The following is a 72089-nucleotide window of genomic DNA, read 5'->3' as shown; positions in this document are numbered from 1 at the left end:
TAGATCATTACTACAACACATTTGAAAGCCTTTTCCTCGAGTTTGATCCATGAAATCATCATTCTAGATGATCTTCATGTGTGTACGGGCGCACACACATCATGTGTGACCGCACACACATCCTTTGGACCTAAAATAGACTTAAACACTCCTTTAAGCATAGCAACGGCCAAAACACCTTCTTAGGATCATCCCCTAGCCTTGGAAAATCGATTTAGACACTTTTAGGTGGGAGTGTACGGCTGCACACAGGCCTGGCCCCACACTCTGGCCGCACACAGGTCTGGCAGCACACCCTGGCCGCACACCTGGCCGCACACTCATAAAAGTTGAGTTTGGTGGCCTTACACTCAAATCTAAGGCCCTACACTCATTTAGGGACTTCAAGGGATGTTTGTAACACTTAATTCTAGGTGTTTTCATGTCCCTAAGGCATGTCCAAGCGTATATTAGTGGTTATATACCCTAAGTGTATTCATATATGTGTTATTACATGAAAATAGGATTCGTTTGTGCTCAAGATTTCAATTGACACCCCACGATCCTATATCGATCTTTCATTCGAATTACTCACTGCAGGTGAGTTCATACACCTTTAATCAACCTTTTAAATGATTTTAAATGCTTTTATAGGGGGGGGGGGGGGTACAAGTTGAAACATCCTAGTCATTGTTTTAATCACATGTGATTAATGACTACAACAAGCTGAATGATTTACTATTACTTTCAAGTTGCTATCAAACTTACGGGTTTTCAAGCACTTCAAAACCCTTTTGCAAAACTATTTTAAATGCTAAAACTGTTTTCAAACTCTTCTAAACTTATATTATTGTCAAACTCATATCCATAACCGTATATTTATATAAGTAAGGCTTGAAGGACTTAGGACTGATAGTCCACCTTATTTCCTGTTCCTTGTTTGGTTGTGGACTTAGGGTATCCTGTTATTTGTCCGAATGTCGTTGGAGTCTTAGTTATATATTGTATATACATGTGTGGATATAAAAGCTTTTACTACAGATCAATACCTTCGCGTAACAAAGCCATACAAACAATACTTCTATTTAACTATAATAGGTATAGTTAAGGGACTACTACCCACTATTACTATGACAACGATACACACTAGAGTCAGTACAAGAGAACACACTATACACTATACCAGTAAACACACTATATACTATACAAGGGAATATACTATATACTAAATCAGAGAAAACCTCACTACACTATGACATACTACTCAAACATTGAATACTATAAAAAGAATGTGACATACTACTTTCGATACGACACTTCATTGTGGTATCACCGTGTAACCAGAGTCTCCTGGAGGGAGAGCGGACATTGTGTGTATAGATCTATACGGGACAAACACTCCCACACTCCGACTGCTAGCTATAGTCCCAGCCGAAAAGGCCAAGGGGTGACAAAATGTCACTATACTACATATGGCACCAGAGGGTCAGCAATTATTCAGCCATCGATCGGCATGGTTACATACGAGTTCACATTCAAACCGTTAATTAAACAACTAAGAATTAAAGGCAAAACAGACTCTCCGAGGCGTATTGTTCATTAAATACTACTTGGAGTTTGTATTTCATTTCTCTAGACTTTTCGAGGCGTATCGTTCATTTGATACCACCTGGAGTCTACATTTTACTACTTTCGACTCCCCGAGGTGTACTGTACATTTAGTACTACCTGGAGTTCGTGTTACATTACTTTATAACCAGCAGTGTCACTGCAGAGGTAAAACATTATTTTCCTATTACATTTACTTGTGACCCTGTCACATACACATTTAAGTAAACTATATTTTCGTAATGATAGTTTCACTGGGGAAAACTCTTACATTACACAAGGAACAAACATACAAACAATCGGGTCTTAGTAGAAGACTACATTTCAGTAGAAAATATGGGATTTTTCTAGAGAGTTCAACTATTTACAAACACTACAAACAGTTACGAACATTTACACTATGTTGTTACAAACATTTTTATACAAGTAAAGACACTAAATACTTATGAACTCACCAGCGTTAATGCTGATAAACTCTTTCAAAATAACTTGTATTCTAAGGTCATCAGTAGTCAGGTACAGATGAAGCTTTTGAGAAGATGGAGCACATACAAGACTCATCTTTATTTTGATTTTACATTTTTGGTGTCTTACATACTATGCAGAACACGTTTGTATTAAAATTATTCTATTAATGCAATGGATGTTGTTGCTTGTTTACTATTATTCTTTGTTGTGATATTGTACATGACGTCCTCCGCCCCAGAACGTTTCCGCCGTTCCGGTTTTGGGGTGTGACAGATTGGTATCAGAGCATTGTTTATAGTGAATCGAGTGTATCAACCCATAAAAGATATACAAAATATAAACACATCGGGATTAAAACACTCTGACCAAGAATATATACTTTTGAATGATAAAATATTTAACTAAGTATATATACATCTATTCATACTAGTGTCAGTATCACACTAGAACAGAACAAAAGTATTACGATTGTTGAACAACGCAATTAGGCTTAGAGATATATAGTCAAATCTTGGGGCATATAGCCTGATCAACTCTGTTTTCCGAGGAGTGAGTAGCATGTGCCTAAGAATGATTGTAGCGTTGCAACAAGTCTAAAAACTTACCAACACTACTACAACGAGAACATTAGAACAGAACATAAACCTAAAATACTATAGGAGTATTTTGTGTTACTATAATTACCTATGTGCAATCTAAGAAGGGTCTGTATTAGTACGTCTATTAACTATTCTTTTCCCTATTCTCGCATAGATAACATGGCGGGATTCCATCTCCCCGGCGATCCGTACTACCCCAACCAAGGAAATGGTGGGTGGCTCGGTAATGAGCCAGAAGACGATCACCCAATCCCTTTGGATGATCACCGTGCAGAAGGCTTTTCAGATAGCTCTGACTCCGAACTAGAGGTCAACAACCTACCCCCAGTAGCTCCAAACCCTAACCAACGCCCAGCTTTCCAAGGCCCGACACCTCTGTGGGTGGAGAGTTTGGAAACTTGGAGTCAGGAACTAGACCAACCCATCCCCTACAATGGAGACCAAAATTTATACAATGTGAACGAAGGAAGCACTCGGATAGAGTCCTGCCTATTCTCGTCCGCAGGATTGCTCGAAACGAGATTCAGGGGAGAATTGCCCTTAACCGAATCGCGGAGCTAGTCACCAACGCGAGGATGAGTAACATCAGCATCCACCATCTGGTAGATGCTACCGAAAGGACTCGAAGTGACCGCGAGTCCCTACTACAGGCGCTAGCTGAGACTAGGGCGGAAGTCATAGAGCATTGCGTATGCCAGCGAGTGTACGAGCGGCACGTACTTGACATGGAACGCCAACTAGCAGACCTGAGGGTCCGCCCGAGGGGTAACCATCGTCGGTAGGAGATGTCGACTCATCTTTCTTTTGAATTAAGGGATAACCTTTCTTTTCCGTGCTCTATGGAGCACTTGTCTGTAAAATATTTCTAGTTTTTAAAGTACTCTAACTAGACTTTTAAGCTGCCAACATTTTCCCTTATGGTTTGATGTAAGGCCTACAGTTAGGCCATTTTTATCAGACTCATGTTACATCATTAATACCAGTACTATTGGCAGTTATCTAATCTATGGGAAAGTAATTACCTTGTGTTTCCCTACTCTGTTGTTATACCTCTATCTGATAGTTGGACTATGGCGATTTAGTCCATTAAACACTTTCATCATACTTACAATTGATTCTTACTATTATCATCATCTCTATAAACTACCAGTAAAATATGTCGCGTCGTCCGCGTCCGACCAGGGGCAGACCCGCAAATCAAACTCCACCACCACCACCCCCTCAGCAGTTCGATGCGGTGATGTTTCAAGCAGCAGTGACCGCAGCCATGGCCCAAGTGAACTCTGGTGGTGCAAGTGGAGCTGGAATGGGCACAAACTCTAGCCATGTTGAAATCCAACCGCGTACACGGGAGTGTACCTATAAAGATTTCATCAGCTGCAAACCGACATACATCAACGGAACCGGAGGGATCATTGCACTATCCAAATGGATCGAAAGAACAGAAGCAATCTTCAAGATGTGCTCATGCCCTGAAGGAAGCAAGATAAGGTTCGCTGCTTGCACCTTCAGCGAAAGGGCCCTGACGTGGTGGAATGGCCATGTCAAAGCACTCTCACTAGTAGCGGGTAACGCCATGGGCTGGGATACATTGAAAGACCTAATGACAAGGGAGTACTGCCCGAGGGGCGAAATTCAGAAGCTCGAGGAGGAACTGTGGAACCTCAAAATGAAGGGTTCCGACATAGTGGCTTATACATCCAGGTTCTGCAACCTGACAACGCTATGTCCTAACCTGGTCCCCACGGAAAGCAAGAAAGTCGAGAGATACATCTGGGGTTTGGTGCCCCCGTATCGTGGGAACGTCCTAGCATCGAAGCCTGCGACCTTTGATAGTGCCAAGGAATTGGACCAAAGGCTCATCGATCATGAGGTTCCTTCTCCTCCGACAACAACCACAGCTACTGCCCCAACATCAACCAATGCGGCCGACAACAAGAAAAGGCGTTGGGACCGAAAGAAGGGAAAATCAAATCAACCCTCTTCCAAGAAACAACAGACGGTGGCTGTCCATGCTGTCACCACCCCCGTTGCCCCTGTACCAGCCAAGCCATATGCAGGGACCCTACCCAAGTGCACCAAGTGCAATTTCCATCATAACGGCCCCTGCCGGGATATGCACTGCACCAACTGCGACCGGAAGGGCCATACCGCCCGGTTTTGCAGAGCACCACCAAAACCTATCACCCGGGTTCCCGGTGCAGGAGTAAGCCAGGCCTGCTATGGGTGTGGCGAGACAGGGCACTTCAAAAGAAACTGTCCGAAGGCTGGGAATGCGGGAGGAACAGGAAGACTACTCGCTATTGGCCACAATAAAGTAGTCACGGGTACGTTCCTTCTCGATAACTCTTATGCTTGTATCCTATTTTATAGTGGGGCAGAGAGGAGCTTCGTAAACCAAAAATTTAAACACTTACTTAATCAAGCACCGCAAGCACTAAAAGAAACCTTCGTCGTAGAAATGGCCAACGGAAAGACAGAGAGTTCTAATGAGACTTACTTAGGTTGTACCCTCACGCTAGATAATCACTCATTCCTAATCAACATCATATCAGTGTTAATCAAGAGTTTCGATGTCATTGTGGGCATGGATTGGTTGAGTCTCCATCGTGCCGATATCCTGTGCTTCGAGAAGGCAGTCCGCCTAAACCTACCAAATAACGAAACCTTGTTGATCTACGGAGACAAACCCAGTACGAGCCTTCGTATCATCTCCAATATTCAAGCCCAGAAGTACTTGCGTAAGGAATATCGCGCATTCCTTGCACACGTAGTCGATGTGAACCAGAAAACCAAAGACATGAAAGACCTCCCTGTAGTACGCGATTTTCCTGACATCTTTCCGGAAGAACTCCCAGGATTACCCCCGCAATGCCAAGTCGAGTTCCGAATCGACTTAGTGCCAGGAGCTACCCCCGTAACCAAGGCGCCCTATCATCTAGCACCAGCTGAGATGCAGGAGCTATCCGGTCAACTTAACGAATTGCTCAGCAAGGGAACTCAAAAAGCTTACAGTAAAAAATCGTTACCCTCTACCTCACATAGACGATTTATTCGACCAACTGCAAGGGGCGAGCTACTTCTCCAAGATTGACCTGAGATCCGGGTATCACCAGTTACGAGTGCTTGAGGAGGATGTTCCCAAGACAGCCTTCAGAACTCGTTACGGACAGTACGAGTTCGTGGTGATGCCATTCGGGTTAACCAATGCCCCCACAGTATTCATGGACTTGATGAATAGGGTATGCCGTCCTTACTTGGATCAGTTTGTCATCTTCTTCATCGATGATATACTTATCTACTCTCGGAGTGAGGAGGAGCATAGTGATCATCTGCGACAAGTCCTAGGAACCCTACGATCGGAGAAGCTTTATGCGAAGTTCTCTAAATGCGAATTTTGGATCCGAAGAGTCGAATTCTTAGGACACGTGGTTAGCAAAGAAGGAATCCACGTGGACCCGTACAAAATTAAGGCTATTGAGAACTGGTCAGCACCAAAGACACCTACGGAAATTTGTCAATTTCTAGGCCTCACTGGCTACTATTACAGATTCATACAGAACTTCTCTCGAATTGCGAAACCCCTTACAACATTGACCCAGTAAGGCATAGCCTTTGACTGGGAAGAGAAGCATGAGAAAGCGTTCCAAACGCTAAAACGAGCCTTGTGCACCGCACCAATACTGTCCCTCCCCGAAGGAACAGAAGACTTCGTGGTCTATTGCGATGCGTCAAACCAAGGACTCGGCTGTGTTCTGATGCAACAAGGTAAAGTCATCGCCTATGATTCAAGATAGCTGAAGACACATGAGGTCAACTACACCACTCACGATCTAGAATTAGGGGCAGTCGTGTTTGCCCTAAAGATCTGGAGACACTACCTGTATGGTACAAAGAGCACTATCTTTACAGACCACAAAAGCCTACGACACATATTCAACCAGAAGGAACTCAATATGAGACAACGAAGGTGGGTCGAGCTGCTCAATGACTACGAATGCGAAATTCGTTATCATTCGGGTAAAGCCAACGTGGTAGCAGACGCCCTAAGTCGGAGAGAATATTCTAGTCGAAGAGTCTAGTCATTAACTATGACTATCCATTCCCATCTATCCGCACAGATTAAGGAGGCTCAGTCCGAAGCTTTAAAACCTGAAAATGTGGCGGGAGAATCCCTTCGTGGAATGGATACGAACTTGGAAGTTAAGGGTGACGGAGCCTTATATCTCATGAACAAGATCTGGACGCCGAGACACGGTGGCTTCAGAGACTTGGTCATGAAGTAAGCGCACAACACTCGATATTCCGTCCACCCAGGTTCAGATAAGATGTATCTGGATCTTAAAAAGTTATACTAGTGGCCTAACATGAAGACGGAGATGGCTACCTTCGTAAGTAAATGCCTTACTTGCGCCAAGGTCAAGGTCGAATACCAGAAACCATCAGGCCTACTCCAACAACCGGAGATACCTGAATGGAAGTGGGAGCGGATCACTATGGACTTCATAACCAAGTTGCCCAAGACAACAGGTGGACTTGATACCATTTGGGTCATCGTCGACAGACTGACCAAGTCCGCACACTTCCCGCCTATCAAAGAAACCGACAAGATGGAAAAAGTCACAAGAACATACATTTGGGAGATAGTACGACTACATGGTGTCCCTATATCTATTATCTCTGACAAAGATAGTAGATTCACTTCGAGGTTCTGGCAGTCACTACAGAACTCCTTAGGAACGAGGCTGGACATGAGTACGGCCTACCATCCACAGACCGACGGACAAAGTGAGAGAACTATCCAAACCTTAGAAGATATGTTGCGAGCCTGTGTGATCGACTTTGGAAAGGCGTGGGATACTCACTTACCCCTCGTCGAATTTTCATACAACAATAGTTATCACACGAGCATAAAGGCTGCTCCATTCGAAGCCCTCTACGGCCGAAAGTGCAGGTCCCCTCTGTGCTGGGCTGAGGTGGGTGACACTCAGTTAGCTAAAGGACGGGTTCCTGAAAGTACTCTCACAGGTCCGGAGATCATTCGGGAAAAGACAGAAAAGATCGTTCAGATTCGTGAACGATTGAAAGCCTCTAGAGACCGACAGAAAAGCTACGCAGACAAACGAAGAAAACCTTTGGAGCTCCAGGTGGGAGACCGAGTCCTTTTGAAAGTCTCACCCTGGAAGGGCTTGATACGCTTCGGAAAGCGTGGAAAGCTAAATCCAAGATACATAGGGCCTTTCGAGATTCTCGCTAGAATCGGCCCTGTAGCTTACAGACTCAACCTACCCCACGAGCTGAGTAACGTACATCCTACCTTCCACGTCTCGCACTTGAAAAAGTGTCTATCCGACGAGACTCTTGTAATCCCACTGATAGGCTATACTTTTGTGGTTTGGGCTAGGCATTCTAATGTATAGGTCTTGGTAGGATGTTATAGTGTGTTGTGGTGGTTGTGGTTTGTTAGTGGGTGTGTGCGGCCATACACGTATGTGCGGCCGCACACGCTGTGTGTGGCCGTACACGTGTGTGCGGCTGCACACTTGTGTGCTGCCATACACGTGTGTGCCAGTGTGTCAGAAAAGAGTGACATATGTGTGTGTGTTTCCCAAGGTGTACCTGACATTTATACGTAATAGATGTGTGCATGCTTGGATTTATTCTCCTTCTACTCCTTCTACACTCTGTTTGATTGTTTGGATTTCATTGATCACTGATTTGGATATATAGATCAGGGACTTACAATTGGTATCAGAGTCAATTCAGTGTCAATTTGAAGAATAATAAGAGTGTGCGGTTGAAGATAGTTGTGGTTTTTGAGGTGCATTTATAATTTTTATTGAGAAACTGCTTCTAATCATTGTTTTTACTAAGTTTGGAACCAAAATTCATTCAAAAATCCAGTATTTTTGGGTGTGCGGTTAAAACTTTGAAGGAGTATGGTTGAACGAGTGCTGCCAAGTGTACGATTGGCGTGTACGGTTGTTGTGTACGGTTGGCGTGTACGGTTGTTATGTACGGTTGGCGTATACGGTTGAGTGAGGAATTGCGTATACGGTTGAGTATACTGTTGAGTGTGCGATTGGAGTGTACTGTTGAGTGTGCTGTCAGAGTGTGCGGTTAAGTATACTGTAAGGGTGTACGGTTGGAGTGTGTGGCCACACTTATATTAATTAAAGAAACTTTTGTTGCTCAAAAATGGAATCTCAAAGCATGTCTGCTCATCATGAATTGGATGCTATTATGGGTACCACTTCTCGCATTCCCCGGTTGTTGTCAGCAGAAGGATTTCCTGAATGGAAATATCGGATTGAGAAGTATATCATAATGAAAGATTTCAAGATATGGCGCAGTATTCTAAGAGGTCCAATCCGCATCACAATTACACTGGAAGATGGAACCATAACTGACAAGCGGATTGAAAATTACACGGACGATGATTTTGAGAGAGTCGAGGAGCAGGAAAAAGCTGTTGCTACACTTACCATGGCATTATCTCCGGAAATTGCTCAAGGTTTCCGTGAATATACGTCAGCAAAGGCTTTATGGGAAGCACTGATTGAAGTCTATGAAGGCAATGAAGACATGAAATAGAGTCGCCAAGACATGTTGCGACAGAAGTTCAATATGTTTAACCATGTCATGGGAGAAACAATTGAAAATCAGTTGCAAAGGTTTATCACACTTACCACAGAAATGAGCTCTGCTGGTGTTATGGTTACACGATCTGAGATCAACAAGAAATTGCTGAATTCTTTACGAAAGTCTTGGGATATGAATGTCTCAGTGATAAAAAAGACCAAAGATCTGAACCATTTAAGTTTAGCTGAAACAATGGCAATCATTAAGGCTTATGATCTCGATGATAAGCAAAGGGAAATTAATCATGTTAATTCATACTCCATAGCAAATCTTGGGATCCAAACCACCAACAACACTGCTTTTTCAAGCTTTACTACCTCTCAAGTTCCTCCAGTTTCTCATGTTCCACAAGTTCAACCCTATGTGACTCATCAACCTACCTCCTACGTGATCCCTCAAATGCAACATATTCAAGTTTCTCAACCTCAAACTTTATCTCAACAAGTTGGTTCTATTGTTGGTTCATCCACAGCTGCACCTAGTCAATCTCAAGGGTTCAGTTCTCAAGAAAAAGAAGAAAATCTGGCCCTCGCCACTGGTCTGGTGAACTGTTACAACGCTTTTGTGGCTGGAGAGCTTTCCCCACAATTATCTTTTGCTGACCTAGACCAGATCCATCCTGAGGATGTGGAGGAGATGGATATCACTTGGCAAATGGCCATGGCTGTCTTTAGAGCAAAGCAGTTCTCCAAGAAGACATGGAAAAACAACTGGAGTGTAAACTCTGACAAGAAAGTGGGGTTCAACAAAGGGAAGCTGAGATGCTACAATTGCCATGAGCCTGGTTATTTTGCAAGGGAGTGTCAAAGGCCATACCGAAGAGAGAACTCTGAAAGAACTATGGTACCGGTGACCTATGTCAATAAGGGATCCTCTTCAAGCAATCATATTGCCAACTTGGCGATGGTAGCCCAATCCTTTGATTGGGAAGATCAAATTTAGGCTCTGAATATTTCAGGACCTGAAAATGCGCATCTTGCTCAGATCAAGGATGGTGTGGAGGAAGAAGCAGAAAAAGACCCGAAAGAGGAAATGATGAATCTTCAGTTTGCGTTCATGGTGCAAACTTCTTCTGAGCTAGTTAAACCCGAGGTCAGTGAATTCAGCTGCTCTCAATCTTGTATAAAAACTGTTAAATTCTTACGTGAGCAAATTGAATTAATCAAGAGAGAGAACGAGGACCTTAAGTATGAGGGTTACACACTTAGGAAAAATCAAAAGCCTTTAAAAACACAATTAGAGAATAAAATAAAGGACTTTACGAAACTACAAGAAGATTACAGCAACAAATGCGAAAACTATGATCATATCAAAAGAAAATTTGCTGCTGTGACCGCTGAACTTGACTCATTGAAAAATCGTCTTGAAAATACTGAATTTATTTTTAACAAGTTCGATGGGTCAAGTGAAGTAGTTGCAAAAATGATTGAGAAACAAATGCAGTGGAAGGACATTACCTGTGGAAACCAAAAGAAAGTAGGATTAGGTCTTGAGAATGTCCCTCCTCCATTCAATCATACTTACAATGTTATTCCTCTATCTCAAGAAGAAATTGATAGAGAACCTTTCATGATTTATGGAAAGCCTGCTGTTGAACAAGCAACATGCTCTACTGATAAAATTTTGGATACTAATATTTCTACCTTAAGTGCAGATGTGTCAGTAGTTCAGGGGGAGCATGAAGCTGAAAAGTCTGAATCAAATAACTCTGTGTCTAAATTTGGTGTTGAGTTTTGTGATGAGTCTGTCTTAAATTCTAAAAACGATGTGTATGTTTCTGGTGGCGTGTTATTTCAGAATGATAAGATTGAAAATAATGATGTTGTTTATGATTATGTTCCAAAATCTGATTCGAGTGCCTCTACCTCTTCCACGTTTGCAACACAACCTAGTGCTTGTTCTTGCAAATGTGCTAATGCTGGAAAAGATAAGAAAAACCAGAAATCTGACAAGAGCAGTACCACTTCAAATGATAATAAACAAATATGTTTCAACTGTGGTACTGCTGGTCATATTGCCAGAAATTGCCCAAACCGGATGTTTGTGCATCACATGTCTAAAAGAGGAGAGAATGAGTCTAGAGGACGATCTTTAATTAGAAGATCCTCCAGAACTCGCTCTCGAGATGATGACTGGAAAACAAATCAAAACAAGAAAATGGCAAGTTTTCAAAAGAACAAACAGGTTTTCAATAATTTCACAAACAGTTGGCCAAAATCGAACCAAGCTAAGCCAAAGTCGATTTCGTCAAAGAGTAGGTCTGTATCTTCAAACTCTTCGAGTAGAAAATCCACCAGCTCAAAGCAAACTGAGAAGAAAGCTATTTCAAAACCTAATTTTCAATGGTTGCCAAAAATAAAATCTGATCAGTCACCATCCTCCTCTATATCTGTTGAAAAAGAAAAATCAAAGAAAAAATTGAAAAATGAATTTGTGAAAGTTAAGGGTCAACCCAGGACTGTAGTGACCTGGGTCCCCAAATCTAAATGATTCCGCTCATCGTGCAGGGACAATTGCGGAGGAATGTCGTCAGACCCTGGCATGTCGACAACGGCTGCTCCCGGCACATGACTGGAGATATCTCCCAACTGCACGACATTCAGACATTTAATGGGGGATATGTCTCCTTCGCGGGCGGAGAAGGCGGAAAGATAATGCAAAAAGGAACAGTGACGAACGGAGTGCTTAGTTTTGAGAATGTCAACTATGCTCCTGAGCTGAAGTATAGTCTGCTGAGCGTTTCTCAAATCTGTGACAAGGGTTACTCGACACACTTCACCGATAAAGAATGTCTAATCTTAAAGCCAGGCATTGTCATTCCGGAAGAGTGGATTCTTGTCAAATCTAAGCGGGATGGGAATGCCTATATTATCGACATGAACAGTAATGTACCCGATGAAGTCACTTGTCTCTTTTCCAGAGTCTCAGAACAAAACGCAATGTTGTGGCATCGTCGACTTGGCCATGGAAATGTAAAGAACCTAAACCGGCTTGCTAAGAACGAAATGGTCCGCGGTCTTCCTATCAGAGATTTTATTACTTTTAAAAAATCTGTTTCCTGCGCTCAAGGAAAACACCATCGGAAACCACATCTATCAAAGCAGGTCAACTCCATCAATCAGGTGCTCCAGTTGTTGCACATGGACTTGTTTGGTCCGGTCAACGTTCTCAGCATCAACCGAAATTCATATTGTCTCATTGTGATAGATGATCTTTCTCGTTTCACGTGGGTCTTCTTTCTGTCCAACAAAGCTGGGATCGCTGACCTCATCAAGAAGTTCATTCTAATGATCGAGAACCAAACCAACCACCGAGTGAAAGCGCTACGCACATATAATGGAACAGAGTTCAAGAACGTTGTTCTTGATCATTTTTGCGCTGAGAAGGGTATTGTGCGTCAGTATAGTTCTGTTCGGACACCACAACAAAATGGTGTTGCTAAGCGGAGGAATCGGACGCTACAAGACGCAGCAAGGACGATGCTCTGTGATTCTAAACTTCCAGTTTTCTTTTGGGCGGAGGCGATCAACACTGCGTGCTACGTTCAAAATCGTGTCCTGATCAACGAAGCCCAGATGAAAACACCGTATGAGATTCTCTATGGACACAAGCTATCTGTCAGCCACTTCGAGTATTTGGCTGCCCTTGCACCCTTCTCCACTTGGAATCCAACCCAAAATTCAATGCAAAAGCTGATGATTGTTACTTTGTCGGTTATGCTGCTCGTACTGCTTACCAGGTATACAACAAGAAGACGAAACAAATAGTGGAGTCTTTCGATGTTCGCTTTCTTGAAGAGAATGAAACGGACGCTAGGGTGGGTCCGGATTGGCTATTTGACTACACATCGCTATTCAAATCTTTTTGTGTGTCGTCTAATAACCAAGCTGGGTCTACCTCTTGCTCGAAGACTATTATTAAAGACGAAGATGAAGAGGTTGTGTACAGACCACCATTGGTTTCTGCTACTGATTCTCCGGTGGAGTCTACTGTTCCAATTGCTTCTCCTGATTCCTCAACACAACAATCTGCTCCAGATGCTGATGCTACTCCTCTAACTCCGGTCGAAAGAGAGTTCATGAACCAAGATGCTTCCGCTGTCACTCAGAATCCGATGGACCTTCTCTTTCACGATCAAATCGCTGATGAGTTTGTAGCAAATCCACCAAACGAAGCTGGTATATCTACCGTGGATTCTTCAGCACATGAAGGAGTTGTTAATATTCATACTCTTCCCGTTTCACTCAATGACATCAGTCACGAAATCCCGTCTCGCATACAGCACGATCACCCGATAGAGAACGTTATTGGCCAGCTGGGCGACAGAGTTCAAACGAGAAGCCAGAGTGGAGACGTCAACACATGTCTCTATTCTTGTTTTATTTCTCAAATAGAGCCCAAGAACGTCGAAATGGCTTTGAATGAGCCCAGCTGGGTGGATGCCATGCATGACGAGCTCAATCAATTCGAGAAGCTCGGGGTTTGGAAGTTGGTGGAGCTGCCTAGAGGCAAGAAATCTCTCGACACTAGATGGATGTTTCGTAACAAGCAAGACGATTCGGGTGTCATTGTCCGTAATAAGGCGAGATTGGTAGTCCGTGGGTTCAGGCAAATTGAAGGTCTTGATTATACATAAGTCTATGCTCCGGTGGCACGCTTGGAGGCTATCCGTATCTTCTTCGCCTATGCTTCCTACATGAACTTCACCGTATACCAAATGGGCGTCAAGACGGCTTTTTTTGTACGGCAAGGTGAAGGAGGAGATTTATGTTGACCAACCTCCTAGGTTTGTTAACTCAAAACTTCCCAACCATGTGTACAAGTTAGACAAGGCTTTGTATGGGCTGCATCAAGCTCCTAGGGCCTGGTATGCTACCCTAGCACAGCACTTGCTCAATCATGGCTACTCACGCGGCACTATTGATCAGACCCTATTCATCAAGCATGTCGGTCCAGATCACATTCTTGTTCAAATCTATGTGGACGACATCATTTTCGGGTCGACGAGTCTTCAGCTATGCACAGAGTTCGAAGATGTTATGAAAAAGCGGTTCGAGATGAGTTCATTGGGGGAGATGACCATGTTTTTGGGGCTTCAGGTCAAACAATCTTCAGCCGCAATCCTGATTCATCAAGCCAAATATGTGGATGATATGATCGAGAAGTTCGGGTTCAGAGACGCCAAACCTGCTTTGACGCCCATGGCTGAGAGACCACTGTTGACTCCTGATCTTGAAGGCGAATCCGTAGATCAAACATACTACTGATCGATGATCGGATCGCTGATGTATCTGACCGCAAGTCGCCCAGGCGTTATGTTTGCGGTCTGTCAATGCGCGCACTACCAGGCTAATCCTAAACTGTCTCAGCTTATTGCTGTTAAACGGATTTTTCGGTACCTCAAAAGGCAGCCCAAAATTGGGTCTTTGGTATCCGAAAAATTCCGAATTTGATCTTTATGCTTTTGCAGACAGCAGTTACGGAGGCTGCGAACTTGACAGGAAATCGACTTCAGGCGAATGTCAATTTCTCGGAGATAGGCTGGTCTCCTGGCAGTGCAAGAAGCAGCATACTGTCTCGACCTCAACAACAGAAGCAAAATACGTTGATGTGTCTGCCTGTTGTTCTCAAGTCATATGGATCCAATATCAGCTGTGGGACTACGATTTGAATTTTCAAGAAACCCCTATTTTTTGTGACAATGAGGCTGCGATCCAAATTGCTAAAAATCCGGTCCAACACTCAAAAACCAAGCACATCGACATCAAAGTTCATTTTATCAGAGATTGCTTTGAGCGCTCGCTCATTTGGATAGAACAGGTTCCCACTACTAATAATGTGGTGGATTTGTTCACAAAGCCGTTTAACAAAGCTCGATTCGATGTGCTGGTATACTTTTTGAAAATGATTCGCTTTGAGGATTAATTTTTGTTTAGGTTAGTTTAAATTTGCGCATTTCAATTTCATTCTCACCCATGCACAAATTTAGGGGGAGAAATAAACCAAAACCAAACAAAAATTAGAAAATCTGAAAATCCAAAAACAATAGAAAATCAGAAAATCCAAAAACATTAAAAAACAGAAAAATCAAAAATATTATTGTGAAGTGATGTGTTGGGAAGTGATATCAGATTGTGATAACAGACAATCTGAGTCTGTGTAAAGTACCAAAGCTGAATTGTCTAGGCTCTGTGTTCGATGCGCTGGTAGGCACGAAAAATTTAATGGACTTGACTAGGTGCAGATGAACTTAAGGAATCTAGAGACTTGATAAACTCTGACCTATATAGTTCCATTTAGCCTGACAATACGACGCTTGGATAGGTTGAGGAGGGAGATATACATGAGAATTGACCAGTTACATTAATGATCCCGTATCTAGAACTGTGGTTTAACTTTTCCTTGATGTACGGATTTTGTCCTTAATTCCGATATTGACGGGGCGACTGGGGAATTCCGATAAAGTAGGTCTGTAGGAAATTATTTTCTTTCTCTCCTACTGTTAATCATATGTTGCCTCCTCTATGTGATCGAAAGATCCGACCTGGACTGCAGCATATGCAACTCTATTTCTCTGCATCTTCTATCTATGCAATCTTCCTATCTGTTAGCCATATGTTGTCTCCTTTGCGTGATTAACAATCCGACCTGGTACACAGCATATGCAACCTTCTACTTCTCAATCCCTCTGACATTCTAGTCAGTCATATGTTTCACTCTCTGCGTGATTGAAAGATCCGACCTGAGTGTACAACATATGCATTCTAAATCTATCCTTTCTATGAATAATAGTCTGCTCACCTAAAGTAAGGAGTATCTCGGAAGCTCTTGATTATTGGGGTATGTCAGGAAGCGGGAAACATGTTCTAGTACACTTAAAATTGAAATTCTAGATTGTCTGTAGATCTCGCTGCTCAACTTAGGTGGACAACAATATCCTTGGTCGTCGTCAGATAAATGGTCGTTAGGTATTTTTATCTAGTAACTTAGGATGAATCTGTCCTACTGATAGCATTCCTAAAATTTGTCACAATTTTTTGTGCTTAAGTGGATCACAATACCGACAATCGACCAGATCTATTCATGAAAGGAGAAGTACTGACAAATGGAAAATGATTGTCTAACAACTTTGATCCCACAATCTCAAAAGGTTATTAATTTCAGTTAGAGGTGAAATTTAGGCTAAAATTCAAAATTTAGTTTTATTTTTAATTTATTTTACTTTCATTTTTTGGTTTGATAAATTTTTTAGAAAATGCTTTTATTTTATGTTATTTTATTTTGTTTTATTTTGAAATTAATCCTCCAAGAGTTTTATTTTTAAAAAATTGTTTTGGGTTTTGGGCTTTATAATTTTTTAAATGGATGCAGCCCACCGGGTTTGGATCAGATATTTAAGGAAATGGATCCGGTTACGACAAAGATGATGTAGCGGTGAATTATGATGTGAATGAGAACCCGTTGTCCAACGAAGTCCTTGATGACTTCTTCAAAGATATCGATGATGGTGCCAATCAAACACCGGAGATAAGGGAGAAAGCTGATGCTCAAGAGACTGTGCCTCCGTCTACCGTTCAGATGGCTGATTCTTCAACTCATATGGAGACATCATCAGGGAATCCTCCCCTTGATAATGTGGTTCCTACATCCGAGCCAATTACAAGTGATTCCTTGACAACTCTAAACTCCCAGCCTCCTTTGAAGAGACGCAGAAATGATCCAAGGATGGGAGTACTTTTTCCTGACCCAACTCAAACCACAGAGACTCCTTCATCTACAACATGTGCTCAATATTGATAAAGACTGATTAATGCTATCCGCAAACCAAGGGGGAGATTGATAGGCTATACTTTTGTGGTTTGGGCTAGGCATTCTAATGTATAGGTCTTGGTAGGATGTTAGAGTGTGTTGTGGTGGTTGTGGTTTGTTAGTGGGTGTGTGCGGCCATACACGAGTGTGCGTGTAACGACGTAATTTTTCAAAACAATTTTTCATTTTTAAATCATACTTTCAATCACACGATAATCATAAAACATAATGTATTCACTGTGTCATAACAAAACATGTCCCAGAATCTCAATAACATAAACTCCGTAAGTGTGTACGAATCATGCCGGCGCCTTCCCGCGATCCTCGCTAGTACCTGAAACACATATCATAACAACTGTAAGCATAAATGCTTAGTGAGTTCCCCAAAATACCACATACCACACATACGCCTTTCGAGGCCATAACTCTATAGGATCTTCCGATCCATGTGTCTCAGGGACTTCCGTCCCAAATCCCGGTTGACCTTCCGGTCCTACCCGTATCGACCTTCCGGTCCGTAACCTCTTGACCTTCCGGTCCATATCATCTTGACCTTCCGGTCCATACCATACATAACATACATAGCACATACATATCACATAACCGCATATAGCACATACATCTCATAGCATACAAGACCTTCCGGTCACACATAAGTACCCTTCCAGGTACAATATAGTGAGGAGACTCACCTCGGGTAACTCGATAATCTCGAACTCGGTAAAATCTGCTCTAGCCTCCGCCTCTAGATGAAGCTCCTTTCTCTGAAGATCTCAGATCTAAACTTGCACTTCCAGTCCTAGCCTCCACAAGCTCTTCTCCTCTTCTTCACTAACACACCAAGACACTTTTAGCTCCAAAATACACACACTCAAGCTAAGGACGATGGAAGACTCTCTCTTAGGGTTTTACTCTCTGATATGGAGGCTGAGAAATGAGCCTTAGCATCCTTTAAATAGTGCACAAGCTAAACATTTAGGGTTTGCATCTGGACCCGTTACGCCCAGCGTAACCCTGGGTACGCCCAGTGTACCCAGGCGAGTCCGCGTCCAAATTAAGCGCATGAGTACGCGCAACGTACTCCCCAGTACGCCCAACGTACTCATTTGCTACAAGAACCCCTCCGATGCTGCCATTGGACCCGAACCAGAGGCACCTCCTTGTTCCTCAGAACCTTGATCTTCCGATCCCGGATCGCGATTGGTCTCTCAGCATAATTCAGGCTCCCATCCACCTGAATATCCTCCAGCGGTACCACCGCCGACTCGTCGGCTATACACTTCCTCAACTGAGACACGTGGAAGGTATAATGAATCTGACTCAACTCCATAGGTAGCTCCAACCGATATGCTACCTTGCCCACCCTCGTGGTCACCTTGAACGGACCGATGTACCGGGGCCCCAGCTTGCCCCTCTTCCTGAATCGGATCACTCCTTTCCAAGGGGACACTTTCAGGAGTACGAAGTCCCCCACCTGGAACTCCAGCTTGGATCGTCGCCGATCCGCATAACTCTTCTGACGACTCTGAGCCGTCAGTAACCTCTGTCTAACCTGCTGTATCTGCTCTGTCGTCTGCAACACTATCTCAGTGCTACCCATCACACGCTGTCCTACCTCTCCCCAGCAAATGGGAGTCTGACACCTCCTCCCATACAACAACTCGAAGGGAGGCATACCAATACTAGAATGGTGGCTGTTATTGTAGGAAAACTCAGCTAACGGCAAGTACGTGTCCCAACTTCCTCCGAAGTCCAACACACATGCTCGAAGCATGGCCTCGAGCGTCTGAATCATCCGCTCACTCTGTCCGTCCGTCTGGGGGTGGTAAGCGGTACTGAAGTGCAATCTCGTGCCCAACTCCTCGTGGAACTTCTTCCAGAACCTGGAAGTGAAACGTACATCTCGATCTGACACAATCGAGATCGGTACTCCATGACGCGATACCACCTCCCTCACATACAACTCTGCCAACTTCTCAGCAGAAAAGCTCTCACTGATAGCAAGAAAATGCGCGCTCTTCGTCAGCCGGTCGACGATCACCCAAATTGCATCGACACCCCTCGTGGTCCTCGGCAATTTGGTGATGAAATCCGTGGAAATCTGTTCCCACTTCCACTGGGGAACCTCAAGCGGCTGCAACTTGCCATGCGGACGCTGGTGCTCGGCCTTAACCTTGCGACAGGTCAAGCACCTCTCGACAAACCACGCGACATCCCTCTTCATACAGGGCCACCAATAATCTTTCTTCAGGTCCAAAAACATCTTCGTGGCCCCGGGATGGATCGATAACCTCGATCTATGCGCCTCCTGCATCAGAATGGTACGTGCCCCGCCTGCATGCGGCACCCAAATCCGACCCTGAAAGGTCATCAGTCCTCGACTATCAGTAACGAACTCGGACACCTGCCCGATCACCCGCTCCCTCTTGCGGTTTTCCGGTATCACGGCCTCTGCCTGGGCCTCCCGAATGGTGTCAAATACCGGGGTCATCACTGTCAATCTCCTACAAGTGCTTGGAATCGGGGCACTCTCCGCCCTACGGCTCAGCGCATCAGCTACAACATTAGCTTTGCCTGGGTGGTACAGGATCTCACAATCGTAATCCTTTACCACATCCAACCATCTCCTCTGGCACATATTCAGGTTGGGCTGATCCATCAGATACTTCAAACTCTTATGGTCCGTGTATATCGTACTCCGACCCCCGTACAAATAGTGACGCCAGATCTTGAGGGCGAACACCACCGCCCCCAACTCCAGATCGTGGGTGGGATACCTCGTCTCATGAGGCTTCAGCTGCCTCGATGTATACGCTATCACATGCCCTCTCTGCATAAGCACCGCACCCAACCCCGATATCGATGCGTCACAATACACCACAAAATCCTCCATCCCTTCCAGGAGGGCTAACACAGGGGCTTCACATAACTTCTAGCGAAGTGTCTCAAACGAGGTCTGCTGCTCCAGACCCCATGAAAAAGCAACACCCTTCCGGGTCAACCTGGTGAGAGGCACGACAATCCTGGAGAAATCTCTGATAAATCTCCGATAATAGCCGGCCAATCCCAGAAAACTCCTGATCTCGGTGGGAGATCTCGGCACCTCCCAACTCATAACCGCCTCAATCTTGGCCGGATCGACCAAAATCCCATCCTGGTTGACGAGATGCCCCAAGAACTGGACCTCCCGTAACCAGAACTCGCACTTGGAGAATTTGGCATAAAGCCTCTCCGTCCTCAATACCCCGAAAATCTCTCTCAGATGCACCTCGTGCTGCTCTCTAGATCTCAAATACACCAGTATATCGTCGATGAACACGATCACCGAACGATCCAACATCGGTCTACACACCCTGTTCATGAGATCCATGAACGCTGCCGGTGCATTGGTGAGCCCGAAAGGCATCACCACGAACTCGTAATGCCCATAACGAGTCCTGAACGCCGTCTTCTGGATATCCTCATCACGCACTCTCATCTGATGATATCCAGACCTCAGATCAATCTTGGAGAACCAAGACGCTCCCTGCAACTGATCGAACAAATCGTCGATCCTCGGTAATGGGTAACGGTTCTTGACCGTCAACTTGTTCAACTCCTGGTAATCAATACACATCCAGTGTGAACCATCCTTTTTCTTGACAAAAAGGATCGGTGCTCCCCATGGCGAGCTACTCGGTCGAATAAACCCCTTTCCCAACAGCTCCTGAAGCTGCGAGGATAACTCCTGCATCTCTGGCGGCGCAAGGTGATAAGGCGCCTTGGCGATAGGCGCTGCCCCCGACACCAAATCAATGCGGAACCCTACCTGCCTCAAGGGAGGCACACCCGGCAACTCCTCGGGAAAAACATACGGGAACTCACGCACTATCGGAACTTCATCCATAGAACTTGGCCTCCCAGCGGCCTCTCGTGTGTCCATCACATAGGCTACAAACCCGCTGCAGCCCTGCTGCAAACTCTGTCTCGCTCTGGCGGCTGAACAAAACGCCGACCCACATCGGGTACCCTCGCCGTACACCGTAAGTACTCCCCCACTGGGGTCTCGTATCGTCACCAACTGTCGCTCGCAGTCTATAACAGCCCCAAATCGGCTCAACCAATCCATGCCCACTATGACACATACGTCCCCCATCGCTATCGGGACCAGATCTATCGGGAACTCAATACCGAAGATCTGGAGTACACATCCTCGAATCACATCCGTAGCATACACCGCTCGCTCTTCAGCTATGGAAACTCATAAAGGTCGTCTCAATGCCTCTCGTCGGCTACTGATGTGTCGACTAAACGCTATCGACACAAATGATCGACTCGCACCCGAGTCAAATAACACTAAGGCAGGTACATAACTCACAAGAAAAGTACCTACGCATATCATAATATAAGCACAATATCTCATCTCAGCATAAATAAATAAAGAATACGTACCAGCCACAACATCGGGCGCTGCACGGACCTCCACCGCTGTCAACTGGAAAGCTCTCCCACGAGCCTTCGGGGCCTCGGCCTTCGCTGGCCGAATCTCGGTAGCCCTAGCAGCAGGTGCAGATCCCTGTGCTGATCCCTGATGTAGCTGCGGGCACTCGGCCTTCCGATGGCCAGTCTGGTTGCAATGAAAGTAAACCATGAATCCATTGGGGCAATCCTTGGCGATATGCCCCTCCTTGCCACATTTGTAGCAAGCACCCGATCGACAGACCCCATCATGTCCCTTGCCGCACTTCACACAAGTGCGGCCCTTCTGGCCTCCAGATCTTGTATCAGTGGACTTTGTCCGCTTAGCTGCCGGCTGAGACTGTGCCGGCCGCCGATCCATCCTCTGAGACTCGGCCTCCTCCCTGGCCTGAGTCTCCAACTCAATCTCCCTCTTCCGGGCATTTGCCCGAAGCTCAGCAAATGTCCGATAAGTCGAGTTCGACACGAACTCCCGTATATCCCTCCTCAAAACGCCCAAATACCGGCTCATGCGTGCCTGCTCAGTAGACACCTGCTCAGGGCAGAACATCGCCCTCTCGTGAAACTTCCTGGTAACCACAGTAACCGAATCAGTACCCTGCTTGAGGGTCTAGAACTCCTGAACCAACCGTTCCCTCTCCACAGGGGGAACATACTCATCTCTGAACATGGTGGTGAACCTCTCCCAGGTCACCGCTGAAATATCTGCAAGAGTGAAGCTCGCCGTCACGAACTCCCACCAATCCTTCGCTCCCAAGCGAAGCTGGTTCAACGCGAACCGTACCCTCAGATGCTCCGGACATGAACACGTGTAGAAGCATCCGTCGATATCAGAAATCCATCTCATCGCAGCGATCGGATCCTGCGTCCCGTCAAACTCTGGTGGCTTCGTGTTGCTGAACTCCCGAAGCAACACGAAGTAGCCACTGCTGCAGTAGCCGCAGCAGCCACAGCCTCAGTCACTGCTGCGTACCGCTCATCAAAAGTATCAATCAATGTGGTCTTGATAGACCCAAACATCTCCGGAATCTCGACCCGAATCGCCGCCGCCACCTCATCGTGGATCATCTGACGAAGCTCCTCGTCACTCACGCCGCTCGGCTCAGGTCTGTGGCGTGTCCCAACCATACTGCCTCTGAAATACAACATAATAATATCAGATACTCGCTCGAGCGTACTCGCATTCGATAACTCAACCCTACTTGTTCTCTAGTACCCAAAGGATTCTTACTTAGAGTGCGCACTGCTCCGGTGTCTTCAGTAGTACGGCCCCTATACTACCGTCCACACCACATCAGTATTCACCCTAAGTCCTCCTCCTTGGATCCCAGATCACGAGTACTCTATATCTCACTGGCATAGGCTACCCTTCGGTAGACCCCTCATCAGCTCCTCACTGCTACCTACTCGCTCTCAAGCATCACATAGCAGCAAAATCCTTCCTAGGCTAAGGCATCACAAAATCAGGCCACTCTAATCCTAATATGAATACCTAGCCAACTCTAGCATGCATATCATATCATAACATATCTCATAACACATAATGTAAGGGTATTTTGGGAAATCATCGTTCGGGCGCTGGCTGATCGTACATACTGCTTCCTTCTGCCTTTCTCAAAATCTTTTGCTCTTTTAGAAAAATTGTTTATTTTATGAAAAACTTTCTCAATTCCTCAGTTTGAGTTCAGGTTCATCCGAAGATGCACCCGAATCCCTCAAACCAAGGCTCTAATACCAACTTGTAACGACGTAATTTTTCAAAACAAATTTTCATTTTTAAATCATACTTTCAATCACACGATAATCATAAAACATAATGTATTCACTGTGTCATAACAAAACATGTCCCAGAATCTCAATAACATAAACTCCGTAAGTGTGTACGAATCATGCCGGCGCCTTCCCGCGATCCTCGCTAGTACCTGAAACACATATCATAACAACTATAAGCATAAATGTTTAGTGAGTTCCCCAAAATACCACATACCACACATACGCCTCTCCAGGCCATAACTCTATAGGATCTTCCGATCCATGTGTGTCAGGGACTTCCGTCCCAAATACCGGTAGACCTTCCGGTCCTACCCGTATCGACCTTCCGGTTCGTAACCTCTTGACCGTCCGGCCCATATCATCTTGACCTTCCGGTCCATACCATACATAACATACATAGCACATACATATCACATAACCGCATATAGCACATACATCTGATAGCATACAAGACCTTCCGGTCACACATAAGTACCCTTCTAGGTACAATATAGTGAGGAGACTCACCTCGGGTAACTCGATAATCTCGAACTCGGTAAAATCTGCTCTAGCCTCCGCCTCTAGATGAAGCTCCTTTCTCTGAACATCTCAGATCCAAACTTGCACTTCCAGTCCTAGCCTCCACAAGCTCTTCTCCTTCTTCTTCACTAACACACCAAGACACTTTTAGCTCTAAAATGCACACACTCAAGCTAAGGACGATGGAAGGCTCTCTCTTAGGGTTTCACTCTTTGATATGGAGGCTGAGAAATGAGCCTTAGCATCCTTTAAATAGTGCACAAGCCAAACATTTAGGGTTTGCATCTGGACCCGTTACGCCCAGCGTAACCCTGGGTACGCCCAGCGTACCCAGGCGAATCCGCGCCCGAATTAAGCGCATGAGTACGCGCAGCGTACTCCCCAGTACGCCCAGCGTACTCATTTGCTACGAGAACCCTCTCAAGGGACCAATCTTGACAACTTGACAAAATGGAATGGTTAAATAGATTTACCTGAATTTCAGGATGTTACAGTGCGGCCGCACACGCTGTGTGTGGCCGTACACGTGTGTGCGGCTGCACACTTGTGTGCGGCCGTACACGTGTGAGCGGCCACACACGCTGTGTGTGGCCGTACACGTGTGTGCGGCTGCACACTTTTGTGCTGCTTCATGTGGTATAAATAGGTTGTGTCAGTGTGTCAGAAAATAGTGACATATGTGTGTGTGTTTCCCAAGGTGTACCTGGCATTTATACGTAATAGATGTGTGCATGCCTAGTTTTATTCTCGTTCTCCTCCTTCTACACTCTGTTTGATTGTTTGGATTTCATTGATCACTGATTTGGATCTATAGATCAGGGACTTACACCCACTCGACGAGATCGAGATCAACGAGAGTCTCAACTTCGTGGAAGAACCAGTAGAGATCATGGACCGAGAGGTCAAACGAACCAAAAAAAGCCGTATCCAAATTGTGAAGGTTCGATGGAACGCCAAGCGAGGCCCGAAATTCACTTGGGAGCGCGAGGATCAGTTTAAGCTGAAATATCCTCATCTTTTTACTTAGTTATTTGTAATAACTTAGTCGATTAAACTCTAATTTCGGGACGAAATTCCCTCTAACGGGGGGAAGATGTGACAACCCGAAATTTCTAACGTGTACATTCTTCATTTTTATAAAAGTTAGCCTCGTTTTGCTATTTTGTAATGAAGTTTTGGGTCTATATGAGTGCTTGAGGCTTAGTATAACCTTGATATGAGTCTTAGGAAGGGTGAGAAGGTGTGTAGCATCACAAAAACGGGCCAAACACACCCAACAAGGTGTGTGCAGCCGCACACCTGAGTATGCGGCCAGCCAGCCGCACACAGCCGACCGCACACCCTCCCAGCCTCACACTCTAGCCTATATAAAGGACCCCAAGTCAACCATACACCCCTTTTCACACTCCTTCAAAGCTGGAACAGTTTCTCTCAAGAGTTCTTCATGTTTTCCTCTCCAATCGTCAAAACAAGTAAGTAAACATCCTTAGATCATTACTACAACACATTTGAAAGCCTTTTCCTCGAGTTTGATCCATGAAATCATCATTCTAGATGATCTTCATGTGTGTACCGCTGCACACACATCATGTGTGACCGCACACACATCCTTTGGCCCTAAAATAGACTTAAACACTCCTTTAAGCATAGCAACGGCCAAAACACCTTCTTAGGATCATCCCCTAGCCTTAGAAAATCGATTTGGACACTTTTAGGTGGGAGTGTACGGCCGCACACAGGCCTGGCTGCATACTCTGGCCGCACACAGGTCTGGCAGCACACCCTGGCCGCACACCTGGCCGTACACTCATAAAAGTTGAGTTTGGTGGCCTTACACTCAAATCTAAGGCCCTACACTCATTTAGGGACTTGAAGGGTTGTTTGTAACACTTAATTCTAGGTGTTTTCATGTCCCTAAGGCATGTCCAAGCGTCTATTAGTGGTTATATACCCTAAGTGTATTCATATATGTGTTATAACATGAAAATAGGATTCGTTTGTGCTCAAGACTTCAATTGACACCCGGCGATCCTATATCGATCTTTCATTCGAATGACTCACTGCAGGTGAGTTCATACCCCTTTAATCAACCTTTTAAATGATTTTAAATGCTTTTATGGGGGGGGGGTTTACAAGTTGAAACATCCTAGTCATTGTTTTAATCACATGTGATTAATGACTACAACAAGCTGAATGATTTACTATTACTTTCAAGTTGCTATCAAACTTACGGGTTTTCAAGCACTTCAAAACCCTTTTGCAAAACTATTTTAAATGCTAAAACTATTTTCAAACTCTTCTAAACTTATATTATTGTCAAACTCATATCCATAAACCATATATTTATATAAGTAAGGCTTGAAGGACTTAGGACTGATAGCCCACCTTATCTCCTGTTCCTTCTTTGGTTGTGGACTTAGGGTATCCTGTTATTTGTCCGAATGTCGTTGGAGTCTTAGTTATATATTGTATATACATGTGTGGATATAAAAGCTTTTACTACAGATCAATACCTTCGCGTAACAAAGCCATACAAACAATACTTCTATTTAACTATAATAGGTATAGTTAAGGGAGTACTACCCACTATTACTATGACAACGATACACACTAGAGTCAGTACAAGAGAACACACTATACACTATACCAGTAAACACACTATATACTATACAAGGGAATATACTATATACTAAATCAGAGAAAACCTCACTACACTATGATATACTACTCAAACATTGAATACTATAAAAAGAATGTGACATACTACTTTCGATACGACACTTCATTGTGGTATCACCGTGTAACCAGAGTCTCCTGGAGGGAGAGTGGGCATTGTGTGTATAGATCTATACGGGACAGACACTCCCACACCCCGACTGCTAGCTACAGTCCCAGCCGAAAAGGCCAAGGGGTGACAAAATGTCACCATACTACATATGGCACCAAAGGGTCAGGAGTTATTCAGCCGTCGATCAGCATGGTTACATACGAGTTCACATTCAAACCGTTAATTAAACAACTAAGAATTAAAGGTAAAACAGACTCTACGAGGCGTATTGTTCATTAAATACTACCTGGAGTCTGCATTTCATTTCTCTAGACTTTTCGAGGCGTATCGTTCATTTGATACCACCTGGAGTCTACATTTTACTACTTTCGACTCCCCGAGGTGTACTGTACATTTAGTACTACCTGAGTTCGTGTTACATTACTTTATAACCAGCAGTGTCACTGCTGAGGTAAAACATTATTTTCCTATTACATTTACTTGTGACCTTGTCACATACACATTTAAGTAAACTATATTTTCGTAATGATAGTTTCACAGGGGAAAACTCTTACACTACACAAGGAACAAACATACAAACAATCGGGTCTTAGTAGAAGACTACATTTTCAGTAGAAAATATGGGATTTTTCTAGAGAGTTCAACTATTTACAAACACTACAAACAGTTACGAACTTTTACACTATGTTGTTACAAACATTTTTATACAAGTAAAGACACTAAATACTTATGAACTCACCAGCGTTAATGCTGATAAACTCTTTCAAAATAACTTGTATTCTCAGGTCATCAGTAGTCAGGTACAGATGAAGCTTTTGAGAAGATGGAGCACATACAAGACTCATCTTTATTTTGATTTCACATTTTTGGTGTCTTACATACTATGCAGAACACGTTTGTATTAAAATTATTCTATTAATGCAATGGATGTTGTTGCTTGTTTACTATTATTCTTTGTTGTGATACTGTACATGACATCCTCCGCCCCAGAACGTTTCCGCCGTTCCGGTTTTGGGGTGTGACATCCTTCGCCGCTTCGCTTGCTTCTATGTACTCGGATTCGCACGTTGAATCAGCTACGATTTCCTGTTTGGAACTTTTCCATGTTACTGCTCCTCCATTCAGGGTAAATACCCAGCCCGACTGAGAGCGGAAATTATCTCTGTCGATCTGAAAGTTGGCGTCTTTATACTCTGTCACTCTCAAGTCATCACTCCTACCGAGGGTAAGGACCCAGTCCTTAGTCCTCCGCAGGTACTTAAGAATGTTCTTTACCGCAGTCTAGCGAGCTTTACCAAGATTCCCTTGATATCTGCTGACCATGCTCAAATCAAAGGCCACATCAGGGCGAGTACATGTCATAGCATACATGATCGACCCAACTGCCGAAGCATATGGTACTTGACACATATCTGCTATCTTTTCGTCTGTATTCGGACTCTGAGCCTTGCGTAGTTTGGTATTGCTTTGGATAGGTAAGTCACCTTTCTTGGAATCCTCCATGTTGAAACGTTTCAACATCTTGTCCAAGTATGTGCTTTACTAAGTCCTATTAGTCTTTTACTCCTGTTTCTCAATATCCTTATCCCTAGAATATAAGCAGCTTCTCTAAGGTCCTTCATAGCGAAACACTTCCCAAGCCAGGACTTAACCTCCTGCAAGGTTGGAATGTTGTTTCCTATGAGTAGTATGTCAGCCACATACAATACGAGAAAGCTAACTATACTCCCACTAGCTTTGACATATAGACATGAGTCATCCTCGCTTCACGAAAATCTAAACTCTTTGACTTTCTCAGCGAAACAAAGATTCCATTTGAGAGATGCTTGTTTTAATCCATAAATGGATTTCTCAAGCTTACACACTATATTAGGGTACTATGCATTGACAAAACCCTCTGGCCGACTCATGTAAACATTTTCAGCCAACTTCCCATTAAGGAAAGTGGTTTTGACATCCATTTGCCATATTTCATAGTCATGAAATGCAGCTATGGCAAGCATAACCCTTATATATTTAATCTTTGCTACTGGTGAGAAGGTCTCATCATAGTCAACTCCATGAGTTTGAGTAAAGCCCTTCGCAACCAATCGCACCTTATAAGTGTGTACTTTCCTATCCATGTCGGTCTTCTTCTTGAAGATCTATTTGCACCCAACTGTCTTACAACATGGTACATTGTCAAGCAAGTTCCAAACTTGATTGTCATACATGGACTGAATCTCGCTATCCATAGCCTCCTTCAATTTTGTAAACTCGAGGCCTGCCATGGCTTCCTTGTAGTTTTTAGGTTTATCCAAGTTTACTAGTGTACTATCAGTGATAAATTCGTCACCTTCAATAGTAATATGGAAACCATAAAACTCAGGTGCCATTCTAACTCTACTGGAATGCCTAAGAGGCAAGGACTCGTCAATCGGTTCAACATGAGTTTCCTCATCGGGTTGAGTGCTAGTGTTTGAGGTCCCTTCATCACTCAACTCTTGAAGCTCTTCAAGGTCAATTTGCCTCCCACTGTCCTCTTGGCATATGAGTTCTCTTTCACGGAAAACCCCTCTCCTCGCAACGAAGACAACATTGTCACTCGGTCTATAGAAGAAATATCCAAAGGACTTCTGTGGATAGCCGATGAAAATACAACGCTCACTAAGAGGTTCGAGCTTGTCGTGAGTCTCTCATCTTACGAAAGCCTCGCAACCCCAAACCTTGATATGTGCTAACGAGGGAACCTTCCATGTCCACATTTCGTGAGGTGTTTTGGCAACCTTTTTAGTTGGGACTAGATTAAGGATATGGGAGGTAGTCTCTAAGGCATACCCCTAGAATGAGATAGGTAACGAAGCTCGACTCATCATGGAACGAACCATGTCCAAGAAGGTTCGATTGCGCCTCTCAGCCGCACCATTAAGTTGTGGTGTCCTAGGTGGGGTTAATTGTGAAACAATTCCACATTCCTTAAGGTAGTCGTGGAACTCGATACTAAGATACTCGCCACCTCGATCGGATCAGAGCATCATTATCTTCTTGCCCAACTGATTCTCCACTACTTGTTTAAATTCTTTGGACATTTCAAAGGTTTCTGACTTATGCTTGCTTAAGTAGATATAGCCATATCTGCTGTAATCATCATTAAAAGTCACACAGAAGCGGTTGGCATACCTTGTGGCGGATCTGAAGGGCCCTTACACATTGGTGTGTGTGAGATCCAACAAACCCTCACCCCTTGCACACGAACCTGTGAAGGGTGACTTGGTCATCTTTCCAAGTAAACAAGATTCACATGTGTCATCCGATTTTAAGTCAAATGACTCCAACACTCCATCCTTTTGGAGTTTGACTATGTGCTTCTTGTTGACATGTCCAAGACGACAATGTCGTAAGCATTCTTTATCCAAACCATTGGATGAATCGATATGCAACAGATTATTTCCTAAGTTATCTACAACCATCACATTTTCATATATACCATTACAAGGCAATGCTTCAAAATAAAATTTACCATTTTAATAAGCATTAATACTACCAATCTCATTATTAAATGAAAAAGTAAAACGTTGTTCATACAAACCATGAAAGGAAATAATATTTCTCGCCGTATCAGACGAGTAGCAACAATTATTCAATTCTAAATTTAACCCACTAGTAATCGATAAAGAATAAACTCCAATCTTGGTGACAGACAACTTTTTACGATTCCCCATGATCAAGCTTATCTTCCTGTGCTCCACATCCCTACTTCCTTTCAGACCCTGCAAATTAGAACAAATGTGAAAACCACATCCTGTATCAAGGACCCAAGAATTAGAATGTGATGAGTTATTAGTCAGAATAGTATAAATACCTGCAATGGTCGGCTTGATCTTCCCATCCTTTATGTCCTGCAAGTATTTGGGGAAGCTTCGTTTCCAGTGCCCTTTTTCATGACAATGGAAGCACTCTGCTTCCTTTGGGTTGTGATAGGGTTTAGCAGAACCAAATTTAGTCCAAGTAGAAGAGGATCCATCATGGGATTTTCCTTTGTGGCTCTTAGAAGGAGCCTTCCCATGTCCAATTGCCAATACAGGGGCAGTAGCAGTAGGAGTTGGTACAACAGATTTTCCTTTCAAACTACTTTCAGCAGTTCTTAAAAGACCTTGAAGCTTGCTTAGAGTGACCTCCTCCTTGTTCATATGATAAGTCATATGAAACTGATCATAACAAGAAGGTAAAGAGTGTAGAATAATGTCAATGGCCAACTCTTCATCGAAGTTGACATTCAGCTTCAACGAGCGATCCACAAAACTTTGTGCTTTTGCAAGTGGGCCGTGATAGACTCCCCATCCTTCATTTTGGTAGTAATGATGGAGGCAATGATGTCATACATTTCCTGCCGAGCACTTTGATGGTACCTTTCCATCAAATCATGGTGCATTTCATAAGGCCAAAAGTCCTCATAGGACTTCTGAAGCTCAGCGGTCATGGTAGCCATCATGATACACGACAGTTTTGTCGCGTCCCTCTCATGAGTCTTATACTCAGCAATCTATTCAGGAGTAGCAGTGTTTTCATCAATCTCCTTTAGCTCTTTATCGAGAATATATTCTTTGTCCTCGTACCAAATGGCCATTCGAATGTTTCGAATCCAGTCATTGAAGTTCGATCCATCAAAGATGACCCTCCCACATAGGTTCATGAGGGAGAAAGAGCCGGAAGAGTTTGGCTTTGATGCGGTGTTTGAAGTAGACATCTGAAAAGAAAGAAAAAGTTTAGATTAGATGAGGACCCTTAATATAACACCCAAATGAAATATTAAGGCTTGGACCCAACACAATATTTCACAATTCGGAAGAGGGATGCCGTAATCCAATTGCAAAATATTTGTAGGTAGGTAAATGACGATTTACCAATTTCCACCATGAAAAACAAAAATGATTATTAAGTTTTAAATGAATTGAAATTCCTAATTTCTTTTAAGATTCATTGAACTTTTCAATGGCATGTTTAAATCTTGATTATGTCCTTCAAGTTTGTGACTGGGATACCGAGGATGACAAACAAGGTGTGAATAACCATGCAAATGTGCTTGGTACTCTTGATATTACATATCACCTAATCAATGTGCCAGTTAACCACACACGCTCCATTGATCTATGATAAACATCAAGCTACCCTTTTCCACCCTTGTTAGTCCCAAATTAGTGTTCCGGTTAACAACACACGCTCCACTAACGACTTAGCAAGGTGCAAAGTGCAATTTCATGGAATAGCACCATTTTTACATTTTTCCTAAAGTAACTAGGATTGGGAATTTATAAAAGTTTAGTTACTTTATAATATCATTATACTTATTAATGAGGATTAATGTCCTATCCTACCTGTTTGGCTAACGACCCTCCACTAGTCAAGGGTGCGGTGGGTAAGAGTGGATACCCAATGGCGGGCATATTGTGACAACCCGAAATTTCTATTCTGTACAACCATTCACTTCAATAGGAGTCAAAAATGTTTCTGCTAATTTTCAAGCTTTTTGGAATAAGTTTGAGTATTTTAAGATTAGTACTTCCGGAGATAACATGAGAGAGGATGCCCTAGGGTTTATTGTGCAACAATATTATTCCAAAACTCCAGGAGTTTGGAATTTACGGCCTAAACAAAGGTGTTTACGGCCGTAAACCGTAAAAGAGGGTATAAATATGACCTTTAATCATTATTTATCACTTTTCACAATTTCAAGATCCAAAACTTAATTCTCTGTCAAGTATCATCGACTTTTCTTCATGATCTTCAACATTGTAAGTGTTTCTAGCCCTAAAAAGTTGATATCTTACTAAATCTAGTGATCTAACATGATTCCATCCGTGAAATCATTCCAAAAGTGTAGATCTTCAAGTTTCACCAAGAACACCAAGAACACACACTAGTGTTCTTGGACTTTTAGCACCTTTTCAAGCTTCTACCTAGTAAGTACTTCTACCCTAGTGTATTATAGAGCTTGTTACACTTCTAAACATCAAGAAAAAACCAAAGAAACACAAGATCAAGGTGTTTACGGTCCAAGATGTTCTTGGACCGTAAACCCCAAAAAGGGTGCCAAAGTGTGCCCTAGTCCCTTCTAAGCCTTGGAAACTAGCCTAGATCCCTTCCTTGATGTGCTTAGTACTTGAAAACATCAAAAGACCACAAACCATTTGGGTTTACGGCCGTAAACCCAAAAGGAAATGGTCCAAGGACCGTAAACTCCTAAAAGGAGTGAAATGGTGCCCTAATCTCTTCCTAAGGCTTAAACATGAAGTAGGAATGCATCTTGTGATCTTTAAGGCTTCAAAACACAAAATGGTCAAAGAAACATGAGTTTACGGCCGTAAACTCATGGGTTTACGACCGTAAACTCAATGTGTTATGGTCACAAAACCGTAAACTCCAATAAAGGGTCCCCTTGAACCCTAAACTCAATAACAATGTCCTACAACACTTAGATGCAATCTTTAGAACTTATAGCACTTATATAAGGTGTTTTACATGTCCTAGGATGTCTTAAATTTGTTAATTAGTTGTTTAAAGACTAATTGGATACATATATGTGTTATTATATGTTAACTAGGATCATTGTGTGTGTACAAGTCTTCACTTGACACCTAACATCCTATACATTCCGTTCATCCAAACCACTCACTACAGGTGAGTTAATACCCCTTAATTAACCTTTTAAATGTTTTTAAATGCTTTTATGGGGGGGGGGAATACAAGTTGAACTATTATAGTTATTATATCAATCACATGTGATTAATAACTACCGAACAAGTGGATTTCTTACTTTTCAAACTGTGTTATCCAACTGTTTTACTTCAAACTGTTTTACAAACTCTTTTACATATCAAATACTTTTATTAAACTCTTTTAACTTATATTTTGTGTGTCTATATGGATATAATTATATAAGTAGGATTGAAAGGACTTAGCACCGATAGCTCACCTTACTTCCTGTTCCTTGTTTGGTTGTGGACTTAGGGTATTCAGGTTATTTGTCCGAAGGTCGTTTGAATCCTAGTTATATATCATGTATATGTGTATAGATGTAACAGGTTACTTCTTTCATTCAGTTCAATGCCTTTGGGTAGCAAAGGTATACAAACATGTTCATATACACAAACAACATTACTAGTAAACTATAATAGGTATAGTTTAGGAAGATACTATTACTAGAACAATGAAACATACAATGAATCAGTTCATTCATGAGTAATACATAGTGATGAGAAACAAACATAATTCATAGTGATGAGAAACAAACATAATACATAGTGATGAGAAACAAACATAATACATAGTGATGAGAAACATACATAATACATAGTGATGAGAAACAAACATAATACATAGTGATGAGAAACAAACATAATACATAGTGATGAGAAACAAAACATACAGGCTAGACAGAGAAAGAACACGCAATACAGCTAGCACATACATATACATTACTTGCAGTTATGTGAGCCACTTAACGGGGGCATGACACTACCTGTCATGACCCGTTTTGTATCTAGAATCTCCTTAAATGGGAAGCGTATGAGTTTGTGTATAGATCTATACTGGATTGACTATCCTACACCTTTTTGCTCACTACAGTGGGACTTGCAAGTCTACGGTTGCCAAACGTTATTTCTTACGGCGTCTTACATCGTCATTTTACTATAGAGTCGGTAGCAGGATACAGGCCGATCACATGGTACTTTAAATAACAAATAGTTTAAAGTAATTAGTACAGCAGTAGTTACTTAATACAACACTACAGTACTATTTCATTTTCCCTTTACATTTACTTTGTGATATTCACACAATAAACAATAATGTAAAAACTATATTTTTGGTTAATGATAGTCAGATTTGGGAAAATACACACACTTACAAGAGACACACACAAAGATACTAGATGCCTTGGTAGAAGGCTACTTTTAGTAGGAAACATAGGGTTTTCTAGGAGAGTTCAAACAATTACAAACTTTTACAAAACTTATACATTACAAGACTTACAAACACTTTCATAACAAATACAGACACTAATATACTTATGATCTCACCAGCTTTAAAGCTGATAAACTCTTTCAAAATAACTTGTATTCTCAGGTCACCAGTAGACAGGTACCGGTGCCAGGTTTTGAGAAGATGGAGCTCGTTCAAGACTCATCTTTTATTTTGATGTATATTTTTGGTGTCTATATAACATGACAGAACACGCCTATGTGGAATTATATTATTAATGCAATGGATGATGTTGTTGCTTGTTTACTACTTTGCTTTGTTGTGATACTGAACATGACGTCCTCCACCCCCGAACGTTTCCACCGTTCCGGTTTTGGGGTGTGACAGATTGGTATCAGAGCTTTGTTTATAGTGAATCGAGTGTATCAACCCATAAAAGATATACGAACTATAAACACAGCGGGATTAAAATACTCTGATAAAGAGTTTATACTTTTAAATAATAAAATATTTAACTAAGTATACATACCTGCATTCATACTAAAATTAGTGTCACTAGGACAAAACAAAAGTATTACGATTGTTGGACAACACAAGTAGACTTAGAGACATATGGTCAACCCTGGGAAGATGTAGCCTGATCAACTACATTATCCGAGGAGTGATTAGCATGTGCCTAAGTATGGTTGTGAGGTTGCAACAAGTCTAAAAACTTACCAACACTTCTACAACAAGAACAGTAGAACAGAACATAAACTTAAAATACTATAGGACTATTTTGTGTTACTATTAATTACTTATCTGAGAACTAAAGGTCTTTATTAAGTTGGTCAATAGTTGTGGAGTGGATACGCTAAGGTTATATGTGTCTAGGATATCATAGACTTAGAATCTGTGATCTTTGCTTTACTTCCTGTTCCTTGTTTGGTTGTGGACTTAGAGTTAGGCTCACTTATTCGAAGGTCTATCCTGTCTTGGTTACATATGACTGGTATGCAATACGCAAATGTTGAAGTAACTGATAAAGATCATCTTATAATTATCTAATTAGTTCGTCTATTTAGTTATTTCTTTATCCCTTTTCTCGCGTAGATTTCATGGCTGGATTCCATATCCCCGGAGACCCGTACTACCCCAACAACGGCAATGCAGGATGGCTGGGAGAAGAGCCGGAAGATGATCACCCAATCCCTTTGGATGATCACGAAGCTGAAGGCTTTTCTGATGGTTCTGACTCAGAGCCTGAAGTCAACAACCTACCCCCAGCTGCTCAAGACCCAAACCCGAACCCTCGTCCAGCATTTCAAGGACCCACACCTCTGTGGGCCACAAACTTGAACATATGGAGTCAGGAACAGGGTCAACCCATTCCCTACAATGGAGACAGAAGCTTCTACAACCTCACCGAAGGAGGTTCAGCTGATAGGGTCCTACCCATCATGGTTCGAAGGATTTCTCGGAACACTGAGCAAGGTCGAGCAGCTATCGACCGAGTCGTGGAGATTAACGCCAACTCTAGCGTTAACACAGTCCACATTCGCCAGCTAGAGTCTGCTCATGAAAGGACTCAAGTCCGCAATGCAGCTCTGCAGAGGGAACTTGGTGATGTCCAAGCTGAAGTCAGGGAACTTCGAGCTCACCAAGCAAGATCTGATAGGCGCGTGAGAGACATAGAACGTCTACTGTCGGATTCAAGAACTCACTCTAGTAGTTCTCATCGCCGTTAGAGTCTCATCGACTTCTCTTTTGGATGTAACCTAGTTAGTGTAAAAACTCTAGTCTAATTTCCTATCCTTGTAAATCTTAGACCTGTTAGGTCTTGATTAGGTAGTAGTCTGTCAAAATTTTCCATCTTGGTTGATGTAAGTGTTGGATATAGTGTCTAAGTCCATAACTATATTTGGTATGTACTTGACCCGACCCGGCATGGTCCATTTGGGTTGCACTTCACCCGAAAAATTTATGGATAATCGTTTGAGAATAGTATAAGTTATGATTTATTAATATATTATAAGTCCTAATATATTAATATAAAATCATATTATTTAATTAGTATTGATCTATAATTAATCTAGAATTAATTTAGAGATCAAAAGTATGACTAATTAAATATGGGCTCTTGTATTTATATAGTGTGGGCTAATGCTTATTTGGAATGGGCTAGGCGTGCATGGAAAGTCCATGGATACTCCATGGAGCTTTAACCCATGGATCTCATGGAAATGAAAAGACATGGGTATTAGGGTTTACATGAATGTAACCCTAATCCACCACACTATATAAAGGAGGCTTTGGTTCTTGAAATCACACAAGTTGATGTGTGTAAACCAAGAGGGCCGATTTCAAGAAGTTTGTGACTATTCTCTCAAGTTTCCAAGTTTGTGGTGATTTGTGACTTCCATTTGAGGCATCCACATTATTGGTGCTAGGCTCTCAAACTCCAAGCAATCAACTACTACTAAAAGGTAAGTAATTCTACTAGTTTTATTTGATTCAAGTACCCCATGCCATGCTAGTTAGGATAAGAAACTTGGAAAAATAATTATTTGCATGTATCTTAGTCAAACATAGATCCAAGGTTTCTAGGGTTGCATGTACACCATAGGAGTGTTAGAAGGCTCAAAACCCATCAGTGGTATCAGAGCAAGGTTTGTTTATTTGATACTTGATGCAAAAAAAAAAAAAAAACTTGAAAAATCGAAGTTTTGTTCAAAAGCTCGTATCAAAATTTCAAGTTTTGTATATGTACTTACGATTCTTGAAATTTTTGATATGAACATTCATAAACATATGAGTTTAGAAGATCATAGAAATTATGTGCTAATAATTGATTAGATTAATTCTTGATCTTTATGTGTTTTAATGGAGTCCATAACTAGTTCTTAAGTTACGGATAACCAAAAGTCACATTTATAAATAACCATTAAAAGAACACATAGGTTACAAAAAATGAAGAGTCTTCATTTTTAATAACCATTAACTCATAAGTTATGAGAAATGAAAAGTTTTGAAAGTTTACAAAACTTGCCCTCAAGTTTTGGAACATGTAAAGTCATATTAAAAACTTTAGTTCCAACCCCTAGAATTTTAAAAGTTAAAATTCAACCCTTATACTTTATAATATTATAAGTTTAATAATATTTATATATGTATAAGATCAAGTCGTCTTACCGCTAGTACGCCTTATTCACGAAGCCGGTCTATAAGGGGGGTATAAGGTTGTTGCCTATAAAATTGCAACTTAATGGGTGTCCACTCTCACCCACCGCTTCCTTGATCGGTGGAGGGTCGTTAGCCGAACGGGTAGGACAAAGACTTATAAATTCTCATTAAAAGTATAATGATAATACTAAAGTAACTAAACTTTATTGAATTCCCAATCTTAGTTATTTTAGGAAAATGTGAATAAGGTGCTAATCCATGAAATTACACTTTACACTTTGTTTAAGTCGTTAGTGGAGCGTGTGTGGTTAACCGGCACACTAACTTGAACTTAACAAGGTAGGTAAAGGGTGACTTAATGTTTATCATAGTATCTATGGAGCGTGTGTGGTTAACCGGCACATCGATTGAGGGGTAATACATTAAGGGTACCAAGTAATTTGCATGGTTACTTCACACCTTGTTTTGTGATCCTCGGCATCCCAGTCACAAAACTTGAAGGGCACACTCAAGATTGAAACATGCCATTGAAGAAACTTCAATGAATCTCAAAGAATCTAGGAGTTTCTAAACCAATTAAAACCTAATTAAATATTTCGTTTTTCATGGTGGAAATTGGTGAATCGTCATTCACCTACCTTCAAATATCTTATACCTTAGATTACGGCATCCCTCTTGTAAGTTATAAAATATTGTGTTGGGTCCTAGCCTTAATATTACATTTGGGTGTTTTGTTAAGGACTATCTCTATATCTAATCTAATCTATTCCCTATTGTTTTCAGATGTCTTCCAATAACAATGCTTCTGGCTCAAACCCTACTAGCTCCTTCTCTCTCATGAATCTTTGTGGGAGAGTCATCTTTGATGGGTCCAACTTTACAGATTGGATCAGAAACATCAGGATGGTCACTCGGTATGAGAACAAAGAATATGTTCTCGACAAGGAGCTGAAGGTACTCGAGCCAACTGCTACTCCTGAAGAGCTTGCTGAATATGAGGTACATGAAAGAGATGCTACAAAAGTGGCATGCATCATGATGGCCACCATGACAGCCGAGCTCCAAAAGTCCTATGAGGACTATTATCCTTTTGAGATGCACTAGGACTTGATGGACCGCTACCATCAAAGTGCTCGTCAAGAGTGATATGAAATAATGTCCTCCATGATAACAACCCGAATGAAGGATGGTGAACCCATCACGGGCCACATGCAGAAAATGCAAAGGTATGTGGACCGTTTACTGAAGCTGAATGTGAACTTCCCTGAGGAGTTAGCAATAGACATCATTTTGCACTCCTTGCCATCGTGTTATGATCAATTCCGCATGACATATCACATGAACAAGGAAGAAGTCACCCTCAGCAAACTTCAAGGACTCTTGAAGACCGCCGAAAGTGGTCTAAAGGGTAAGTCGGTTGTTACTACTCCTACTCCTACTCCAACTGCGGCCAATGTCTTGGAAATCGGGCATGGCAAAGGGAAGAAGAGAAAGAATCCTTCTAAGGGTACTAAGGGTAAGACCCTTGAAGGCTCCTCTTCAAGCAAAACCAAGAAAGGTTTTGTCACTCCTTCTGCTAACCCTAATGAGGCTGAATGCTTCTATTGCCATGAAAAGTCGCACTGGAAGCGAAACTGCCCAAAGTACCAGCAAGATTTGAAGGATGGGAAAGTAAAACCCAATCATGCAGGTATATACACTATATTGTCTAATAAATCACCTCATTCTAAGTCTTGGGTCCTTGATACAGGTTGTGGTATTCACATATGTTGTGATTTGCAGGGACTGAAAAGAAGTGAGAATGTGGAGCAGGGAAAGATAAACTTGATCATGGGAAACAGGAAAGCTTCACCTGTCACCAAGATAGGAGTTTATTCCTTAGTGCTAAATAGTGGGTTTACATTAGATTTGAATAAATGTTATTATTCGCCAGAAATGGCAAGAAATGTTATTTCCTTTCATGCATTGTATAAACAAGGTTTTACCTTTTATTTTGATAATAATAATGGTAGTATTGATGCTTTCTTTAATAATGTTCTTTATTTTAAAGCATTACCTTGTGATGGCGTGTATGAAACTGTATCTGTTGTAGATAATCTAGGAAATAATGTATTGTGTATTAACCCTTCCCCTAGCTTAGATAAAGCATCCTTATGGCATTGTCGTCTTGGACATGTAAGCAAGAAACGCATAGGCCAACTCCAAAAGGATGGAGTCTTGGAGTCATTTGACCTAAAGTCAGATGATAGTTGTGAATCTTGTTTGCTGGGTAAAATGACAAAGTCACCTTTTACTGGCACTTGTGCTAGGGGTGAAGGTTTGTTGGACCTCATACACACGGATGTGTGTGGACCCTTCAGAACCGCCACAAGAGATGCTAATCGGTTCTATGTGACTTTTATTGATGATTTTAGTAGATATGGATATGTCTACATAATCAAGCATAAGTCAGAAACCTTTGAGAAATTGAAAGAGTTTAAGCAAGAAGTGGAGAATCATTTCGGCAGGAACATTAAGATGCTTCGATCCGATCGTGGTGGTGAGTATCTTAGTACTGAGTTCCTTGACTATCTTAAGGAATGTTGAATTGTCTCACAATTGACACCTCCTAGGACACCACAGTTGAATGGTGTAGTTGAGAGGCGCAATCGGACCTTGTTGGACATGGTTCGTTCCATGATGAGTCGAGCTTCGCTACCAATCTCATTTTGGGGGTATGCCTTAGAGACTGCCGCCCATATTCTTAATCTAGTCCCTACAAAGAAGGTTGCCAAAACACCTCACGAGGTGTGGACTGGAAAAGTTCCCAATCTAGACCACATCAAGAATTGGGGTTGCGAGGCTTTCGTGAGACGCGAGACTCACGATAAACTCGAACCCCGAAGCGAAAGGTGTATTTTCATCGGCTACCCACAGAAATCCTTTGGTTACATCTTCTACAAACCCAATGATAATGTGGTCTTTGTAGCAAGAAGAGGATTCTTTCGAGAGAGAGAATTCATGAGCCAAGGAGACAGTGGGAGGCAAATTGACCTTGAAGAAATTCAAGAGTCAAGTGGTGAAGTAACCTCAAACCCTAGCCCTCAACCTGAGGAGGAAACTCTAGTTGAGCCGACTGAAGAATGTATACCTCTGAGGCGTTCCACCAGCGTTAGGAATGCACCTGAGCATTATTATGGTTTTCATATTACTGCAGAAGGTGAGACACTTATCAGTGATAACACAGTGGTAAATCTGGATGAGCCTAACAGCTACACAGAAGCCATGGCAGGCCCTGAGGCTGCTAAATGGAAAGAGGCTATGGATAGCGAGATACAGTCAATGTATGACAATCAAGAAGAAGACCGACATGGATGGTAATGTACACACTTATAAGGCACGACTGGTTGCAAAGGGTTATTCTCAAACTCCGGGAGTTGATTATGATGAGACCTTTTCACCAGTGGCCAAGATTAAGTCTATTAGGGTTCTGTTAGCCATTGCTGCATTTCATGATTATGAAATATGGCAAATGGATGTGAAAACCGCTTTCCTTAATGGAAACTTGGCTGAAGATGTTTACATGGTTCAGCCAGAGGGTTTTGTCAATACAGAGTACCCCAGTAGAGTGTGTAAGCTCGAGAAATCCATTTATGGATTAAAACATGCACCTCGCAGATGGAATCTTTCTTTGATGAGAAAGTCAAAGAATTTGGCTTTTCAAGGAGTGAAGATGAATCTTGTGTCTATATCAAGGCTAGTGGGAGTATAGTCAGCTTTTTGGTACTGTATGTGGATGACATACTACTCATAGGAAATGACATCCCAACCCTACAGGAAGTAAAGTCCTGGCTTGGGAAGTGTTTCGCTATGAAGGACCTTGGAGAAGCTGCCTATATCCTAGGGATAAGGATTTTGAGAAACAGGAGTAAAAGACTAATTGGGCTTAGTCAAAGCACATATGTGGACAAAGTGTTGAAAAGGTTCAACATGCATAAGTCCAAGAAAGGAGAGTTACCCATCCAGAGTAACGCCAGATTGAGTAAGACACAAAGCCCTAGTACTGAGGCTGAGATAGCAGAAATGAGTCGAATACCTTATGCTTCAGCTGTAGGATCGATCATGTATCCTATAACGTGTACTCGACCTGATGTAGCCTTTGCTTTGAGCATGGTTAGCAGGTATCAGGGGAACCCTGGCAAGGCACACTGGACTGCGGTAAAAAATATCCTCAAGTACCTACGGAGAACTAAGGACTGGGTCTTTACCCTCGGTGGCAGTGAGGACTTGAGAGTTGTAGGGTACAGTGATGCTAGCTTTCAGACTGACATGGATAATTTCCGCTCTCAGTCGGGCTGGGTCTTTACTCTAAACGGAGGGGCAATTACTTGGAAAAGTTCCAAGCAGGAGACAGTGGCTGATTCCACTTATGAATCAGAGTATATAGCGGCAAGCGAGGCAGCAAAGGAGGCTATATGGCTAAAGAACTTCATCGGAGACCTTGGAGTTGTACCAGCTATAAAGGAGCCAATGGAGATTTTCTGTGACAGCAATAGTGCGGTTGCCTTAGCCAAGGAACCAAGAGATCATGGGAGATCCAGACATATTGACAGAAAATATCACTTCATTAGACATCGAATAGAAGAAGGAATCCTCGTGGCAAAGAGGGTATCATCGGATGAGAACCCAGCAGATCCCCTCACGAAGGGACTGACTCGGGCTAAGCATCTCCAGGATGCTCGGAGCATAGGGCTGAAGGATGATATTAGTTTTAGTAGTTAGATAATCTTGAAATTTGTAAAATGTAATTGACATTTGATGATAAATAAAAGCTGTTATTTATGAGTAAAGTGTTGCTATCTCTTGTCAATCGTTTACTATTATTTCTTTTTGCATGTTTTGACTTCCAGAATAATTATGTTATGGTTTATATCATATTATTCAAACTCTCCATAGTCGGTCATATGTTGGAAGTAGATATGAATCAAGACTGTCATGGGTTGGCTTGTAGAGGTCTAAGATGTTAGACAAAGCGGGGCTAGAACACTCATGAGTGCTCATAAGTTCTGAGTATTGGATTCAGCCCACGCTCACTTGTATCACTTCATGGAATTTATCTTGAGTGATCGTGAGACGGTAATATCATATAAGTCTTCAAACCTAGAGATATGATTTGTTGCCTATGAGTTGGTTATGCATTGATTGCACGAAAACGCATTGGTAACTCGATGTTATAAACCCTGCTTTTGTGTGTAATTCAACAAGTAGTAGAGCAAACATATGAGTCGAAGTTTATCTGTTCCTTCTAGGATTAGAAGCGATATCTGGGCCCCTCGATGATTTTGTTTTGACCTATGTACCGGGCCCGGTCAGAACTAAATTGATGTGTTCAGTTAAGTTCTATGTCAAACAAATCGGAAATCGGGAAACAAATGCTGGACAATAAGCAAGACCATGTTCCATGTATTTGTCCGGCTGATATCTAGAACAGAGGATTATATGATTACTTATTTAAAATGGCGCTTCATAGTTCAACAAAGTTTAAAGAGCTACGATTGCTGATCGGTTCCTGAAGTCATACTTGCAACTATAGTTATTAGACTTATCCAACTGGGAGACTGTTGGATATAGTGTCTAAGTCCATAACTATATTTGGTATGTACTTGACCCGACCCGGCATGGTCCATTTGGGTTGCACTTCACCCGAACAATTTATGGATAATCGTTTGAGAATAGTATAAGTTATGATTTATTAATATGTTATAAGTCCTAATATATTAATATAAAATCATATTATTTAATTAGTATGGATCTATAATTAATCTAGAATTAATTTAGAGATCAAAAGTATGACTAATTAAATATGGGCTCTTGTATTTATATAGTTTGGGCTAATGCTTATTTGGAATGGGCTAGGCTTGCATGGAAAGTCCATGGAGCTTTAACCCATGGAGTATCCATGGAAATGAAAAGACATGGGTATTAAGGTTTACATGAATGTAACCCTAATCCACCACACTATATAAAGGAGGCTTTGGTTCTTGAAATCACACGAGTTGATGTGTGTAAACCAAGAGGGCCGATTTCAAGAAGTTTGTGACTATTCTCTCAAGTTTGCAAGTTTGTGGTGGTTTGTGACTTCCATTTGAGGCATCCACATTATTGGTGCTAGGCTCTCAAACTCCAAGCAATCAACTACTACTACAAGGTAAGTAATTCTACTAGTTTTATTTGATTCAAGTACCCCATGCCATGCTAGTTAGGATAAGAACCTTGGAAAAATAATTATTTGCGTGTATCTTAGTCAAACATAGATCCAAGGTTTCTAGGGTTGCATGTACACCATAGGAGTGTTAGAATGCTCAAAACCCATCAGTAAGACCTACTTCTAGGTCATTTTTCCCGAACTCATTACATCTGTAATTCCAGTATTATTGACATATATCTAATCTCATGGAAATTATATCCAAATACTTTCGTTTACAATCAGTCGTGTTATTCATTTGTGCTGTTGGACTATGGAGAGTTAGTCCATGAGTCATTCTTATCTATTTCCTTTTAAAATCTTATCAATACCTTCATGTTTCTAATCTTATAGTTAAAAGATGCCTCCTCGTAAATCTACAAGACGCGATCCTCCCGCACCAACACCACCTGCTCCTCAATTCGACACGGCAGCCCTGAATGCTGCTGTAGCTGCGGTTGTGGCTACAGCCATGGCGCAATATCATTCTTCTGGTTCCACTGGAGGAAGAACCCCTGTCCTATCTACTCATGGTGAAATCCCTGTGTGCACCAGAGAGTGCTCCTACAAGGACTTCACAAACTGCAAACCATTGTCCTTTAAGGGGACTGGCGGAGTCATTGCCCTCTCGCAATCGTTCGAAAAGACAGAGTCGGTCTTTGAGATCTGCTCATGCCCGGAAGGAAGCAAAGTCAAATTTGCTGCTTGTACCATTGAGGCAAAAGCCCTAACATGGTGGAATAGCCATGTCAAGTCACTATCCCTTATAGTGGCAAATGCTATGGGTTGGGAAGCTCTGAGAGAGCTAATGGTTGAGGAGTACTGCTCGAGGGGCGAAATCCAAAAGCTAGAGGAAGAACTGTGGAGCCTAACCATGAAGGGCTCCAATATAGTCTCCTACACCGCCAAGTTCTGTGAACTGGTGGCCATCTGTCCCAACATGGTTCATACAGAGGGGAAGAAGATTGAAAGATACATATGGGGGCTGGTGCCTCCATTCCAGGGAAATGTTTTGGCTTCAAACCCCACTACATTCGAAAGTGCCAAGCGATTGGCACAGCGGCTTATAGACCATGGGGTTCGTACCCCGACCACAACAACAACCCTGGCCATCTCAGAACCTGCCAAAACCGCTGATTCCAAGCGGAAGTTTTGGGATGACAAGAGAAAGACAAAGGCTGCCAAAAAGCAGCAGGTCGTGGCAGTTAATGCTTCGGTAGCACCTTCCGCTGCTGCTCCGGTAAAGCAGTACGCTGGAAGTTTGCCTAAGTGCAACAAGTGCAACTTCCACCACGTCGGTGCCTGCCGGGAAATGTAGTGTTTGAACTGCAACAGGAAGGGGCACACTGCCCGTTGCTGCAAAGCTTCGGCTAGGCCAATCAACCAAGTCCCCGACACAGGAGTGGGCCAAGCTTGCTACGGTTGTGGCGAGGTAGGGCACTACGAAAGGAACTGCCCGAAGGCAGGGAATGCCGGTGGAGTGGCAAGAGTTCTGGCCATAGGCGACGAGGAAGCAGTTGCCGACCCCACAGTGGTCACTGGTACGTTTCTCCTCGATAACTCTTATGCATGCATTCTGTTTGATAGTGGAGCGGAGATGCAAGAACTCCCAGGATTACCTCCGCAACGTCAAGTCGAGTTCAGAATCGACTTAGTTACTGGGGCTACCCCCGTAGCCAAATCGCCCTATCGTCTAGCACCTGCAGAGATGCAAGAACTGTCCTGTCAACTTAACGAACTGCTCAGCAAGGGCTTTATAAGACCAAGCTTCTCACCCTGGGGAGCTCCAGTCTTGTTCGTCAAGAAGAAAGGCGGATCGTTTCGTATGTGCATCGACTACAGGGAGCTCAACAAGCTGACCATCAAAAATCGTTATCCTTTGCCTCGTATTGAAAATATATTTGATCAACTTCAAGGGACAAACTTCTTTTCAAAAATCGACTTAAGGTCCGGATATCACCAACTACGAGTGCTAGGGGAGGATGTTCCGAAGACAGCCTTCCGAACTCGTTATGGGCACTACGAATTCGTAATGATGCCGTTCGGATTAACAAACGCGCCCGCAATATTCATGGACTGAATGAATAGGGTCTGTCGTCCTTACTTGGATCAGTTCGTCATCGTCTTCATCGATGACATACTTATCTACTCTCGTAGTGAGGAGGAGCATAGTCAACATCTGCGACTAGTCTTAGAAACCCTGCGTGCGGAGAAGCTTTATGCGAAGTTCTCGAAATGCGAATTTTGGATCCGACGAGTCGAATTCTTAGGGCGCGTGGTTAGAGAAGAGGGAATACACGTGGACCCTTCCAAAATTAAAGCCATTGAGAACTGGTCAGCACCGAAGACGCCTACAGAAATTCGTCAATTTCTAGGTCTCGCTGGCTACTATGGCACGTTCATTCAGAACTTCTCCCGCATTGCGAAACCTCTTACAATACTGACCCAGAAGGGCGTGGCCTTTGACTGGGAAGAGAAGCAGGAGAGAGCGTTCCAAACGCTCAAACGGGCCTTGTGCACCGCACCAATACTATCCCTCCCCGAAGGGATAGAAGACCTCGTTGTCTATTGCGATGCGTCAAATCAAGGACTCGGATGTGTTCTGATGCAGCAAGGTAAGGTCATCGCCTATGCCTCGAGACAGCCAAGTACTTCTTTTGTAGACACTTCGGTGCCTTAATATACGAGATAAGATGAAGGTTCATACTGGGTTTGTCTCCGTATATAATTAGGGTTTCGTGGTTAGGGAGATGAAGGTGAATGGCCTTCTCGTGACACATAATTTCGGCATGATGGGGGCTCAACCAATCCATGCCAATAATCACATCAAAACTCCTAATAGTTACAGGCATCAAGTTTATTTGAAATGCGTGGTGATTTAAAGTTAGGGTACATCCTACGTAGATTTCCCCAGTTGATTCTGTTTTCCCATTAGCCATTTCCACCGTAAAGGTTTCATTAAGCTTCTAGGGTTGTTGTTTTAGTAAATGTTTAAATTTATTACTCACAAAACTCCGCTCTGCCCCGGTATCAAACAGAATGCATGTATATGTGTGGTTAAGGAGAAACGTACCAGTGACAACAGCGGGATCCTGAACCGCTTCTCCTTGACCCATGGTCAGCACTCTCCCTGCTCCTCCATTCCCTTGATTGTTGACATTGGGGCAGTTTCGATGGAAATGCCCAGTCCTTCCACATCCATAACAGGTGTGGCTAGCCCCAGCGTTGTTGCCGTTGTTGTTAGTGTTGTTTTTGTTGTTGTTGTTGTTGTTGTGATTGTTGTTGTTGTTGTTTCCCTGCTGCTGGTTCTGGGGAGGATAGGTCATGCAGTATTTTTCCGTGTGACCCTTTCGGTTGCAACTGTTACAATGCATCTCCCTGCATTCACCATTGTGATGGAGATTGCACTTATTGCACTTTGTGAGATTTCCTGAATACTGCTTAGGAGCACTTGGGGTGGATGAGGCTGGAGCATGTGGTGTGTAGGGAACTTGGGTGGTTGCAGCATGAACTGTCAATGTCTGTTTTTTCTTTGACGACTCGGTGCCTTGTCGTCCCTTCCGCTTGTTATTCTTTCCCTTCTTGTTATCATTCTCCTTCTTGCTTTCAGTTTCCCCTGCTTTGTCACCCTTCTTGTTGTTGTGGTCGTACAGCTTCTTGGCCAACCTCTTGGCACTGTCGAAGGTTTCAGGGTTTGGGGATATTACGTTTCCTTGAATCGGGGGGTTTAATCCCCAGATAAATCGTTCGATCTTCTTTCCTTCTAAGGAAATCATGCTAGGGCATAACAGAGACAGTTCACTAAACCTTGATATGTAGGCATCGATGTCGGAGTTTCGGACTGTGAGATCCCATAACTCTTGCTCCATTTTCTGAACTTCGCCACGGGGGCAATACTCAGCCATTAGCATTTCCTTCAATTCCGTCCATGGCATGGCATTTGCCACCGGAAGAGTCATAGGCTCCACATGTCCATTCCACCAGGTGAGAGCTTGATCAACAAATGTACATGCCGGAAACTTCACCTTGACTTCTTCAGGACATCCGCATATCTCGAACACCGAGTCCACCTTTTCAATCCATCTCTTTAGGGTTATCATTCCCCCTGTGCCATTAAAGGTTTCTGGCTTGGCGTTGATGAATTCTTTGTAAGAGCATGTCTTGGTAGGTCCTTGATTTATCCCGTTGTTTGAACTTCCGGCCCCCTGCCCGTTTCCTCCACCATTATTCGCGTTGTGGATTTGCACCATTGCTGCTATGACTGTAGCAGATACAGCTGCTTGACACGCAACTGAGTTGATTTCTGGTGGTGTCGGTGGTTGATTGTTTCCACGGTTTGGTCTTTGCGGCATCTTGCTGTTACGGAACAGAAAAATGTTGAGTATGTAGTGTATTTAAGTTGGGAATTTCGTGAATCGATTGCGCATCTAAGTGTTTCCATATATTTACACTAATCAATAAGAATATAAAACACATAGCAGATAACAACATCACGAATGAACACATAATATTTTCCACTAATAATATTCGTACTTTGATACATGAAAATTTGCTCGAATGAGCATACATAAAGGTACAAAGTTCGACAGCATAACGACTCTGTCTCACCCCAAAACCAAGAACGGCGGAAACGTTCGGGGGCGGAGGACGTCATGTACAGTATCACAACAATGAATAGTAGTAAACAAGCAACAACATCATCCATTGCATTAATAATATAATGTTAATATAAGTGTGTTCTGACAATTTAATAGACACCAAAAATACAAATCAAAATGAAAGAAATATGAGTCTTGAACGAGCTCCATCTTCTCTAAACCCTGCATCGGTACCTGTCTACTGGTGACCTGAAGATACAAGTTATTTTGAAAGAGAGTATCAGGTTTATAGCTGGTGAGATCATAAGTATTTTAGTGTCTGCATTTGTAAGAAAGTATTTGTAAGTATGTGAAGTGTAAGTATGTAAAAGCTCGTGAATGTTTGTAAAAGGTTTGAATCTCCTAGAAAACCTTATGTTTCCTACTAAAAGTAGCCTTCTACCAAGGCATCTAGTATCTGTGTGTGTGTCTCTTGTAAGAGTATGTATTTTCCTAAATCTGACTATCATTAACCAAAAATATAGTTTTTACATTATTGCTTATTGTGTGAAGATCACAAAGTAAATGTAATGGGAAAATGAAATAGTACTGTAGTGTTGTATTAAGTAACTACTGCTGTACTAACTACCTTAAACCAATTGTAATTTAAAGTACCATGTGATCGGCATGTATCCTGCTACCAACTCTATCGAAAAACGACGATGTAAGACGTCGTAAGAAATGATGGTTGGCACCCGTAGACTTGCAAGTCCCACTGTAGCGAGCAACAAGGTGTAGGATAGTCAATCCAGTATAGATCTATACATAAACTCATACGCTCCCCAATTAAGGAGATTGTGGATACAAAACGGTCATGGCAGGTGATGCCATGCCCCGTTACGTGGCTCACATAACTGAAGAAATGTATATGTAATGTATGTGCTAGCTGTATTGTATGTTCTCCCTCTGTCTAGCCTGTATTGTAATGTACTATGTGTACTAGCTGTATTGTGTGTTCTCTCTCTATCTAGCATGTATTGTAATGTATTGTGTGTACTAGCTGTATTGTGTGTTCTCTCTCTATCTAGCATGTATTGTAATGTACTGTGTGTACTAGCTGTATTGTGTGTTCTCTCTCTATCTAGCATGTATTGACTCATGTATGAACTGACTCATTGTATGATTCATTGATCTAGTAATAGTATTAGTAACTCCCTAAACTACACCTATAGTAGCTTACTAGTAATATGATTAACTGTATGAGCATGTGTGTATACCCTTGCTACCCAAAAGTATTGAACTGAATGAAATAAGGAACCTTTATATCTATATACATATACATTATATATAACTAGGATTCAAACGACCTTCGGACAAATAACTGATACCCTAAGTCCACAACCCAACGAGGAACAGGAGGTAAGGTGAGTTATCAGTTCTAAGTCCTTTCAATCCTACTTATATAACTATATCTATAAAGATATACATTTAACAGGATATAAGTGCAAAGGGTTTAAGTAAAAGTATTTGACATGTAAAACAGTTTGGTAAAATAGTTTGAAGTAAAACAGTTTGGTAAAACAATTTGAAAAGTAAGAAATCCACTTGTTTGGTAGTTATTAATCACATGTGATTGATATAATAACTATAATAGATCAACTTGTATCCCCCCCATAAAAGCATTTAAAATCATTTAAAATATTGATTAAGGGGGTATGAGCTCACCTGTAGTGAGTGGTTTGGATGAACGGATTGATATAGGATGTTAAGTGTCAAGTGAAGACTTGAGCACACACACAAGGATCCTAGTTAACATATAATGACACATATATGTATCCAATTAGTTATAAAACAACTAATTAACCAAGTTAAGACATCCTAAGACATGTAAAACACTTGATTTAAGTGCTATAAGTCCTAAGGATTGCATCTAAGGGTGATAGGACTTGGCCATTGAGTTTAGGGTTCAAGGGGACCCTTTATTGGAGTTTACGGTTTTGTGACCATCACCCCTTGAGTTTACGGTGGTAAACCCATGAGTTTACGGCCGTAAACTCATGGTACTTATACCATTTTGCGATTTGAAGCTTTTCAAGTCATAAGGAAGCATCCTACTTCATGTATAAGCCTTAGGAAGTGTTTGTGGCATCAATTCACTCCTAAATGGAGTTTACGGTCCTTGGACCACTTCTCCTTGGGTTTACGGCCGTAAAACCAAATGGTTTATGGTCTTTTTGATGTTTTCAAGTACTAAGCACATCAAGGAAGGGGTCTAGGCTAGTTTCCAAGGCTTGGTAAGGGACTAGGGCCACTTTCGCCCCTTTGTTAGGGTTTACGATCCAAGGTGTTCTTGGACCGTAAACACCTTTGATCCTCTGATTCCTTATGTTTCCCAGATGATTAGAAGTGTAACCAGTCTTATAATAGACTAGGATAGAAGTACTTACTAGGTAGAAGCTTGAAAAGGTGCTAAAAGTCCAAGAACACTAGTGTGTGTTCTTGGTGTTCTTGGTGAAACTTGAAGATCTACACTTTTGGAATGATTTCACGGATGGAATCATGTAAGATTACTAGATTAAGTAAGATATCAACTTTTTAAGGATAGAAACACTTACCAAGTTGAAGATCTTGAAGAAAAGTCGGATGATACTTGAGAGAGAAATGGGTTTTGGATCTTGAAAATGTGAAAAGTGGTAAATAATGACTAAGTGTCATATTTATACCCCCTTTTAGGGTTTACGGCCGTAAACACCTTTTTTTAGGCCGTAAACTCCAAACTCTTGGAGTTTTGGGACATTATTGCTGCACAATAAACCCTAGGGCATCCTCTCTCCTGTTATCTCCTGAAGTGCTAACTTTAAAATACTCAAACTGACTCCAAAAAGCTTGAAAGTTAGCAGAAACAGTTCCGACTTCTATTGAAGTGAGTGGTTGTACAGAATAGAAATTTCAGGTTGTCACATCATCCCCCCATTAGAAGGAATTTCGTCCCGAAATTAGGGTTCAAACAAATAAGTAGTTACAAATGACTAAGTAATAGACGACGACATTTCAGTTTCATCTGATCCTCTCGTTCCCAAGTGAATTCAGGTCCTCGCTTGGCATTCCAGCGAACCTTCACTATCGGGATATGACTTTGTTTCATTTGCTTGACTTTTCGGTTCATGATCTCTACAGGTTCTTCCATGAAGTTAAGGCTCTCGTTGATCTCGATCTCGTCGAGTGGGATTACAAGAGTCTCGTCGGACAGACACTTTTTCAAGTTCGAGACATGGAAAGTAGAATGTACGCTACTGAGTTCGTGTGGTAAGTTGATTCTGTAAGCTACAAGGCCGATTCCAGCGAGAATCTCGGAAAGCCTTGCGTAACCTTTCTGTCGGACAATTAGTGGCTTTTAATCGTCCATTAAACTGAACGATCCTCTCCATTGATGTCCTCTAACTCTAGATCGTGCATTTCATAACTAGATTTGAGTGTTTCCAACTGATGGGAGGCTTAGGTAACAACCTTACCTCGCTGCATCAGAACACACCCGAGCCCTTGATTTGACATATCGAAATAGACAACGAAGTCTTCTATCCCTTCAGGGAGGGATAGTATTGGCGTGGTGCACAAGGCTCATTTTAGCGTTTGGAACGCTCTCTTCGGCTTCTCTTCCTAGTCACAGGCCACGCCCTTCTGGGTCAAAGCTGTACGGGGCTTCTCGAATCGGGAGAAGTTCTGATAGAATCTACTTTAGTAGACTGCGAGACCTAGAAATTTGCGAATTTCCGTAGGTATCTTCGGATCTAATCATTCTCAACGGCCTGGAGTTTGGAAGTGTGTACTGGAATTCCCTCTTCACTAGAAATGTAACACAAGAATTTGACCCTTCGAATCCAAACTCGCATTTAAGAGAATTTCGCGTAAAGATTCTCTGATCGAAATGTTTCCAGTACGTGCTGAAGTTGTTGACTATGATCCTCCTTACTACGAGGGTAGATAAGTATGTCATCAATGAAGACGATGACGAACTGATCCAAGTAAGGACGACACACCCTATTCATTAAATCCATGAATACTGCGGGCGCGTTTGTTAATCCGAACGGCATCACTACGAATTCGTAGTGCCCATAACGAGTTCAGAAGGCTGTCTTCGGAACATCCTCCCCTAGCACTCGTAGTTGGTGATATCCGGATCTTAAGTCGATTTTTGAAAAGAAGTTCGCCCCTTTAAGTTGGTCAAACAAATCGTCAATACGAGGCGGAGGATAACGATTCTTAACGGTCAACTTGTTGAGCTCCCTGTAGTCGATGCACATACTAAACGACCCGTCTTTCTTCTTGACGAACAAGACTGAAGCTTGTCATGGTGAGAAGCTTGGTCTTATTAAGCCCTTGCTGAGCAGTTTGTTAAGTTGACTGGATAGTTCTTGCATCTCTGCAGGTGCTAGACGATAGGGCGATTTGGCTACTGGGGTAGCCCCCGGAACTAAGTCGATTCTGAACTCGACTCGGCGTTGTGGAGGTAATCCTGGGAGTTTTCGGTTCTATGTGAATCTATTTCCTCGATTGGTGGGAAAAGCATCTGATTGGATTCTAAGTTTCTTCATATGGAGGTACGATCACTCGTAGTCTTGGACAGTCTCCGTCCTAAAGTTCATATCAGAAGTCATATTTGGTTCATCAATCACCGCTTCGTGTATACGAGTCGTATATAATTAAGACTGAAAAGGTAGTCGAATAAATGATTCTTCCTTAAGCTCACATCCAAACAAGGAAAAGAAGTTAAAGTGGAATCATCAATTCTAAGCCTTTAGAACCTTGATTATATACCACCCTTGCGTATACCTTCCCCAGTGATAGATCAATCGTATGGGTCTTCGGGTTGAACTTGACGTACTGTACGAGTGGTACTCCGGGGAGTTTTGCTGAAGTGTCTTCGGGAAGGATACGAGACATAAGGTAGTCTCTGCATGAGTACCTCGGAGTTCTGGAATGACGGCTTCGCTAGAAAGGCGATTTTGGAGAAAAGAATTTACACATGAAACTGGCATTGTGAGAATCGCATTTACTCAAGTTAAACGATAATGTCGGACTACTCGGAATAAAAGGCATTAGACTAGATCATAAAGGGGTTACAAAACATCACAATGCAACTTCTACAGAGTTTAAGTACCTTAGGTTTATCAATAAGACTACTGCTACGAACAGGGTATACCACAAATAGCAAGTATACGCAGCACGAGAGTCCCTTGACTGACGGGATCTCGCCAAAAAGATAAGACTCGATTTGCACTAGTTTTTAACAGTTTATAAGTCTATTAAAACGAAACGCCCTAATATTTCAACGTGGGTCCAAAGTAGTCTCTCCTGCGGCTGTGATCCTTAGTATCTTCCCGTCTGCGCCAGAGTTCTTCGTTATTGGACAATCCTTCTTGAGATGTCCTATCTCACCACATAAATGACACATCTGGCCAGCACCCGCATCCGTGGTGGAAATGATGTGTCGGGTCAGGGTTATGTAGACACGGTCGCTTTCGCTGCTCCTCCTTTTCGAACAATTGCTCTTAAGGTGTCCGATTTCACCGGCACCATAGTAAGCCTGGCTGACTCCGATGTCAGGGGCTTGAGTGATGGGTCGTGCCGGTGCTCCACAGCTACGAGCATGGTGCCCTATTTCCAGGCAATTGCAACATTCGATTTCATGGCAAGCCCCATTATGATGAAAGCTACACTTGTCACACCTCGGAAGTTTTCCCTCGTATGATCTGATCGGTACTGGGATGGAAGGGGTTGCCACTTGTTGCTGTTGCATGGCAAGTCTTTGGGATCGCTTGCGCTCCTTCTGGGCTTGGCGCTTTCGTTTCTTGTTCTCTGTTTTTCGGCTTTGTGAGTCTGTGACTGTTATCATTTGTTGGCTTCCCGAATCGATACAACGATCGAAATTTTCTACCCCCCGCCAGCCTTGCTCGGGCTGTTAGCGTTGAGGTTTACTAGGACAGCCGCAACTGCAGCTGTTACTGCGGCTTGGAATGTAGCAGCATCGATATGAAGGATAGGGGTTTCGTTGCTCGGCTGACTATTTCTGGATGACGACATGATTCTGATATACAAAAGAAAATGAGTTCGTGAGTGATTATGGTTGAACCTAGATGTATTTCGACTATTCATACAAAGAGTAGGAGTAAGTTCTCGGGGGTTTGACCTACATCCCTATGATGTAGTCCTAGTAAAGAGTAGAAGAAAGTTCATAGAATGGTTACTAGACCATTTCTATTTTGCACTAGACTATCATTGGTCGGTGGATAACAGGATCCAACCTTTGACAAGAATTGAAAGAAATTCTTGAGCTAATTCACCATAGCTCAATATTTTGACAAAGTGGGTGTTTTGATAGGATTCTAATGATAGCAAAATGAAAGTATTTGAACAAAGATTGACACAGAAATTAGCCGACTGTCAATAACATTGATATTTAAGATGCAATACGTTTGGGAAAAATGACATTGGAGTAGGTCTTACATCATATCCGAAGTAGCAAAAGTTTTGACGGCATACTGGCCTAATTAGAAAGTACTTATAGTACAAAGTTAGTTACTTAGAAAAGTGGTATTTAGAGCATAGATAGGAAGACTATTCTTTCCACCAAGGAAAGAAAGGTAGAATATCTCCTACTGGTGACGGTTATCCCTTGGGTGAACCCTTAGTTCAGCCAGCTGACGCTCCATCTCAATGAGGTGACTTTCGTACACCCTTTGGCGTACTCGGAGCTTTATGACTTCAGCTCGAGTTTCAGCTAGCTCTTGCTGCAGGGTCTCATGGTCTACTCTAGATCTGTCACGAGCATCTTCCAGACGAATGGTGCGGAGGGTATGCATTCTCGTATTGGTGACAACTTCCATGACTTGATGGAGGGTTGTCCTGCCTTGAATCTCATTTCGGGCCACTCTGCGGACCAGGATTGGCAAGACTTTGTCTACTGAGCCTCCTTCGCTCAGGTCATAAAAGCTTCGTCTCCATTGAATTGCATGGGCTAATCCTGCCCTTGGCTCCATGTTTCCAAACTTTCCACCCACGGAGGCGTCGGGCCATGAAAAGTCAGACGGGGGTTAGGATATGGAACAAGAGCCATCGGGGGTAGGTTCTCAACTTCAGGCTCGGAGTCAGAACCATCTGCGAAGCCTTCAGCCTGGTGACCATCCACGGGGATTGGGTGGTCATTTCCTGGATCAACTTCAAACCCTCCTCCATTACCTTGGTTAGGGAAGTACAAGTTGTCGTAGGGATGGAATCCAGCCATGATCTACGCGAGAAAAGGGATATAAGAATCTAGCACATAAGTAGTTTATAGTAACAAAAAATACCCCTATAGTATTTTAGGTTTATGTTCTATTGTTCTCATTGTGGTATTGTGGGTAAGTTTTTAGACTTGTTGCAACCTCACAACCACACTTAGGCACATCCTAGTCAACCCTCGGATAATATAGTTGATCAGGCTATATCTTCCCAGTTTTGACTATATGTCTCTAAGTCTACTTGTGCTGCCAAACAATCGTAATACTTTTGTTATGTCCTAGTGACACTTATTTTAGTATGAATGCAGGCATGTATACTTAATTAAATATTTTATTATTTAAAAGTATAAACTCTTTATCAGAGTATTTTAAATCCCTATTGTATTTATAGTCTGTATATCTTTTATGGGTTGATATACTCAATTCACTATAAACAATGCTATGATACCAATCTGTCACACCCCAAAACCAAGAACGGCGGAAACGTTAGGGGGTGGAGGACGTCATGTACAGTATCACAGAAATGAATAGTAGTAAACAAGCAACAACATCATCCATTGCATTAATAATATAATGTTAATATAAGTGTGTTCTGACAATTTAATAGACACCAAAAATACAAATCAAAATGAAAGATGAGTCTTGAACGAGCTCCATCTTTTCTAAACCCTGCATCGGTACATGTCTACTGGTGACCTGAAGATACAAGTTATTTTGAAAGAGAGTATCAACTTTATAGCTGGTGAGATCATAAGTATTTTAGTGTCTGCATTTGTAAGAAAGTATTTGTAAGTATGTGAAGTGTAAGTATGTAAAAGCTCGTGAATGTTTGTAAAAGGTTTGAATCTCCTAGAAAACCCTATGTTTCCTACTAAAAGTAGCCTTCTACCAAGGCATCTAGTATATGTGTGTGTGTCTCTTGTAAGAGTATGTATTTTCCCAAATCTGACTATCATTAACCAAAAATATAGTTTTTACATTATTGTTTATTGTGTGAAGATCACAAACTAAATGTAATGGGAAAATGAAATAGTACTGTAGTGTTGTATTAAGTAACTACTGCTGTACTAACTACCTTAAACCAATTGTAATTTAAAGTACCATGTGATCGGCATGTATCCTGCTACCAACTCTATAGAAAAACGACGATGTAAGACGTCGTAAGAAATGACGGTTGGCACCCGTAGACTTGCAAGTCCCACTGTAGCGAGCAACAAGGTGTAGGATAGTCAATCCAGTATAGATCTATACATAAACTCATACGCTCCCCAATTAAGGAGATTCTGGATACAAAACGGTCATGGCAGGTGATGCCATGCCCCGTTACGTGACTCACATAACTGAAGAAATGTATATGTAATGTATATGCTAGCTGTATTGTATGTTCTCCCTCTGTCTAGCCTGTATTGTAATGTACTGTGTGTACTAGCTGTATTGTGTGTTCTCTCTCTATCTAGCATGTATTGTAATGTACTGTGTGTACTAGCTGTATTGTGTGTTCTCTCTCTATCTAGCATGTATTGTAATGTACTGTGTGTAGTAGCTATATTGTGTGTTCTCTCTCTATCTAGCATGTATTGACTCATGTATGAACTGACTCATTGTATGATTCATTGATCTAGTAATAGTATTAGTAACTCCCTAAACTACACGTATAGTAGCTTACTAGTAATATGATTAACTGTATGAGCATGTGCGTATACCCTTGCTACCCAAAAGTATTGAACTGAATGAAATAAGGAACCTTAATATCTATATTCATATACATAATATATAACTGGGATTCAAACGACCTTCAGACAAATAACCGATACCCTAAGTCCACAACCCAACGAGGAACAAGAGGTAAGGTGAGTTATCAGTTCTAAGTCCTTTCAATCCTACTTATATAACTATATCTATAAAGATATACATTTAACAGGATATAAGTGTAAAAGTGTTTAAGTAAAAGTATTTGACATGTAAAACAGTTTGAAGTAAAAAAGTTTGGTAAAACAGTTTGAAAAGTAAGAAATCCACTTGTTTGGTAGTTATTAATTACATGTGATTGATATATTAACTATAATAGATCAACTTGTATCCCCCCCCCCCCATAAAAGCATTTAAAATCATTTAAAAGATTGATTAAGGGGGTATGAACTCACCTGTAGTGAGTGGTTTGGATGAACAGATTGATATAGGATGTTAAGTGTCAAGTGAAGACTTGAGCACACACACAAGGATCCTAGTTAACATATAATGACACATATATGTATCCAAGTAGTTATAAAACAACTAATTAACCAAGTTAAGACATCCTAAGACATGTAAAACACAAGATTTAAGTGCTATAAGTCCTAAGGATTGCATCTAAGGGTGGTAGGACTTGGCTATTGAGTTTAGGGTTCAAGGGGACCCTTTATTGGAGTTTACGGTTTTGTGACCATCACCCCTTGAGTTTACGGGCGTAAACCCATGAGTTTACGGCCGTAAACTCATGGTACTTATACCATTTTGCGATTTGAAGCTTTTCAAGTCATAAGGAAGCATCCTACTTCATGTATAAGCCTTAGGAAGTGTTTGTGGCATCAATTCACTCCTAAATGGAGTTTACGGTCCTTGGACCACTTCTCCGTGGGTTTACGGCCATAAACCCAAATGGTTTATGGTCTTTTTGATGTTTTCAAGTACTAAGAACATCAAGGTAGGGGTCTAGGCTAGTTTCCAAGGCTTGGTAAGGGACTAGGGCCACTTTTGCCCCTTTGTTAGGGTTTACGGTCCAAGGTGTTCTTGGACCGTAAACACCTTTGATCCTTTCATTCCTTGTGTTTCCTAGATGATTAGAAGTGTAACAAGTCTTATAATACACTAGGATAGAAGTACTTACTAGGTAGAAGCTTGAAAAGGTGCTAAAAGTCCAAGAACACTAGTGTGTGTTCTTGGTGTTCTTGGTGAAACTTGAAGATCTACACTTTTGGAATGATTTCACGGATGGAATCATGTAAGATCACTAGATTAAGTAAGATATCAACTTTTTAGGGATAGAAACACTTACCAAGTTGAAGATCTTGAAGAAAAGTCGGATGATACTTGAGAGAGAAATGGGTTTTGGATCTTGAAAATGTGAAAAGTGGTAAATAATGACTAAGTGTCATATTTATAACCCCTTTTAGGGTTTATGGCCGTAAACACCTTTGTTTAGGCCGTAAACTCCATACTCTTGGAGTTTTGGGACATTATTGTTGCACAATAAACCCTAGGGCATCCTCTCTCCTGTTATCTCCTGAAGTGCTAACTTTAAAATACTCAAACTGACTCCAAAAAGCATGAAAGTTAGAAGAAACAGTTCCGACTTCTATTGAAGTGAGTGGTTGTACAGAATAGAAATTTCGGGTTTTCACAGACTCTATGAGTAGTGTAATCACTTAAACATGGAGTCGGTAGTACATAATATAGCAAACATAAGAGAACATAGCACTAGTAGGGTAAAGTTGGTCCTAACACACTAGGAGGCGCCCAACGTTGGCAGCGAGATCATATTCTTAAATGTTGTGCCAACAACTGGGCCATCTCAGTCATCTCTCCAATGACTTCATCCCTTTTACAGTTCAGCCTTCACCGCTCGTGCTTCCATGGCAAATAGCTGTTGTCGTAATGCGGCAGCCTCAGCCTCCGGAGAACGATCCTCTCTCACAGGATTTCCTGGTGGGGCAGGGTGGTCGTGTTGTGTCTCGTCGGTAGGTGGTGTGACGGAGGCTTCTTCTTTGTCTCTTTCCACCTCCATGTCCTCATCGGTCCCATCAACCTCGTAGTCCGTGTCTGTATACTCATCGGGCCCAATGCCGTGTACTGCCCCTTGTCCTTCCTCGGGTTCGTCCTCAATCATTCTGTGGGCCACCAAGACCTGGTGAAACTGAATGCCCTGATGCTCATCTTCCATGGTAACTGTGATGAGGAACACGTAAGGAGGTATATAAATAAACTGTTATTATTCCTAAGATATATTTCTGTTGTTTAAAAGAAAATTGGGTTGATGCTCTCCTCTTGTTTAACAAGAGGGTATGCCTTAGGTTTACTGACCATCGCGATCGTCCCAAGGCATGTGATAGTTGTATTCTGAAGAAATGTAATTGATCAGGCTACATTCATCCATAATACAACTGTAAACAGCCCTGGCTTAACCGAGATATCAGGTTTTTCCCAATCATCTTCTTTGATTTGTTATGATGTTCATTTTTTTTAAGTCGCACAAGTAAGAGTGTTTATTAGTATATTTTATTTGTTTTGTTCAGAGTTATTTAGTCCCTCTTTGGGTTTATAGTTGCATATCAATGTGTGGTTAGATATGCCAGTTCACTATAAACAGAGCTCTGATACCAACCTGTCACACCCCCGAACCAGACGGCGGAAACGTCCAAGGGCTCGCGTGACTTAAATTGAAATATCATCACAATGAATATACATGAAACATAAAATAAACATCACCATGCATTAATAAATTACAACTGACCTTGTTCACATCAAGTACATTGTCTAAATATTACACATCCATAGCATAAATTGTTTGAGAGTCACAAAACATAACATCCTAACACACTTGGTAATTTTCTTCAGCTTAACTGTTACCTGAGAATACAAGTTATTTTGAAAACGGTCAACATATATAATGTTGGTGAGTTCATAAGCAGATTTGATATGAAAATGTTTTGTATTGTTTGTAAAACCCAGAAAATCCGATATTTTCTGAAACGGCAATTGTTTACGAAATAGGTGTGATGATCCATAAGTATATGCGTGAATGATTTCAAAACGTGTAAAAGTAGTATGTATCTCATAATGAATTCTTGTATTACAGTTATCGAAAGTAAAAGTGAATAATGTTATTCCCCCGGAAAACCCGATGTTTTCCGATATAAATAGTATGATCGTTTTGTTTTATTGTATCGTCACAACGAATGAATATGATTTCCCATGATTACTTAGATGGTATTGGATCTCTATGTGAGTCGTTATAACCATGCATAATAATGACTACTTCGTCTGTCTTGGCATTCTTGCGAATGCCGGTATTGATTTAAGATTTTCTCACCCTAGACTGTCCGAGTCTAACTGTAGCGAACAGCTTAGGTGTGGGGGATTCACCCCCGTATAGATCTATACACAAACTCTCGCTCTCCCTCCAGGAGACTTTGATTATAACTACAGACTACAACCGACACTTATTGTAGTCGACTGTTATTACTCACTAAATCCAAATGAAATTGAATAACCTTGTTTAACAACCTGATTTATGTTTACTTGAATAAAAGGTAAGCCTAACAGACGGAGAGAAGAGGACTACAGGGGGCCCACTAATCACGTATGTTATTACAGGCTGTCGAGTATGCGACAGACACGTTAGCCCATCACACATTATGATTGATTTGGACTTTACTAGCAATGCAAATGGGCCACTACGACCTAATAGCATGTAAAAGCCATTGAGGGTCCATTACGCATGTAATTGGGTCACCCGAGGCCCAATAACCATGCGTATTTATATTGGGCCCAATAATCATGATATTGGGCCACAAAAGCCCAATAACAGGAATAGAAGGTATTTGAGGCCAACCATTGAATCGCTTATGTTTTATCGAGTTTAAGTCGTATTGTTGGTATTTTGTTGTTCAGTAAATGTTTATTCACAATGTTTAAAAAAAAATATCTTAACGTTCGAATTATATCGAAGCTTTAGTTATATATATATATATATATATATATATATATATATATATATATATATATATATATATATATATATATATATATATATATATATATATATATATATATAATCATGCGTTATAAGCTTGATATTTTTAACCCAAACATTCATAAATGTTTATTTGGCCCAAAGATATTTAGATTGACCATTTTGGCCCCTTTTTCATAAAAAATGGCACTTTTAGTCTCTTTTTATGAAAATTGACATTTTTGGTCCTTAACCCATTATTCTTGACATTTTCCACCCAAACTTTATTTGAATAGTAATTTCAGTCCAATACTATTGCATTTGTCATTTCCAGCCTTTATTTGTAAAAAGTTTACATTTTTGGCCCAATTTCCGTAAGTTTTACAATTTTGACCCCAAAATCAAAAACTTTGCATTTTTAGTCCAATTTGGTAATAAACTCATTTTTAACCCCTGAAAAAGTTTATTTACGTTTTAGACTCATAGTTTGTTAAGTTTTCCAATTCAGCCCCTCAAAACTTCATTTTTTCGCAACCTTGGGCCCAAAAAACTCGCGAGGCCCAATTTTAAGCCTAATAAGCTAAAATTTATATTTTTGACCCCTTTGAAAAGTATTATTTACATAAAATCAGCTTTTATAAAAATGAACACCTTATAACCCCCATAAAACCGACAATTTACAATTTACACCAAATCTTTGTTATTTTTACAAAAATGACACTTGTAAGGTTCTTTGGTTTTGTTTTTTACTTTTTAAACTTAAGGACCCTTAGATCTATGATGTATGTTGTTTATTATGTTTTCGTGTGTATGATTCTTTCACCCTTTTTGCTATAGATCTCGAAATATAACAAGTATTACATATTATCACAACCAAAAACTAAAGAAACCACATATAACATGCAAACACACATAGATCATCACATAATACTTGTATTCTCCCCAAAAAACAAGTAAAAACCGAAAACAAGGGGGTATGAACTAACCTTGCTTAGTTGTTTCAGTTTTAAAGAATATGTGAAGAAGATTTTTGGTCCTTGCAACACCTTGTGTGGATTTCGAACTTGGATGGGTTCACTAGAGTGCATAACCACGAAATTAGGATGGTAAGAAGGATGAATGAGTTCAAAAGAAAGTATGCTACTTAGATTTGTGAGATCTTACCACTAGAGTGCAACTTCATGTGATTTTTGGTTGAAACTTCCTTGAAAAGCTTCGAGTTCTCGAAAATTCTTGATGAGAGGGGAGGGTGTTCTTGAATGTGTAATACTAAGAGAGAGTTTTGAAATGGTTTGTGTGTGTGTGTTCCTTCCTTTGGTCGTAAATAAGAGAAGAGAGAGGAGAGAAAGAATTGAAATGACTATTGTGGATGTATGTTGGATCATGCATGGTTATTTGTTGTATATTATGGAGGTGGCAATCATAAAAGTCAACTCTTCTTATTCTCTCTTTTTTTTCTTTTTTTATATGTAGTTGGGCCGAGAGGGAGAAAGGAGAGAAAGAATTTTGGGCCTTTATTGCTTGAGTCCGATAATATGAAGCCCAATTTGATGGTTTTCGGCCCATTAGGCCCTTAGGAGGGTTTACGGCCCAATCTTACATAAAAGAATGGATTTGTGGCCCATTAGGATTTATTAGATTTGTTATGGCCCAACAAGGCCCATTTAGGTAAACCAATCCATTTTAGGCCCATTATGGCCCAAAATGTTAAGTTTCCTGAAAGTGGGTTGAATTAGAGCCTAATAACGAGCTCTAAGCCAAAACTAGTCAAATTGGAGACTTATTGGTCCATTAGGCCCAACAAGAAAATCCTAGTCCGTATTGGACTTAAACCGGGATTTTTAGGGTTTCCAATCTTTCGTTGACTATTTGAAGTGTTTGATGGAATTTTGTTGTTATTGAATAAACATCATCTTTTCAAGTCATGGTTACAATTGTTGCCATTGATAATGTTTACATAAGGATAGAACTTCCGAGCCAAATTTGCTAGTTAAGACATTCAGGGATCAGCCCAGGGTTCCACTCCAGCTGCATTGTGTGTTACTGATGTTAGGCCGGTGAAGGCCGAGGTTCCGAAGGCTCGTGGGAAAGCTTTCCAGCTGCCAGCGGAGGAGGTCCGCGTAGCACCGAATGTTGTGGCTGGTATGTATTCCTCTATTTATCCATTTATTTGCTCTGCGCTTCTTTTATGATTACCATGTGCTATATTTAGGTACATTTCTTGTGAGTTCTATACCTGCTTTAGTGTTATTTGATTCGGGTGCGAGTCAATCCTTAGTATCCATAACCTTTAGTCATCACATTGGCAACTAGCATGAGGCGTTGAGTCGACCTCTGAGGGTTTCTATAGCTGATGAGCATGCGGTTTTTGCTACCGAGGTGTTCCGAGGATGCGTGCTGGAGATTTTTGCCGTCAAGTTTCCGATCGACCTGGTACCGATCGTGATGGGAGATGTCTGTGTCATGGTGGGCATGGATTGGTTGAGGCGTTTTGGAGCAGTGATCGACTGCGAGCGTCAGTTGGTGACTATACGAGACCGTAGTGGGGGAGTTCTTATAGTGTATGGCGAGGGTAACATATATGGGTCAGCTTTCTGCTCTGTCGCCAGGGCAAGGCAGAGTTTACAGCAGGGTTGTATGGGATTCCTGGCGTATGTGATGGATTCGCGGACCGTGTCAGAGAGGCCGAGTTCTGAATCCGAGGTTTCGATAGTATGCAAGTTCCCTGATGTGTTCCCCGAGGAGTTACCGGGTGTGCCTCCCGAGAGGCAGGTGGAGTTCCGGATTGATTTGATTCCGGGTGCGGCACTTATTGCCAAGGCACCCTATCGCCTTGTGCCACCAGAGATGCAGGAGGTATCCTCTCAGCTCTAGGAGCTGCTGGGGAAAGGGTTCATTAGACCGAGTAGCTCACCATGGGGAGCTCCGATCCGTTTTGTCATGAAAAAGAATGGTTCGCACCGGATGTGCATTGAATACCGGGAGTTGAACAAGTTGACGGTCAAAAACCGTTATCTACTTCCGAGGATCGACGATTTGTTCGATCAGTTGCAGGGGGCATCTTGGTTCTCCAAGATTGATCTGAGGTCCGGATATCATCATATGAGAGTTTGCGAGGAGGATATTCTGAAGACGGCCTTTAGGACTCGTTATGGGCACTATGAGTTTGTGGGGATGACTTTCGGGCTCACCAACGCACCGACGACGTTCATGGACCTCATGAACCGGGTGTGTAGGCCCATGTTGGATCGATCGGTGATTGTGTTCATCGACGATATTCTTGTGTACTCGAGATCCAGAGAACAGCACGAGGAGCACCTTAGAGAGGTTTTGGGAGTTTTTAGATTGGAGAGGCTATATGCCAAATTCTCCAAGTTTGATTTCTGGTTACGAGAGGTCCAGTTCCTAGGGCATCTCGCTAATCAGAATGGGATATTGGTCGACCCAACCAAGATTGAGGCAGTCATGTGATGGGAGGTGCCGAGATCCCCATCCGAGATCAGGAGTTTTCTGGGATTGGCCGGTTAGTACCGGAGATTTATCAGGGATTTCTCTAAGATTGCAGTTCCTCTCACCAAATTGACCCATAAGGGTGTTACTTTTGTTTGGGGGTTTGAGCAGCAGACATCATTTGAGACCCTTCGCCAGAGATTGTGAGAAGCTCCAGTGTTAGCCCTTCCGGAGGGAGTGGAGGACTTTGTGGTTTATTGCGATGTGTCTATCTCAGGGATGGGTGCAGTGTTGATGAAGAGGGGTCACGTGATAGCATATACGTTGAGGCAGCTGAAGCCTCATGAGACGAGGTATCCCACCCATGATTTGGAGTTAGGGGCGGTGGTGTTCGCCCTCAAGATTTGGCGCCACTATCTTTATGGCGTGCGGTGTACTATATACATAGACCACAAGAGCCTGAAGTACCTCATGGATTGGCCCAACTTGAATATGAGACAGAGGAGGTGGTTGGATGTGGTGAAAGACTATGACTGTAAGATCCTGTATTATCCGTGCAAAGCTAATGTGGTATCCGACGCCCTGAGACGTAGAGCCGAGAGCGCTCCGATCCGAGATGTGTGTATGAGGATGACGGTGATGACTCCAGTTTTAGATACCATTCGAGAGGCCCAAGTGGAGGCCGTGAGACCGGAGAACCGCAAGAGGGAGCGGGTGATTGGACAGGTGTCTGAGTTTGTGACAGATATTCGTGGGCTTATGACTTTCCGAGGGCGGATTTGGGTGCCATATACTGGCGGAGCTTGCCGTGTTATGATGGAGGAGGTGCATAGATCGAGATTCTCGATCCATCCAGGAGTCACTAAGATGTACTTGGACCTGAAGAGGGACTATTGGTGGCCCTGTATGAAGAGGGACGTAGCTTGGGTAGTCGAGAGGTGCTTGACATGTCGTCGGGTTAAGGCCGAGCACCAGCGTCCTCATGGCAAGCTGCAGCCATTAGACGTTCCCAGTGGAAGTGGGAACATATTTCCATGGATTTTATCACCAAATTGCCGAGGACCGCGCGAGGTGTCGATGCAATTTGGGTGATTGTGGACCGGTTGACGAACAGAGCTCACTTCCTTGCTATTAGTTAGAGTTCTTTTGCAGAGAAACTAGCCGAGGTATATGTAAGAGAGGTGGTAGCTCGGCATGGAGTGCCGACGTCGATAGTGTCAGATCGGGATGTGTGCTTTACTTCCAGCTTCTGGAAGAAGTTTCATGAGGAGTTGGGTACGAGATTGCACTTCAGTACATCCTACCACCTAAAGACGGACGAGCAGAGTGAACGGACGATTCAGACGCTCGAGGACATGCTTCAAGCATGTGTTGTGGACTTCGGTGGAAGTTGGGACACATATCTGCCCTTGGCTGAGTTTTCTTACAACAACAACCACCATTCCAGTATAGGTATGCCTCCTTTCGAGCTCCTTTATGGGAGAAGGTGTCGGACTCCTATCTGTTGGGGAGATGTGGGGCAACGAGTGATGGGTAGCACTGAGATAGTGCTCAAGACGACTGAGCAGATTCAGCAGGTCAGGCAGAGGTTACTGACGGCCCAGAGTCGCCAGAAGAGTTACGCAGACAGGCGACGATCCGAGTTTGAGTTTCAGGTTGGAGACTTTATCCTCCTGAAGGTATCCCCTTGGAAAGGGGTGATCCAATTCAGGAAACGGGGCAAGCTTGGGCCCCGATACATCGGTCCTCTCAAGGTGACCGCCAGAGTGGGTAGGGTAGCGTACCGTTTGGAGCTACCTGCGGAGTTGAGTCAGATTCATAACACCTTCCATGTGTTTCAGCTAAGGAACTGTGTAGCCGACGAGATTGCGGTAGTACCATTAGAATACATACAGGTGGATGCGAGCCTGAATTACAATGAGAGACCAATTGCGATCATGGATCGAAAGGTGAAGGTTCTGAGGAACAAGGAGGTACCCCTGGTTCAGGTCCAGTGGCAACATCGGAGAGAGTCCGAGTTTACGTGGGAGCCGGAGTCCGAGATGCGAGAGCAGTATCCGAAGTTATTTCCAGATCATGACTTCGAGGACGAAGTCAGATTCTAGTGGGGGAGAATTGTAACATCCGGAGTCCCAGGTACATCATTTTGATTATTTACTTTTGAAGTTTATAGAATGACTCGACTAGTTGGTGCTACAACTCGCCGAGTAGTATCGCGAATGGCCACGTGGGTTTAATGATCTACTCGACGAGTCTGAGAGGCGACTCGCCGAGTAGGCGCTGGGATGAGAAACCCTAAATCCTCGGGTTTGGGGGCTATTTAAAGGCACTTATAGCCTCATTTGCGGCTACCCTTCCTTGAGAGCAAACCCTAAACGACCTGTGAGCCTAGAGAGAGAGAGAGATTGCTTTGCTAATTATGAGTGTTTGGTGCATTTTGTGAACAGAAGAGAATATTTCCAAGCCAAGGGACAAGAGTGTGCTGCTAGATCTGAGGTTGTTTCACTTCAAAGATTCTGGGAAAGGTATAACGATCTCACCTTTCTCATCCTATTGTATAGATCTTATGATTTCGTGAATCTAGGGTTTTTCCACCTACATATGAGGACCTTGAGGGTTCCATGCTCATTAAAAGGGTTAAACTTCAAATATGGACCATGTGAGGTCCCTAGAGTCCAAAAGTCCATGCTTTATCCAACCATAATAGTGATCTTGTGTGAAAAACCCTTTTTAGGGTGTGTTTTGGCATTTTAAGCTCAAAATGCCATGCATGAACGTAAAGCCTGTGACTTTACGTGATAGATGAGCCTTAGGAGTGTAGATCTAGAGTTTGGGGAAGTTCCCTGCCTTGAAAATGACTGAATGAGATATGAGTCTGAATGGACTCGCCGAGTCAAGAAGCCGACTCGACGAGTCGGATGGGGTTGTCCTGATAGAATAGATCGTGCAGCAACTCGGCGAGTTGACGGGTCAACTCTGCGAGTTAAGACAGACTTTTGAGTAATTATGGGAATGGCGAGCAGACTCGTCGAGTTCCATGACTGCACTCGACGACTAGGGTCAACATGGACTGTTGACTCGAGTTTGACTTCTGTTGACTTAGGGTTTGGTCAACCCTGTCTTTGGGAAACCATGGAGGGGTAAAATGGTCTTTTCCCACTTCAAGTGAGAGAGAGAAAGAGAGATAACTTAGTCAAAATGTGCAATATTAAGAGTTAAGTAGATATACTTATCTTATGTGATTAGGTGGAGGCTAGACTGGTGATTTGTGTGCGAGAGTATTCATTCACTCAGCTTACTTACGACGTGAGTCTTCTCACTATACTTGCCTTGAGTGGTACATTGTGTGATTGAGATGTTTATTGTGTTTATCTGTGCATTTGATATTCTGCATTATGCCTTTGTGATTTATGCTGAATATTGTTACTATGAACTTACTGAGCTGGGACCGGAGGGTCCCACTGAGACACACTGACCGGAGGTTCTTATCGAGTTATAGCCTAGAGTGGCTAATGAGTTGTATGTGGTATTTTGGGGAACTCACTAATCTTTATGGTTACCGTGTTATGTGTTACGTGTTTCAGGTACTTCCGATGATCGCGGGAAGGCCCCGACTTGATTGTACACTCACTCGCCTCGGGGATATATTTTGGAGGATCCTGGTTTATGTGATAAACAAATATTGATAAATAAATTGTACTAATGTTGATACTTGAGATTTTCAGGAAATATGATATGTGATTTTTATGTTCAAAATGAAAATTTTGGTTTGAAAATTTCGGTGTTACAATTGCTCCTCCATTTAGGGTAAAGACCCAGCCCGACTTAGAGCGGAAATTATCCCTGTCTGTCTGAAAGCTGGCATCACTATACCCCACTACTCTCAAGTCGTCACTCCCACCAAGGGTAAGGACCCAGTCATTAGTCCTCCATAGGTACTTGAGAATGTTCTTCACCGTAGTCCAGTGAGCCTTTCCAGGATTCCCTTGATATCTGTTGACCATGCTCAAAGCAAAGGCCACATCAGGACGAGTACAAGTCATGGCATACATGATCGAGCCTACATCGGAAGCATATGGTACTCGACTCATCTCAACTATCTCACCGTCTGTACTCGGGCTCTGAGTCTTACTCAGTTTTGCATTACTCTGACTAAGTCCAACATGCTGAATATTCTCAACACCTAATCCAAGTAGGTACTCTAACTAAGTCCAATTAGTCTCTTACTCCTTTCTCTCAATATCCTTATCCCTAGGATATAGGCAACTTCTCCAAGGTCCTTTATAGCGAAACACTTCCCAAGCCAGAACTTAACCTCCTGCAAGGTTGGGATGTCATTTCCTATGAGTAGTATGTCATCCACATACAATACCACAAAGCTAACTATACTCCCAGTAGCCTTAACATATTCACAGGACTCATCCTCGCTCCTCGAAAAGCCAAACTCTTTGACTTTCTCATCGAAACAAAGATTCCATCTGCGAGATGCTTGTTTTAATCCATAAATGGATTTTTCAAGCTTACACACTCTATTAGGGTACTTTGCATCAACAAAACCCTCTGGCTGACTCATGTAACCATCCTCAACCAACTTTCCATTAAGGAAAGCAGTTTTGACATGCATTTGCCATATTTCATAATCATGAAATGCAACTATGGCTAGCATAACCCTAATAGACTTAATCTTCGCTACTAGTGAGAAGGTCTCATCATAGTCAACTCCCGGAGTTTGAGTAAAGCCCTTCGCAACCAGTCACGCCTTATAAGTGTGTACCTTCCTGTCCATGTCGGTCTTCTTCTTGAAGATCCATTTCCACCCGACTATCTTACGACCCGGTACATTGTCAACCAAGTTCCAAACTTGATTGTCATACATGGACTGAATCTCGCTATCCATAGCCTCCTTCCAATTGGCAGATTTAGGGCCTGCCATGGCTTCCTTGAGGTTGTTAGGTTCATCCAAATTTATCAATGTACTATCACTGATAAATGCATCACCTTCTGTAGTAATATGGAAACCATAATAAAAATCAGGTGTGCTCCTAACCTTTGTGGAACGCCTCAGAGGTACGGACTCATCAATTGGCTCAACAGGAGTTTCCTCCTCAGGTTGATTGCTAGTGTTTGAGGTTTGTTCACCGCTTGACTCTTGAATTTCTTCAAGGTCAATTTGCCTCCCACTGTTTCCTTGGCTTATGAATTCTCTCTCACAAAAGACTCCTCTCCTTGCCACGAAGACAACATTGTCACTCGGTCTGTAGAAGAGATAACCAAAAGATTTATGTGGCTAGCCGATGAAAATACTGCTCACTTCGAGGTTTGAGTTTTTCGTGGGTCTCGCGCCTCATGAAAGCCTCGCAACTGCAAATCTTGATGTGGTCTAGAGTGGGAACTTTCCTAGTCCACATCTCGTGAGGTGTTTTGGCAACCTTCTTGGTAGGGACTATATTAAGGATATGGGCGTCAGTCTCTAAGGCATACCCCCAAAATGAGATTGGTAACAAAGCTCGACTCATCATGGAACGAACCATGTCCAACAATGTTCGATTACGACTCTCAGCCACACCATTCAGCTGTGGTGTCCTAGGACGTGTCAATTGTGAAACAATTCCACATTCCTTAAGATAGTCAAGGAACTCGATACTAAGATACTCACCACCTCGATCGGATCGGAGCATCTTTATCTTCCTGCCCAAATGATTCTCCACTTCCTGTTTAAACTCTTTGAATTTCTCAAAAGTTTCTGACTTATGCTTGATTAAGTAGATATAGCCATACCTACTGTAATCATCAGTAAAAGTCATATAGAAGCGGTTAGCATCCCTTGTGGCGGTTCTGAAGGGTCCACACACATTTGTGTGTATGAGGTCCAAAAAACCTTCACCCCTAGCACAAGTACCAGTGAAGGGTGACTTAGTCATTTTTCCAAGTAAACAAGATTCGCAACTATCATCTGAATTTAACTCAAATGACTCCAAGACTCCAGCCTTTTGGAGTTGGCATATGCGCTTCTTGTTGACATGTCCAAGATGACAATGCCATAAGGATGCCTTATCCAAACTAGTGGAAAAATCAATATGCAATACATTATTTCCTAAGTTGTCTACAACCGACACAATTTCATATACACCATTAGAAGGTAATGCTTTAAAATAAAGAACACCATTATAAAAAACATTAATACCACCACATTCATTATCAAATGAAAAAGTAAATCCTTTTTTGGTACAAACCATGAAAGGAAATAATATTTCTCGCCATTTCAGACGAGTAACAACATTTATTCAAATCTAATATTAATCCACTACTAGGCAATAAAGAATAAACTATAATCTTGGTGACAGGTGAAACTTTCCTATTCCCCATGATCAAGTTTGTTGAGTATTTGAGATATTGAAACTGATATGGCAAATTTGGTTATTTAGGGAAGCCTTTTTTGGGTTAATCATTTTATGATTTCCTATGGTGTCTTTATAGTAGAAGTTCTTAATCGAGCTCTTCTAAGGCATTGGTTTTATATTAGGCATAGATTTTATATTTATGGCATATATTTATTGTTCCTTATAAATAATCATTAGGTTTACTTTTGGTGTAAGCTTTTTGACCAGATTAGGGTTTTCTCTGTACGTTCATCTCATAATCAATATAAGAAAAACCTTTATCAGATTACTTGCATATTGTGGTGATTGATTCTGATTGTTCTTGATATTCCGCATTCGTCATCTCGGATTTATTACTAACAAGTGGTATCAGAGCGAGTTCTTATAGATCTCAGTGATTTTTGCAAGAATCGATCTTGTTTATGGCAATATTTTATCATGAATCTCACCTTGTTCTTTAACTTTTGTATGTTTTCTGAAAAGAAAAAGTCTTTACCTCGTTTTTATTGAAAAATTTTGTTCAGATCTGTTATCTTCTACTCATTATTTCATCTGATTTGTTCTTGAATCGTGTTCTGGAAGAGAATTAGAAGAAAATTTTCATGGTTATTCGAATTTTCGTGTTCAGATCTACTTTATCTCTCTAAAAATTGTTTCAGATCTGTTTTCTCTCTTTAGAATTCTCATCAGATCTAATTTTTCTCTCTT

Source organism: Lactuca virosa, chromosome 4 (genome assembly GCF_052849685.1).
Source record: "Lactuca virosa cultivar CGN04683 chromosome 4, Lactuca_virosa_CGN04683_v6, whole genome shotgun sequence".
Lineage (NCBI taxonomy): Eukaryota > Viridiplantae > Streptophyta > Magnoliopsida > Asterales > Asteraceae > Lactuca > Lactuca virosa.
The sequence above is the reverse complement of the archived record's forward strand: the minus strand, read 5'-3'. Positions refer to the sequence as shown.